The 69,507-nt window shown below is 49.0% G+C and overlaps 1 protein-coding gene and 2 non-coding genes across 5 annotated transcripts; 2 read left to right on the forward strand and 1 right to left on the reverse strand.

Annotated features, from left to right (window-relative positions):
- Positions 1–6,058: 6,058 nt before the first annotated feature.
- LOC141559129 (scavenger receptor cysteine-rich type 1 protein M130-like) lies at positions 6,059–37,482 on the forward strand. 3 transcript variants are annotated; one of them, XM_074297239.1, is made up of 18 exons: positions 6,059–6,210; positions 6,533–6,652; positions 7,506–7,595; positions 9,198–9,518; positions 12,533–12,853; positions 13,916–14,224; positions 21,126–21,440; positions 25,948–26,262; positions 26,484–26,792; positions 26,982–27,074; positions 27,145–27,459; positions 29,205–29,522; positions 31,419–31,727; positions 31,944–31,973; positions 33,052–33,162; positions 33,693–33,785; positions 34,590–34,723; positions 37,118–37,482. In XM_074297239.1, the coding sequence occupies exons 2-17, from the start codon at positions 6,628–6,630 to the stop codon at positions 34,697–34,699; spliced, it is 3,384 nt and encodes a 1,127-aa protein (XP_074153340.1). In that variant the 5' UTR covers positions 6,059–6,210; positions 6,533–6,627; the 3' UTR covers positions 34,700–34,723; positions 37,118–37,482. The 3 variants fall into 3 exon arrangements, with proteins under 3 accessions (XP_074153340.1, XP_074153338.1, XP_074153339.1); XM_074297237.1 differs by lacking the exon at positions 6,533–6,652 and having other exon boundaries at positions 6,059–6,216; XM_074297238.1 differs by lacking the exon at positions 6,533–6,652.
- A 1,306-nt stretch (positions 37,483–38,788) lies between these two features.
- TRNAW-CCA (transfer RNA tryptophan (anticodon CCA)) lies at positions 38,789–38,860 on the forward strand. Its single transcript has one exon. It is a non-coding gene; the product is annotated as a tRNA-Trp (tRNA).
- Positions 38,861–39,472: 612 nt separating this feature from the next.
- On the reverse strand, positions 39,473–39,555 carry TRNAL-UAA (transfer RNA leucine (anticodon UAA)). The gene has a single exon. It is a non-coding gene; the product is annotated as a tRNA-Leu (tRNA).
- Between the last annotated feature and the right edge of the window lie 29,952 nt (positions 39,556–69,507).

Raw genomic sequence — 69,507 nt, forward strand, 5'->3', positions numbered from 1 at the left:
AACCAGCTTATCCGTCATTTCTTATAGAACAATAATCTATAACCTTTGTGTATCACAACTTGTTCAGCCATTTCCCCCATCAGTGGGCATCCATTCATTTTCCAATTCTTTGCTACCACAAAGGAGCTGCTACAAACATTTTGTGCACGTGCCTTTATGATTTCCTTGGGGATACAGCCCCAGGAGCGGTAGCCCATTTTTTCAGGGCCTAGGAAATATTAGTCTCGATCTCCTCACCCTGCATCTAAGTATGAGTTTCTGCTGACTCTAGCACCAGTAAAGGGGTAGAATCAAGTCCTGTGGGTTATAGCTTCCTCCTTGGAGCAAATTTAGTATGAAATCTTGTAATTTGCAAGCTGGGAGAATGTCGACAACAGAGATGAGGAGGAAGGAAATGAGGTTAGCTGGGCTCTTGTTGATAGCAGCAAGAATGTGTACTTGGCAAGAGTGGAGAGAGAGAACTGAGTGAACCCCACGATTCCTCTGCATGTCCATCCCAGCATCTGAGTATGAAAGGCACAGAAATTAGGAAGCCGTCCTGCCTGGGGAGGATGCTCTGATGAGAGGGACAAGTTGGAGACAAAAGGGTCTGTTCTTGGGACAATCTTCCCATTGCCACAGGAGACATTCGGACACCCAGTCTCAGGACTGGAGCAGGATGTAGGAAGGCACCCCACAATTCAGGGAATTCAGGGAACTGACAGAATCTGTAATGTAAGGCTCAGGAGTGTGGCCAGGTGCGCCAACAAGCAGCTCACACCTCAAGAGGGGTCAATAGGAGCACGAGGGATTCACTAAAAATGGGTGAAGGTCCCAGTGTCTACCAGGGACAGTACCAGATGATGGGGATACAAAGATCAGCGAAATCTGCCTGCTCTCCAGGAGAGTTTTTGTTTGAGGCTTTATTTGGATTTGTTTTGGGGTCACAATCTTCCTCAGGGTTTCTCTCCTGGGCATCCCTTAATTCAAGATATACCCACCGTGGTATTTGGAGGTTTGGTTGCTTGCTTGTTTCATTCATATTACTCTCTAGGCTACTGCATGGGGTCAAGTTCCACTACTAAATGGAGGGGCTGGTCCTGTTTGAGTATGTAATCTCTCTCTTTCTCTCTCTCTCTCCCCTTCCTTCCTTCTTCCTTTTTCCTTCCTTCCTTTTTTATTTTTTCTTCCCTTTCCTTTCCTTTCCTTTCCTTTCCTTTCCTTTCCTTTCCTTTCCTTTCCTTTCCTTTCCTTTCCTTTCCTTTCCTTTCCTTTCCTTTCCTTTCCTTTCCTTTCCTTTCCTTTCCTTTCCTTTCCTTTCCTTTCCTTTCCTTTCCTTTCCTTTCCTTTCCTTTCCTTTCCTTTCCTTTCCTTTCCTTTCCTTTCCTTTCCTTTCCTTTCCTTTCCTTTCCTTTCCTTTCCTTTCCTTTCCTTTCCTTTCCTTCTTTTCCTTTCCTCTTCCTTTCTCCTTCCTTCCTTCCTTCCTTCCTTCCTTCCTTCCTTCCTTCCTTCCTTCCTTCCTTCCTTCCTTCCTTCCTTCCTTCCTTCCTTCCTTCCTTCCTTCCTTCCTTCCTTCCTTCCTTCCTTCCTTCCTTCCTTTCTTCCTTCTTTCTTTCTTTCTTTCTTTCTTTCTTTCTTTCTTTCTTTCTTTCTTTCTTTCTTTCTTTCTTTCTTTCTTTCTTTCTTTCTTTCTTTCTTTCTTTCTTTCTTTCTTTCTTTCTTTCTTTCTTTCTTTCTTTCTTTCTTTCTTTCTTTCTTTCTTTCTTTCTTTCTTTCTTTCTTTCTTTCTTTCTCTTCCCTTCACTGTTCACTGTGCACCAGTTCATGGAAGTCTTTCTAGGTTTTTCTGAAACCATCCTACTTGTCATTTCTTATAGCACCATAACATTTCATCACAATCCTATATCACAGTTTGTTTACCTATTCCCCAATAGATACGTATTACTTTGATGTCTAATTCTTAGCACCACAGAAAGAGCTGCTATAATTTTTTTTTTGGTGTGCAAATAAGTCCTTTCTTCCTTTTTTGGACATTTGTGGATATAGTCCTATCAGTGGTATTGATGAAAAGATATGCACAGTTTTGTAGCCCTTTGGACATAGTTCCAAATTAACTCTCTAGAATAATTGGATCCGTTCATCCAAGTCCACCAACAATGCATTCATTAGCTTCCCAGTTTTCCTACATCTCCTCTTTCCAATATCTTTTTTTTTTGTCCTATTAGCCATGTTGACAGATATGATTGTTTTAATTTGCATTTCTCTAATCAACAGTGACTTAGAACATTTTTATAAGACCATAAATAGCTTTGATTTCTTCATCTGAAAAATGCCTTTTCATATCTTTGGACTATTTATCAATTGAAGAATGACTTGTATTTTTATAAGTTTGCTTCTGTTCTCTATATATTTGAAAAATGAGGCTTTTATCAGAGATATTTGTTGCAAATCCCTCTTTTCTCCAGCTTTCTGCTTTCCTTATATGTTTGGTTGCATTGGTTTTGCTTGTGCAAAAACTTTTAAATTTTTTATGATCATATTTATCTATTTTGCATTTTGCAATGCTCTCTGTATTTTTATTGGTTCAGGCCTCTTTTTCAAAGGATCCTAGGCTGCTTTTGCACTGAGTTCTGCTCAGAAACACCTTTTTGCCACAGGCTTGCTACAGGGCCACAAGCCTAACACTGGCCTTTCTCCTGACATCGGGAGTAGGGCTGACTGCAGGTGCTGAGTAGCTTCTGCCCAGAGCCTTCAGGGACACATTGTACTCCCTTTCTGTCCCATCTTAGCTTCTATATCTCAGTGTCGACACAGGATTCTGGAGATCCTTCTCTGCATCCCTGGGCAGGGTGGAGGGATCTAGAATGGATTTTGATTTCTTTTTAGATCAGCCCACTGAGATGTTTGTGAGACTGCCATTCTCCCACAAACCTCACTTAGTATTCTTTTTCATATCCTCCATTTCTTTCCTCGCCCAGTTCAGGTGATCTCATATGAGCTTTTAATGTTTTTTGTATTTGCCAAGATATGCATGTCACCTTCCCATTACACCGAACAATAAACAAGGAGATGTTTTGTTTTTGCCTTCACATGCACCCTGCAATCTTGAACAGTGCCTGAAATATATATATATATATATATATATATATATATATATTAAGGACTTAATAAATGCTTATTGATTGTTGACTCTTCCCTGCTTTACCAAGTGTGGACCCAAAGTTCAGTCCAGAGTGCTTCTTTTCTGTGTCCACACTTGCTAGGCGATTTAATTAGTTTCCAGGGATTGAATGATCTATATTTCAATGAGATGACTTGATTTTCTAAGGGGTCAAAATAGAGGAAGAGGAGTTAGTGACTGGCACAGAACAGGTGGCTCTGGGGAAAAATGGAAGGGTCAGGGGATTGAAGGCTGGGATGGGAATGAGAACTAGGGCTCTGCAAGATTATGTTTGGATAGTGTATATTGGGTAAATTTTGCCTGGGGAGCCTCCTTGCCATCCAAGTCACACTCACCATCCCATCACAGAATCAGAGAATTAAAAATAGTTGACATCTAGGGAAGGGAGTAAAGGGAAGGGAGGGGAATCCGAACACAAGGTTTTTCAAGGGTTATCCTTGCACATTTTTTGAAAATAAAAAACTTCAATAAAAAAATAAACCTAAAACTAGTTGAGATGTTGAGATGTACCCTTACCATCACAGAGTCGGGTGGCAATCCAGTTCCTGCTTAAAGACTTCCAGTGAGGGAAGCAACTCACTCCAAGCTGAAGCTGCCTGGGAAGCGTGCAGAGATTTTTCCTGAGTTTGAGCCAAAATGCCCTGCCTGTCGATTCTGGTTTTGCTTTCTGGAACAAGTCTCGTCAGGCTTGCCCATGACAGTTCCTGTACCCCCCACTCGGACTCGATCGATAACCAATTCTCAGATAGAGTCCTTGAGATACTTTGCCCTCCTGGTGGTTTTCCTCTGGACACTAATTCATGAATGTGCTTGCCCGAGTCTCAAACAATCTTCTATTTAGAGTCTGCAGGACCAGCTTAGCGTCCTGGGGTGAGGGACTCCATGGCCTCCAGGGTGTGCTCCGGCTAGTTCCTGCATTTCAGTGTGAGCATTTACACAGAAGTTGGCAAATGCGTCAGGACTTGATTTATTGATTTATTGATTGTTTAGACTTAAGAAAGTGAAGGAGAAAAGCCAATAATGCTGTCTACTAAATTTTGGAGAGTTGATTGTGAAACATTTGCCTGCACTCTCCTGAATTTCCTTCTCAGTTCCTGGAAACTGGGTTCCTCTTAAGGCTGTCACTTTGCTAATTCTCTGTAGTGATTATGATTCTAGACTAATTTCTTGTAGTTTGCACCCCCACCCAGAGCCTGACCACCTTAACTACCCCTCCCTTAACTTAAAAAAATATATCGAACAAGTCATAAATGAACACCCTAGGGAAAAATATCCAGGGCAAGATGGATTCATAAATGAATTCTACTAAACATTTAAATTACAATTCATTCCAATACTATGTAAACTATTTGGAAAAAAACCAGGTAAAGAAGGAATCCTGCCAAATTCCTTTTATGACACAAATATGGCACTGATACCTAAACCAGGAGAAAGAACATTTCAGACCAATCTCCCTGATGAATGCTGATGCAAAAATTTTAAAATAAAATTAGCAGAGACATTGCAGCAACTTATCAGCAGAATAATACACTATGACCAAGTGGGATTCATACCAGGAATGCAGGGCTGTTTCAATATCAGGAAAACTATTGCGGTAATCGACCACATCAATAATAAAACCAACAGAAATCACATGATAACTTTAATAGATGCAGAAAGAGCTTTTGACAAAATGCAGCACCCATTCCTAATAAAAACATTAGAGAGCACGGGTATAAAGGGAGTTTTCCTTAAAATAATAAGTAGTATCTATCTAAACCCAATAATAAGCATTATTTGTAATGGAGAGAAACTGGACGTATTCCCTATAAGATCAAGGGTGAAATAAGGATGTCCATTATCACCACTATTATATTGTTCTAAAAATATTTACTTCAGCAATAAGAAAAGAAAAAGAAATTAAAGAAATTAGAATAGGTAGTGAGGAGATAAAATGATCATTCTGCAGATGATATAACAACATACTTAGAAAATCCTAGAAAATCATCCCAAAACCTACTTGAAACAATTAACAGCTTTAGCAAAGTTGTAGGATATAAACCAAACCTACACAAATCAGCATTTCTCTATATTACTGGAAAAAGCCCATTGACAAGAAATAGAGAAATTCTACATAAAATAACTGTAGACAAAATAAAATACCTGCTAAGACAAATGCAGGGATTAAAGGAACACAATTACAAAATACTTCTCACACAGATAAAGTCAGAGCTAAACAATTGGAAAATTCTCAATTGCTCATGGATAGACTGAGCTAATATGATGAAAATGACAATTCTGCCTAAATTGGTTGATCTATTCAGTGCCATACTAATCAAACTGCCAAAAAATTGCTTTAGAGAGCTAGAAAAGATGATAACAAAATTCATCTGGAAGAACAAAAGGTGAAGAATATCAAGGGCATAAATGGAAAAAAAATACAAAGGATGGTGGCTTAGCCTAAAAACTACATTATAAAACAGCAGTCATCAAATCATTTGGCACTGGCTAAGAAATAAGAGTGGTGGATCAGTGGAATAGGTTGGATACACAGGTCACAATAATCAGTGCCTGCAGGAATCTAGTATTTGATAAGCCCCCAAACTCCAGCTTCTGGGATGAGAGGAGAGGGATTGTTTATTTAGCCAAGTTTATTGAACCTGGTTTCCTTTGGATTTTCCCTTTCCCCCCTCTTTTTTGGAAAGAACTAGTATGAATCCCTCCTCTTAGGCATGGCAAGTGTAGACATAATAAAGTAAAATGAAGAAACACAAAGATGAAAATTCATCAGAATTCAGTATGTTAATTTACAATGTCCTAATTCTTAAAAAAATAAATCTGTGGGCCAAATTTCTCAATTTCCTTTTGTTGTTCCTTGTTCCACAATCAGAAGGCAAGGATAAAAAGGAGCGTCAGCTCTCTGAGTAACTTCTCCTTTTGAAGTGAGACTCTTGCTGCTTGGAGGGAACTGCCAGAGCTCAGCTGTGCCCCTTCTTTGCGAAGCTGTGGACATCACAAAAGAGAGATGGGCAGAGCCACCATGTGGCTCCCTGGATACTCCTGGCATGCAGGTAAAGGTATTCTGTTTTTTCTTCATCCATGTCTGTGGGGATAGCTGCAGAGACTTCTTGTGGACCAGGAACATGAACATGGGGGTAAAGAAAAGGATCTGAACCATGTAAAGCTTGTGGAAAGTTTGAGCCAACTCAAAATAGGGCTGAAGGCACAGTAAGGTTTCAGGTGACAAGAACAGGAGCAAAGCTGGCCTTGAGGGATAAAGCTTGGGGGGCAGGGGGGGGGAAGAGGTATCCATCAGTGTTTAATGACTGGCTTTGCAAAATCACAGGAAACATTTTAAAGTTAAATCTGAATTATTGTTTTCACTTTCCTAAGTCGAAACAACAAAACAAGAAATGGAGTCTTGAGGCATCAATGTTTCCAGTGAAATTTTCACAATCTGATGAACTTCTGGGCAAAATCCACAGGGGATGGCAAGACAAGAGGAAGCACAGGGTAGGAAAGAAGGGAAAGGATAGAGGAAGAGAAAAGGAAGAAAAGAGGAAGGAGCGTGCCTGGCTCTTACCAGCCCCAGATGGCAGCAGGGATGGAAGCCCTCCTTGTGGGATGGAAGCCCTCCTTGTGGGACGGAAGCCCTCCTTGTGGGACGGAAGCCCTCCTTGTGGGACGGAAGCCCTCCTTGTGGGACGGAAGCCCTCCTTGTGGGACATCCTCCGTAGTAGAGCAGATTCATCTGGTCCGAGGCTTAGAGCGAGGAAGGTAGAGGTGGTCGATGGCTGGAAGATCTGGCCATCACCTTGGTCTTAGAGCTTCTGGGTATAGGCATGGGGGGGTGCTAGAAACTCCCGGGAACCTTGGACAGGTGTGGAAAGGGAACAAATGGATCGGAGGAGGGAGGTGGACCCGGGAGTGAGGGAGCTCATGGTCCAGTGGTCAGTGGGGAGAAGACAGAGGGAAGGAAAGAGGAGAAGGAATGGAAATGTTGGCCCGGGGCTGTGTATATATAAGAGGAAGGGGGGAAAGTGGCGAATCGGATGGGGCAAGGCCATCTTCCCATCCAGTGTCGGCCAGCAGGGCAGCAATGACAGTCCTCCTGGGCCCAGTTGTGGGACACATAGATGTATTTGGGGGCAGATGCTTGTAACGGCCATCTGGAAGCCCGCACTTTCCGACTCGTTCCTAAAAGCCCTTCTTCCTCCAGAACTTGGCTGGGGGCTTGGGATCCCCTGGGCTGGCCCATCTGAGTCTGTGACTGTGTGACTCCTTTGTGGGGAAGGAGGCCCAGCCCAATGGGCCAAGCCAATGCCCTGGGGTCACTGACTCCACCTTGGTGCTTTCTCACCCCCAGAACTCGGAAGGCGCCGGGACGCACTGCCCCTCTGGACGGGCGGCTTTTCCCTCCTGCTGTTCAGTGCCTGCTTCCTCAGCAGCTGTGCTGGTAGGTCGGAGTCCCTCTGCTCCCCCCTTTTCCTAGCCTGGAGCCTGGAAGAAGCCAGCCCAGTGCGCCCAGGGGACTAGCCCTTCGGGGAGGTTTTGCAGCCCTGTCCTTTGAGATAGGCTGGGCTGGAGCCGTGGGCTCCCATCTACCAAGTTCCTTTCCCACTATCACGGGGTGTCTGGTTGGTGCAACTGGCACTTGGGCCGCTAGCGTCCGGAACCTTCTCTGTCCGGGAGCCCCTGAAGAAGTCATGCCTCCAGGAACTGAAAAGCCCAGTTCTCCTCCAGGCCTTGAAACAGGCGGCCGGATGGCGGACGGAGGAATCAAGAGAGCTTTCGAAATGCCAGCAAAGTTCCCTGGGAAGGAAGAGGAGGGAAGGGTGCAGAGAGATGGCACCAGATGCCTTAGGCCAGTCCTTGGAGACTGGCCAAGGGCTGTGAAGTCCGTCCTTGAGGGCAGGCGGGGACCCTGAGCCTCTGGGAGCAGAGGCTGCGGCCACGCCTGTGGGACAGCCCCTCTCCCAGGGAGCTCTGGGCAGCCCCGGCTGGCCTTGGGGATGGGAACGGCTTGGTGGCTTCCAGGCTGCACCACCAGGCATTACGCAGTGCCTCAGTTTCTTTATCTGTAAAACACTCTGGGGTTCTTCCCAGTTCTAAATGTTTGACCCTAGGACCCCTGGCTTAGAGAGTAAATGTGGTCAAGGGAGAAAGTGAGGGTGAGAGAAACAGATCTGAGCTGGGGCGGCACATTGGGGCTCCCCCCACCTCTGTCTTTGCACGGTTTCTGGATGAGCCAAGGGAGTGGGACATGCCGAAGGGACCCTGAACCCCTTTCAGGACTGGGTCAGCTTTATTTGACCCCCGCAGGGCTCTAGGATGTGCCCTGGAGAGCTGGGGAGTCATCTCTCCTCTCTGCTAAGCTCGGCCCGCATTTGGGGGGCCAGAGTGACCAGCCTTCCGACTCCTTGGAGCCGCTCAGCACCGTATTGTTCTCATGAGGGTCCTTGCTTCCCAGACATGACAAGGAGGGGCGTTCACTGAGTCACCCCACCCTTTCAGGGGGGAGATCTCCTCTAGGGCCTTTTCTAGGACGCTGCCTTTCCCCGGGCCACTTCATCTGGGGGCTCTAGCTCCAAGCCCTTGGGAGCCCTCAGAGTTGTCCGCAGGTGGCGTCATTGGTCTCGCTTCTCAGGCTGGAGCTGCCCCGTCCAGCCGGGGTCCCCGGCCTCCCGGATCCCTGTCTTACGTGCCCAGGCCACATCTGCACGGGAGCCAGCCCTGTTTCTCTGACGGGGCAGGAGAGGGGAAAGGTGGCTCTGAGGGTCTCCCCCGGACCACACGGAGCGATTGCAACAGTGCCATAACCTCTTCTGATGGGAAGGAAAAAGCCTTGGTGGGGCTCAGCCAGGCACTTTAGAGACCGGGTTTTCCCGGGGGGCGGCCCCCACTCACGTGGCAGGCCAAACCCGAACGGCCCGATGCCGTCCCCAGTACCTCCCGGAGCCGGCGCCTTCCTGGGTGGTCCGGCTGGCCCGCTCCCCGGGCAGAATTCTGGTCCTGCAGCCTCTGGGCTCCGGGGGGGACACGGTCTGGTCTCTTGCAGGGGCTCCGGACCCGGAGCTGAGGCTGGTCAACGGCAGTGGCCCCTGTGAGGGCCTGGTGCAGCTGAAGGTCCAGGGCCAGTGGGGGACGCTGTGCAGCGGCCACTGGAGCAGCGAGGAGGTTTCTGTGGTCTGCCAGCAGCTGGGCTGCCCCCTGGCAGCGGGCGGCTCAGCCCAGGCTAATATTAGCGACGGCTCCGGTCGCTCATGGTCGGGCAACGTTTCCTGCCACGGGAACGAGTCTGCCCTGCAGGACTGCAGGCTCAGCCAGTGGCGGCGGCAGCCCTGCGCGCCGGGCCAGGAGGTCCGAGTGAACTGCTCAGGTGAGCCGCAGCCGCCCCTCTCCCACCCCCAGCGCGGGCCCCGGGCCCGGGTCCCGGCCTCTGCCCTCCCCGGGCCTGCGCCAGCCTGGCCGGCTCCCCTCCCGGCTGAGCCCATCTCGGTCCTCCCCCTCTCAAAGGCCCTCAGCTTGGTCAGCGGGAACAAGAGGGAGCCCCCTCCTCCCCCGACCCAGCTTCGCCTCTTTTCATCACAGTCAAGTCAAAGTTGGGGGTTCTCGAGCTTAATTAGGGGACGGGAGGAAGAGGCATTGAGGCAGGCGGAAGCCACGCCAGTGAGACCTTGGCCTTCAACGGCTGGTCTCATTAATACCGTCCGCCTCGTCCCACCCCGGCCCGGCCCGGGCCGAGCGGCCCAGGAGAGACGGAGGCCAGGGCGGTCTGGAGTGGGGGTCCAGGGGGCTGGAGAGGAAGGTGGGAGATGGCTGGTTGTCCCAGGCTGGGGCAGATGGAGGAGAGGATGAGGGGGAATCAGAGCGGGGACGGGGCACAGCGAGAGGGGGAGGGGTGGTGAGCGAGCTTGAGGAAGGACATCCTGCGGCTTGGGGACCAGAAGCACCCCTGCTGAATGAAGTGAGGTACAAAGTGGAGCAGCTGCCTTGGCGAGGGACGGGGACAGACCAGGGACTGGCGTGAGAAGGGTCACCCTGTCCAGGGCAGCCTGCCTCCTGGGGCAGGGGGGCATTCTGCGCCTTGGGATCAAATGCAAAAGCATTATCCCAGGGCCTGGCGCCGCCACCACCAGCCCTTCCTCCTCTGTGGCCACGATGGCAGAGCCAGGCTGTGCCCGGGAGCGTGGCCCAGAGGCGCCGAGGTCTGGTCCCCTGCAGTCAGGGGTGGGGAGCCGCGGAGCGGAGGCTGGGAGGTGATGGATCTAGAGGGGGTCAGTGAGATCAGAAAATGGGGTCAGGGCTAGGTGTGGGATCCCAAGGGGGAGCAGGGCCGAAAGGGCCTCAGGAGGAAGAGGAAGTGGGTGACGGGGGAAGGAAACAGGAAAGGGAGATCTCTTCTGGGCCCCCCAGCCCCAGCTTCTCCACCAAGCTCCCCCTTTGGTTATTTACTGTGGAAAATGACCAGCCCGGGCTCCAGGGCCGTGTGTGAGTGTGAGAAAATGTGTGTGTGAGAAAATGTGTGTGTGAGTGTGTGTAAGTGTGAGTGTGTGTGTAAGTGTGAGTGTGTGAGAAAATGTGAGTGTGTGTGAGTGTGAGAAATGTGTGTGTGAGAAAATGTGTGTGTGAGTGTAAGTGTGAGTGTGTGTGTAAGTGTGTGTGAGAAAATGTGTGTGTGAGAAAATGTGTGTGTGAGTGTGTGTAAGTGTGTGTGTGAGTGTAAGTGTGAGTGTGTGAGAAAATGTGAGTGTGTGTAAGTGTGAGTGTGTGTGTAAGTGTGAGTGTGTGAGAAAATGTGAGTGTGTGTGAGTGTGTGTAAGTGTGAGTGTGTGTGAGTGTGAGAAAATGTGAGTGTGTGTGAGTGTGAGAAATGTGTGTGTGAGAAAATGTGTGTGTGAGTGTAAGTGTGAGTGTGTGTGAGTGTGTGTAAGTGTGAGTGTGTGTGAGTGTGAGAAATGTGTGTGTGAGAAAATGTGTGTGTGAGTGTAAGTGTGAGTGTGTGTGTAAGTGTGTGTGAGAAAATGTGAGTGTGTGTGAGTGTGTGTAAGTGTGAGTGTGTAAGTGTGAGTGTGTGAGAAAATGTGTGTGAGTGTAAGTGTGAGTGTGTGTGTAAGTGTGTGTGAGAAAATGTGAGTGTGTGTGAGTGTGTGTAAGTGTGAGTGTGTGTGTAAGTGTGTGTGAGAAAATGTGTGTGTGAGAAAATGTGTGTGTGAGTGTGTGTAAGTGTGTGTGTGAGTGTGTGTAAGTGTGAGTGTGTGAGAAAATGTGAGTGTGTGTGAGTGTGTGTAAGTGTGAGTGTGTGTGTAAGTGTGAGTGTGTGAGAAAATGTGAGTGTGTGTAAGTGTGAGTGTGTGTGTAAGTGTGAGTGTGTGAGAAAATGTGAGTGTGTGTGAGTGTGTGTAAGTGTGAGTGTGTGTGAGTGTGAGAAAATGTGAGTGTGTGTGAGTGTGAGAAATGTGTGTGTGTGAGAAAATGTGTGTGTGAGTGTAAGTGTGAGTGTGTGTGTAAGTGTGTGTGAGAAAATGTGAGTGTGTGAGTGTGTGTAAGTGTGAGTGTGTGTGTAAGTGTGAGTGTGTGAGAAAATGTGTGTGTGAGTGTAAGTGTGTGTGTAAGTGTGTGTGAGAAAATGTGAGTGTGTGTGAGTGTGTGTAAGTGTGAGTGTGTGTGTAAGTGTGAGTGTGTGAGAAAATGTGAGTGTGTGTGAGTGTGTGTAAGTGTGAGTGTGTGTGAGTGTGAGAAAATGTGAGTGTGTGTGAGTGTGAGAAATGTGTGTGTGAGAAAATGTGTGTGAGTGTAAGTGTGAGTGTGTGTGTAAGTGTGTGTGAGAAAATGTGAGTGTGTGAGTGTGTGTAAGTGTGAGTGTGTGTGTAAGTGTGAGTGTGTGAGAAAATGTGTGTGTGAGTGTAAGTGTGAGTGTGTGTGTAAGTGTGTGTGAGAAAATGTGAGTGTGTGTGAGTGTGTGTAAGTGTGAGTGTGTGTGTAAGTGTGAGTGTGTGAGAAAATGTGAGTGTGTGTAAGTGTGAGTGTGTGTGAGTGTGAGAAAATGTGTGAGTGTGTGAGAAAATGTGTGTGAGTGTGTGTAAGTGTGAATGTGTGTGAGTGTATGTGAGTGTGAGTGTGTGTGAGTGTGAGTGAAAGTGTGACTGTGAGTGTGTGTGTGTGAGTGTGAATGAGTGTGAGTATGTGACTGAGTGTGTGACTGTGAGTGTGTGTGAGTGTATGTGAGTGTGTGACTGTGAGTGTGTGTGACTGAGTGTGAGTGAGTGTGAGTGTGTGTAAGTGTGAGTGTGTGACGTGAGTGTTTGTGAGTGTATGTGAGTGTGTGACTGTGAGTGTGAGTGTGTGTGTCCGCACCTTCTCCCTGCTCACAGAAGTTTCTGCCCGGCACAGAGGGAGCGAACATGGCACTGAGGCTGGCCGATGGAGTGAACCGCTGTATGGGCCGTTTGGAAGTGAAGGCCGGGGGTCAGTGGGGGACGGTGTGCGACGACCTTTGGGGCAAGGAGGACGCGGAGGTCGTGTGCCGCCAGCTGGGCTGTGGGACGGCCTACAACGTGCGGAGGCCCCTGGGTATCAGCATAGGCACCGGCCCCATCTGGATGGACGACGTCAACTGCTACGGGAACGAGAGCACTCTCTGGGACTGCCGCCATCGGGGCTGGGGTCAGCACAACTGCAACCACCACGAGGACGTGGGGCTGGTGTGCTCAGGTGAGGCTCCGGCAGCGCTCGGCCGCCCTCCCCCTGCAGCGGGCACCCTGGCTGGGTCGCCCCGGGGAGGGCATGTCCAACCCCCCGGGGCCCCTCCTCCCCGGCTGGCCAAGCGGCCCCCTCCTTTGTATTCAGTTTGGGGGAGCTCTGGGGGGTGCAGGAGCTGGGCTAACTTTCGGAGCACTCAGGTATCCCCTCAGCTTGGCCGCCCCCACCCCCACTTTCAGGAGGAGTCCCCGGGCCTGCAGACTGCAGACCCCAAAGGTGGGCAGGATTGCCGAGGGCTCCCTGGGCTCCGTTCTTTGAGCGCCATGTTTTCTAGACTGGCCGGGCCCAGCATGTGCAGCAGGCCCTGGCGGCGTCAAGGGCCGACCTCATTTGTTCTTCCCATCTGGGAGGCTGCCCGGTGTCCCTGGTCAGTCTGCGGGGGCCGCTGGGACTCAGGACGGAAGCTGGCCGGCTGCCTTCATGGCCGGGCAGTGGGAAGAGAGGGGACCTCTCCTTGGGGGTCTCCCCTTTCCTGCACATTTCCCACCCACCTCCGGCCCCCTTGGCCCTGCCCTCGTAAAGTCGCCAACTTCGGGCAGGACTCGGGAAGTTATGGTTGCCCACTGCCGCCTTTCCTGAGGCCCCACCCCGCGGCCATCTCTGCTCCCTATTGGCCAGTCCTTGTAACCTCATGTTTTCTATTTAGTGACCCCCCCTTCCAGGTGTGGCCAGCAGGTGCTCAGAGAGCTTTGTTGGTTCTGGGGTCACCATGACGGTTTCGAGCCACAACCCAGGAAAGACCCCCAAAGTGCTGGGGGGATGAGGGTCCCGCAGTTCCATAATGCCCCCCCCAAACCGCTCCAAACGGTCCAGGGCCCCTCAGCCCGGACTCCGGCTGCTCTGGCCCTGAGATTGAGTCCGTGCCCTTAGAGAAGGCCTGGGCTCCTCAGAGGCTCGGTGCCAGACTCCCCCCTCCCGTGCCCCTTCCCCACCATCGCAGCTCTCACTAGGAAGCTCCCTCCCCCCACTCCTTCCTAGCCCTGATTTCTCTTGCTCTCGGGGTCTTCCTCGCAGAAGGAGCAAACATGGAGTTGAGACTGGTGGGCGGAACCACAAACTGCTCTGGGCTGGTGGAGATCCGAGTGCACGGGGAGTGGGGCCGGGTGTGCGACACCAACTGGAACATGGAGTCGGCCACCGTGGTGTGCCGCCAGCTGGGCTGCCCCACGCCCAAGAAGGCCGTGAGCTGGTTCGACGGCGGCGAGCAGGAGCACGTCTGGTTCGGGAATGTCCGCTGCCACGGCAATGAGTCCGCCCTCTGGGAGTGCGACTACGACAGCTGGGGCTGCAGGTCTGACAACCACGCCAAGGTCATCTGTTCCGGTAAGCCCGAGCCCCGGGCCCGCCAGGCCCTTCCTCCTTAGCCCCCGTCAGCCCTCTCTCCTCAGCCCCGTCCAGCCCTTTCTCCTTAGCCCTGTCCAGCCCTTTCTCCTCAGCCCCGTCCAGCCCTTTCTCCTCAGCCCCGTCCAGCCCTTTCTCCTCAGCCCCGTCCAGCTCTTTCTCCTCAGCCCCGTCCAGCCCTTTCTCCTCAGCCCCGTCCAGCCCTTTCTCCTCAGCCCCGTCCAGCCCTTTCTCCTCAGCCCCGTCCAGCCCTTTCTCCTCAGCCCCGTCCAGCCCTTTCTCCTCAGCCCCGTCCAGCCCTTTCTCCTCAGCCCCGTCCAGCCCTCTCTCCTCAGCCCCGTCCAGCCCTTTCTCCTCAGCCCCGTCCAGCCCTTCCTCCTCAGCCCCGTCCAGCCCTTTCTCCTCAGCCCCGTCCAGCCCTTTCTCCTCAGCCCCGTCCAGCCCTTTCTCCTCAGCCCTGTCCAGCCCTCTCTCCTTAATCTGTTCAGCCCTTCCTCCTTAGCCCTGTCCAGCCCTTTCTCCTCAGCCCCGTCCAGCCCTTTCTCCTCAGCCCCGTCCAGCCCTTTCTCCTCAGCCCCGTCCAGCTCTTTCTCCTCAGCCCCGTCCAGCCCTTTCTCCTCAGCCCCGTCCAGCTCTTTCTCCTCAGCCCCGTCCAGCCCTCTCTCCTTAATCTGTTCAGCCCTTCCTCCTTAGCCCTGTCCAGCCCTTTCTCCTCAGCCCCGTCCAGCCCTTTCTCCTCAGCCCCGTCCAGCCCTTTCTCCTCAGCACCGTCCAGCCCTTTCTCCTCAGCCCCGTCCAGCCCTTTCTCCTCAGCCCCGTCCAGCCCTTTCTCCTCAGCCCCGTCCAGCCCTTTCTCCTCAGCCCCGTCCAGCCCTTTCTCCTCAGCCCCGTCCAGCCCTTTCTCCTCAGCCCCGTCCAGCCCTCTCTCCTTAATCTGTTCAGCCCTTCCTCCTTAGCCCCCGTCAGCCCTCTCTCCTCAGCCCCGTCCAGCCCTTTCTCCTCAGCCCCGTCCAGCCCTTTCTCCTCAGCCCCGTCCAGCCCTTTCTCCTCAGCCCCGTCCAGCCCTCTCTCCTTAATCTGTTCAGCCCTTCCTCCTTAGCCCCGTCCAGCCCTTTCTCCTCAGCCCCGTCCAGCTCTTTCTCCTCAGCCCCGTCCAGCCCTTTCTCCTCAGCCCCGTCCAGCCCTTTCTCCTCAGCCCCGTCCAGCCCTTTCTCCTCAGCCCCGTCCAGCCCTTTCTCCTCAGCCCCGTCCAGCCCTTTCTCCTCAGCCCCGTCCAGCCCTTTCTCCTCAGCCCCGTCCAGCCCTTTCTCCTCAGCCCCGTCCAGCTCTTTCTCCTCAGCCCCGTCCAGCCCTTTCTCCTCAGCCCCGTCCAGCCCTTTCTCCTCAGCCCCGTCCAGCCCTTTCTCCTCAGCCCCGTCCAGCCCTTTCTCCTCAGCCCCGTCCAGCCCTTTCTCCTCAGCCCCGTCCAGCCCTTTCTCCTCAGCCCCGTCCAGCCCTTTCTCCTCAGCCCCGTCCAGCCCTCTCTCCTCAGCCCCGTCCAGCCCTTTCTCCTCAGCCCCGTCCAGCCCTTCCTCCTCAGCCCCGTCCAGCCCTTTCTCCTCAGCCCCGTCCAGCCCTTTCTCCTCAGCCCCGTCCAGCCCTTTCTCCTCAGCCCTGTCCAGCCCTCTCTCCTTAATCTGTTCAGCCCTTCCTCCTTAGCCCTGTCCAGCCCTTTCTCCTCAGCCCCGTCCAGCCCTTTCTCCTCAGCCCCGTCCAGCCCTTTCTCCTCAGCCCCGTCCAGCTCTTTCTCCTCAGCCCCGTCCAGCCCTCTCTCCTTAATCTGTTCAGCCCTTCCTCCTTAGCCCTGTCCAGCCCTTTCTCCTCAGCCCCGTCCAGCCCTTTCTCCTCAGCCCCGTCCAGCCCTTTCTCCTCAGCCCCGTCCAGCCCTTTCTCCTCAGCCCCGTCCAGCCCTTTCTCCTCAGCCCCGTCCAGCCCTCTCTCCTTAATCTGTTCAGCCCTTCCTCCTTAGCCCCCGTCAGCCCTCTCTCCTCAGCCCCGTCCAGCCCTTTCTCCTCAGCCCCGTCCAGCCCTTTCTCCTCAGCCCCGTCCAGCCCTTTCTCCTCAGCCCCGTCCAGCCCTCTCTCCTTAATCTGTTCAGCCCTTCCTCCTTAGCCCCGTCCAGCCCTTTCTCCTCAGCCCCGTCCAGCTCTTTCTCCTCAGCCCCGTCCAGCCCTTTCTCCTCAGCCCCGTCCAGCCCTTTCTCCTCAGCCCCGTCCAGCCCTTTCTCCTCAGCCCCGTCCAGCCCTTTCTCCTCAGCCCCGTCCAGCCCTTTCTCCTCAGCCCCGTCCAGCCCTTTCTCCTCAGCCCCGTCCAGCCCTTTCTCCTCAGCACCGTCCAGCCCTTTCTCCTCAGCCCCGTCCAGCCCTTTCTCCTCAGCCCCGTCCAGCCCTTTCTCCTCAGCCCCGTCCAGCCCTTTCTCCTCAGCCCCGTCCAGCCCTTTCTCCTCAGCCCCGTCCAGCCCTTTCTCCTCAGCCCCGTCCAGCCCTTTCTCCTCAGCCCCGTCCAGCCCTTTCTCCTCAGCCCCGTCCAGCCCTTTCTCCTCAGCACCGTCCAGCCCTTTCTCCTCAGCCCCGTCCAGCCCTTTCTCCTCAGCCCCGTCCAGCCCTTTCTCCTCAGCCCCGTCCAGCCCTTTCTCCTCAGCCCCGTCCAGCCCTTTCTCCTCAGCCCCGTCCAGCCCTTTCTCCTCAGCCCCGTCCAGCCCTTTCTCCTCAGCCCCGTCCAGCCCTTTCTCCTCAGCCCCGTCCAGCCCTTTCTCCTCAGCCCCGTCCAGCTCTTTCTCCTCAGCCCTGTCCGCCCTTTCTCCTCAGCCCTGTCCAGCTCTTTCTCCTCAGCCCTGTCCAGCCCTTTCTCCTTAGCCCTGTCCCTTCTTATCCCTGTGTGGCCTTTTTCCTTAGCCTGTCCAGCTCTTCCTCCTTAGCCTGTCCAGCTCTTTCTCCTCAGCCCCGTCCAGCCCTTTCTCCTCAGCCCCGTCCAGCTCTTCCTCCTTAGCCTGTCCAGCTCTTTCTCCTCAGCCCCGTCCAGCCCTTTCTCCTCAGCCCCGTCCAGCCCTTTCTCCTCAGCCCCGTCCAGCCCTTTCTCCTCAGCCCTGTCCAGCCCTCTCTCCTTAATCTGTTCAGCCCTTCCTCCTTAGCCCTGTCCCTTCTTATCCCTGTGTGGTCTTTTTCCTTAGCCTGTCCAGCTCTTCCTCCTTAGCCTGTCCAGCCCTTTCTCCTCAGCCCCATCCGGCCCTTTCTCTTTAGCCGCTTTCGGCTCTTTCTCCTAGCCCTGTCCGCCCTTTCTCCTTACCTCTGTCCAGTGGTGGCCAGCTAGAAAACCTGAGTTCAGATTCAGTCTCCACGACCCAAGCAAGTCACTGGGTCTGTATCCGCTTCTGCGCCCCCCAGACAAGTCCCTGGGTCCACGTCCTCCCATCTCTAGAATGGGAATCATGATCCTGCCTGCCTTGGGGGCCGTTCTGGGGCAAACATTAGCCAGACGCAGAACAAAGCAAGAAAGAGCCAGAGGGGGAAGGCACTGGGGTTATGGAGGTAACAAGTCAGACCTGATCTTTAGAAGGAGGGATTGGATGCCGGATAAAGGATAGACTAGAGTGGGGGGATGTTTGAGCAGGTATTGGAATAGTCCATGGGTGGCAGGATGAGGGTCTGCACCAGCATGGGGGAAAATAGGAGGGAAGGGGCTCACTGGAGTTGATTGGACATGGGAGTCACTGGGTGATGACCCCCCAGTGATCCTGGTGACCGGAAGGAGGGAAGGAGGAGCAGGGAGTTTGGGGTTTCAGAGATGTACTCAACGTCCAGTTGGACCTGAGAGACTGGAGGTCAGCAGAGAGGCTGGGAAATTTGAGAATGATAAGGGTTGAACATTATAAGGGGAAGGGAATGAGTTATTAAGGATGTGCTATTTATAGGTCAAGCCATGGCCTAGGTGACTACAAATTTCTCTCATTTGAACCTCACAACAGACCTGAGAGGAAGGTGATGTTATTATCCCCATTTTACAGATGAGGAGATTGAGGCAGGGGTCACACGCCACATTTGAACTCGGGTCTTCCCAGAGCTCTATCCCACTGTACCACACGGTTGCCTCAGGAATTGAGTCCATGAGACCCTCAGTCTCCCCTGAGGCCCAGGAGCGCCTCCTTCTAACGTAGGTGATTCTATGAGCCTAGGGCTGGCGAGGTTCAGTCATGCGTCCATGCCCCAGTCTGCCCCTGTCTCCCAGCTGCTTCCTCCGTCCTGGTTGAGGAGGTTCCTGGTCACCGCTGGGAGAATCCACACAGCTCCCTTTGTCTTGAATCTGTGTCTGGAATTTCAGCTTTCAAAGTTCCTGTCCCTCCTTGGATCCTCCGCATTCTTTCTTTGAACTCCTCTCCCGCCGCAGTCGCATAATCCCAGACGCTGCTGGTTTCCCCTCCCTCTCGGCCCTGGCCTCTGGGATGGCCAGTGGCTGCCCGCTCCTGCCCAAGAACTCAGAATCACAGAATTTGAGAGCTGGAAGGGACCTTAGTGGGCCTCCCCACAATAAAAGTCGCCTCGCCTCTGCTGGAAGGGGGGGAGAGCCTACCGCCTCCTGGAGGAACCCCCTGTGCCCAGAACAGCGCCCAGTGGGAATGGAACTTTCCCCGTGTCCAGTGTCCAGGAACATTGCCCAGTGCCCTGCCCACTGCCCTTTCCCCCAGGGTTTCGCCTCGGGCCCATCCTGCAGGCAAGGTCTAAGAAAGGGGGAAATGACGACCTCGTTTCTGGTCTCAAGGGAAGGCTGGCTTTCTCTTCCTTAAATGGCGGGGCAGGAGGTCCAAGGGCGTCTGTCCGAGGTGCGTGTGACCAGCCCGGGAGGAAGCAGAAGGCAGGGCCCTGCCGGCGCTCAGGGAAGCAGGCTTAGCACAGGCTCCTCTGCGCCTCCAGAGCTTGGTGAGGCGGCTCGGCCAGGCACTTGGTGAGCAGAGTGCCCCTCGGGTCCCACTACTTGCTCCCGGCGCCGGTCAGGAGCCCAGCTGAAAGCAGCATTGGAACGGGGCTCTCCAGTGTGTTGCTGCCTTGCGGCCTTTAGGGCACCTAAGGATTGAGGACAAGAGGTCCGCCGTCAGACCCCCGATCCCCTCACCGAGGACCAGGAGTAGAGGCCACTTGGAGCCCATTGGAGCGTTGGACCACCTACGCCCTCTGCATTTGTCCCCCCCCTTACTCTTAGAGGGAGCCAAGTCTGAGTTAGGAATCCCCCGGAAATGGGGTCATCAGCAGAAGGCTGAATTGGGGGGCTGAGGGTGCGGCCATCCAGCCGCAGATCACGGCACCCAGTGGCGTCTCCTGATGTCGCCAAGCGTTTCCCAGTCCCGCTTGAAGCACGGGAGCCCTCTTCCCCAGCCTGCCGGTGGCCAGGCAGCTGTGCCCAGCCAAGCCTGGCCCGCCCAGTCTGGCTGTGCCCGGCATCAAATGGGCTCCCGTGGGTTCTGCTTCTCCCTTGCGGCTTTGTGCCCCACGAGGGGGCCCTGTCGGGAGCAAGGCCTTTCGCTCCACTCGGCCTCGGCTCCGCTTGGGATTCCAGGACCTTCTTCGTGGGCACGGGCTTCTCCTAGTCTCCGGCTTACGGCATCAGGCTGGCGTAGGCCCGGAGGCGCGGGGCTCAGGGAAGACTGAGACGAGTCCCCGCTCCCTCGTTAGCTAGCTGTGGGACCAGCCCTCCCCTGCCACCTTGCTCTGGGCCTTGAGTCCTTCCAGACCCCCAGATCGTTTTATTTTTCCTTGCCGGCTGCTTTGTTGGGTCTAGCTCTGCTTTCTAATCTTGTCCCGGTGAGGTGGATTTGGGGGGAATTGCCCTCATTCGTTCATCTTAGAGTTCAGGCCGTGACCTCGGCTGCTGAGATCGCCTCTTACCTGGGACGTTAATGATCCAAATCTGGGACAGCCACGTTGAGCAGCCCAGCGCCAAGCGGGGTCTCCCACACACTTTGGCGGGGCTCCCCTGTCCGGTTCCCCTGTCACCCATACACGGTGCTCCTTTTCCTTCCCCTCCTCCTCTCTGAGACCCCCGGTTCCCTCTCCAGCTTCCCGAGCAGGATCAAGTTTTCCCTCCCCTGTCGCAGACACAAGGGGCCCTTCCTCTGGTAGCTCCCTTCCGGTCTGGCTCCCTTCAGGAACACCTCACTTTCCCTCCTAAGGAGTCCAGGTCCTTGGACTTCTGCTCCAGGAAGGGACGAGCGGGCAGTTGATGGGCATTTATTGAATGCCTACTGTATGCCAGGCACTGGGAACAAACTGGGGGCACAAAACAAGTCGGTGCCAATGGAGGAAGACTGCCCACAGGAGCAGCCCCTCCCACTGCAGGTTCTTGCAGCTCTCCTCCCCTTCTTCCCGCCCTCCCATTCAACTCTCCCCAAGCCTACAAGTATTCTCCCAGCACAGGCTCCTAGAAGAGTCTTGTCAGTCTCTGAGCACATGCACCGTCCGCTTGGAGGAAGTGCCGGACTCGGCCCCGGAGTCTGGCCAGCGAACTCCATGAGCTGATTCTCTGAGAAGGAGGGGGCAGCTGCGTGGTTCAGTGGATAGAGTACAGCCCTGGAGGCAGGAGGCTCTGATTCAAATCCAGCCTCTGAGACTCGCTAGCTATGTGACCCTGGATAAGGCACTGAATGCCCCCCAAAAAACCCCAAAATAATAATGAGGAGGAGGAGGAGGAAAGAGCGTCCATCCCACATGTGGCCTCCTGTCCACGGGTCAGGCTGGACACACTCAGGAAGCCCACCCAAGGGGGCTCCGCTTTGCACGTGGGGGGCAGGTAAGGGAGGGAGCAAGGTCTGGCTCTTGCAGATCTTCTATGGGCCCGGAATCTCTCTCGTTCACAGACAAGGACGATCTGGAGCTGCGGCTCGTCGGCGGGAGCAGCCACTGTGCCGGGGCCGTGGAAGTGGAGATGCAGAAGGTGATGGGCACCGCGTGCCAGGAAGCCATCGACATGGACAAAGCCGAGGTGATCTGTAAGCACCTGGGATGCGGCTCCGCCGTCAGCATCTCCCACCGGGACGGCTTCGAGGAGGTGACCATCCACAGGGGTCTCACCAAGGTCTCCTGCACTGGGGAGGAGGACTCCTTCTGGGAATGCAAGGACTGGAAGTGGAGAACACAGCCCTGCAGAACAGAGGCCAAGGTCATCTGTTCAGGTGAGACCCGCTCTTCCTCCCATTACCCCCCCATCTTTCTGGACCACGTTTAAGTCAGAGGCTCCCGAAGGCTCACCCCGTCCACTTCCAAAGGAGCCAGAAGCTCTTGAGGAGTCTCTCCCTGGTGGACGCGGGGCCTGCCCACCCACTGGGAGGTTGCTGCCTCCCTGCTGCAAACTGTGGCTCGGGCTCCAGGTCATTTAACGAACATTTCTTTCCTTTTCTACACTCATTCCCCTGTCAGAAAAACTTGCTACAGGAACAACAGTCCTGGAATAAGTACTCACGGCCAAACAAAACAAATCCCTATGCTGGCCTGAATCCAAGAGAATGGGAGCCGGTCCCCAGCCACGTGTGGCCATCTGTGTTGGGGAGCGGAGAGCCCGAGCTGTGAAGCGCAAAGTCTTTGTGTCGGCCCCATGGATGTACAGACCCTAGTTTGTATCCATTCACGTCTGTCTCTGCAGACTGCCCTTTCTTCATTTCTTAGAGCATCCGGGTATTCCATTTAATTCACGGCACTCGATTTGCTTAGCCATTTCCCAATGAATGGGCGGCCCCTTCGTCTCCAGTTCTTTGGAGCACAAAAAATGCTGCTATGATTGCTTTTGCATATAATTTTCCCTCCTTTGTTTCGATTTCTTTGGGATTCGATCTAGTAATGGTGTTGCTGCATCCAATGGCTGCACAGAGTCCCAGGTACAACAAGAGCCCCTTACAGTATCTCTCTTACCAAAAACCAAACTGATATTTGTTCTTTTCTTTCTTGCCAACTATGGGATGTGTTCCATGCCTCATGACTTCCAGAAGATTTTTCAAGTTTTCAAGTTTATTGCATTCTTGTCCAAGTCCTGAGGTTTGGGGATTTATCAAGCATCGATCTCTTTGCTTCTGTATATTTCATACTTGATCTGTTCCAATAATGAGCCTTTATATCTCTTATCCCATACCAAACTCCCAATGATGGTTAGCAATTTCTAGTATTGTTTGAGGTCTGGGGCTTCCTTGCTATTTCTTTTCCTGATTTCCCTTGAGATTCTTGACCTTTTGTTCCCCCATGTAAATTTTGTTATTTATACTCTTTTGGTACTTTGATGAATTTAGTACTGAAAACACAAGGTAATCTTAAAATTTTTATTTTATTTTAAAATATTTTATTATATTGACTAGCATGAACAGTTAATATTTTTCTGATAATGTAGTTCTATGCTATTTATCTTTTTTTCCTCTTCCTGCCAGGTTTTGTTTCCAATATACAGATATGTTGATGACTTATACAGATTTATTTTACATCCTAAACTGTTGGATTTGTTGTTTCAATCAGTTCCTAGTTGATCCTATAAGAGTCTCTAAACCATATCATCTTCAAAAGTGTTCATTTTATTTTGTCCATGTAAATTATTTTCTTAATTAATTAATTTTTATTTATTTATTTTTTTTACTAATAGCATTTATAGAATTACATCAGATAGCAGTGGTGATAACAGATACCTTTGCTTTATCTCTGATTTAATTGGAGAGACATTTAGTTTATTTCCATTACATATAATCCTGCCCCTTTTAATTTATCTAGATACTACATCTCATAGCAAGGAAAAGTCAATTACTTCTTTGTTTTATAGTATTTAAACATGAATGAGAGTGCAGTAGCATGTCAGAGGCTGTTTCTATATCTATTGATATAATCAGGTGACTTTCATTGTTACTGAAATCAATACTATTAAGTCGATCATTTCTATAGTTGAATTAGCCTTGCATCCTTGGTACAAATCAGACCTGTATTATTCTTGTGCTATGTTATTCTAGTCTCTTCCCCAGCATACCTGTGACTCCTTCCCAAATGAATCGAATATCAACACTTCATTCTTATTTGGTCCTTTTACCTTTTCGTGTTTCTCTTGACTCCTGTATTTGTATTTCAAAGTTATCAGTCAGCTCTGGCAATTGTTTAGAAACTCTATAATAGTTTATTAAAAGTTTTTTTTGTTGTTCTCCTGTAGGATTATCTTCAGTTTTTCTGGGTAAATCATTCTTAGTTGTAATGTTGTTTCAGATCCTCTACTCCTATGTTATGGTGGCTATTGTCTTATGTGATTCTGACTGTGGCTCTTTGGGACTTGAATTCTTTCTGGCTGCTTATATTTGACCTAGAACCTCTACATTTCAGCTGTAATGTTCCTGGTAGTTTTCATTTTGTTTCTTTTAGGAGACAACTAGCACCTTTTTTTCTTTTTTTCTATTTTCATTTTTTTTTGTTTTGCCCTCAGGTTCTAAGAGATCTGGGCAGTTTAAAATCTTGAAACAGGCTGTTTAGGCTCTTTTTAAAGTCATAACTTATAGGAAGTCCAATGATTCTTAAACTGTGTTCTCTTAGTTGGTTTTCTGAGTCAGGTTTGGCTTTGTTTTTAATTAAGTATCATATGTTTTTTTTTTTCTATTTTCTTCTAGTCTTTTGATTAAAAAAAATACATGGAGTTATTCACTTCTATTTGGTGCATTCTCCTTTTCTTTCTTTTTTCTTTCTTTCCTTCCTTCCTTTGTTCTTCCCTTTTTTTCTTCCTTGTAAGTCTTAAAATTAATTTTAAACTCAAGTACAAAATGGAAAAAAAAAGGCCATGTACACAGCAGAACATAGAGGTCAATATAAAATAAATTTCCATTTCAAGAAAACTTATATAAGAAATACTTGATTTCAAAAGCTGCCCAGCTTTTCTTTGCTTCCTTGTAGGTTGTTGTTGTTGTTGGGTTTTTTTGTTTGTTGGTTTTGTTTTTTTGTTCTCTGCTGTGCATTTTTTATGCTTTATTCCTCATTTCCACCAGATTACAATTAAGTGTATGTATATATATAGCCATACTCTGCTTATTTCCTCCTGTTACTTGTTTCTCTGAAGGTAGATAGCATCTTTGTTCATAAAGGCCAAATCTAAAATCAACCAGCTCAGCTCATCATGTCCTACACGACAGTAATATTCCAGTGCAATCACAGCCTGTCTGGAAGATTGTTTATGAAAGCTTCTCCCCAATTTTGTTCATTCTTTCTATCTTTTGCTACTTAGGTTTTAGTTATACAAGAAAAGATTTAATTTAAAATAATTGAAATTATCCGTTTTGCACTTCAGTAATGCTCTTACCTTATAGTATAGTTTAAAATCTGATACTGCTGAATGTATTTCTTTTACATCTTATTTTCCTTGTCTTTTTTTTTTTTTAAGTTATTGGCCTTTTATTCTTCCAAAAGAACTTTGTTGTTATTCTTTTTCTAACTCAGTAAGATAATTTGTTTAATAATTTGATTGGGATGGCATTACATAAATAGATTAAGTAAAATAGTAATCTTTACTTCCTCATGAACAAGAATACTATTTCAATTATTTGGATAAAGAGTACTTTATGCTTATGTTTATATTTTGGTTCCCCTCTCTGTTCTGGCAGGTGTACTCTCAGGTAATTTCTACTGTCTAGTTTTTTTTAAGTGGTCTTAACCAATATTGACTAAGATAGCTGACACATAGTTTAGTTTTCCTATTTTCTCTTAATTAAATGTATTTTAGCAATTTAATTTCCTTTTTTTCTTTTCTTTTTTTTATTTACAAAATATATGCATGGGTAATTTTTCAGCATTGACAATTGCAAATCCTTTTGTTCCAATTGTTCCCCTCCTTCCCCCCCCCCCCCCATGGCAGGTTGTCCAATACATGTTACATATGTTACAGTATAAGTTAAATACAATATACGTATACATGTCCAAACAGTTATTTTAGCAATTTGCTTTTCAAGGAACTTGTTGTTTGAGTAAGGTTTTATACTTAATAATTAATACTAATGTATTAATTATTTTTCCAAGTATTTCCTTCATCATTCTCATATCTTTCGAATTCTTTCCTCTATCACTCTTATTAATGTATGAAATAATTTAAAACTCTTTAACAATATTTTTTTCCTTCATTTCTTCAAGGAATTCTACTTGAATTTGTGCCTGTGCATTTTTTTTCCTTAGGTTTTACTAGTACATGTTTTGGAGTCTTCTCTTTTTCTGGCTTATCCCTGTCATGCTAACAATGCTTTGTGGTGGGATTTTTTTGAGTTTACTTTTTCTTCCAGACTTACTTCCTGGGTTGGGATTTTGTATTAGGGCCTGCTTTGGGAAATTTCTAAAGAGAATGTCTGAGTCTTGAATAGATCTTTTATACTCTTGGGTCCTATTGCTGCTTCTTCAAGGCATGGCGTGGGGGAGCCACAGGAGACTTAAGGATGACTCCTTTCTGGCACATTCTGGACCCGCTCCGGATTTGGTCAGGCACAGAGGGACAAACACGGGCATGCTGTCCAGGAGCGCCCCTAGAATCTCCCTAAATTGGGAGGGGCCAAGGGATGGAACTTGGAGCTCCAAACTTACAGCCAGTATCCATAGTTGTTCCCGTACTTGGAGCGGGGTGGTGGGACCTCGCCCTCGGCCTTGTGGCCCTCTGGGTGCCGGAGCGCCCACTCTGCTCTCTTTGTCCCCCAGCCCACATGCAGCCGTCGCTGGTGGACGGAGACTTCCCGTGCTCCGGCCGCGTTCAGGTCAGGCACAAAGACCAGTGGGCTTCGGTGTGCGCCCACGACTTCCCCCTGGCCACGGCCCAAGTGCTGTGCCGCGAGATGGAGTGCGGCTCCCTGACCTCGGTGGTGGAGGCGACTCGTTTTGGCAAAAGAAGTGGCGCGATCCTGGACGAAGAGCTCCGGTGTACGGGCAACGAGACCAACCTGTCGCTGTGTCCCAGGGTGCTCCTCCCCGAGGGCAGCTGCCCGGATAGCTGGGACGTCGGAGTCATCTGCTCACGTGAGGCTTAGAGAGCCCTCTCCGCCCCCTCCCCCGACTTGGTCCTGGGCAGCACATCTGGCCAGCTGCGCTACTCCCCGATCCGAGGCGGTTCCCTGGTCCGGTGGGTGGCTCTCCTCCAGCTCGGCCCGGGGCACCGGTTCCCAGATCCCGTCCAGGGGGGCCCCCGGGCCAGCCGCATTTGGCTCTGGGCGCCGCTGGACACGCCGTCTCCTCTCCAGGGTACATAGACTCCCAGCTGGTGGATGGAAGCTCTAAATGTGAAGGCCGAGTGGAAATTAAGATCCAAGGAAATTGGGGAGCCCTGTGTGACTCTTCCTGGGACCTGCCTAACGCCAACGTCCTTTGCAACCAGCTCGGCTGCGGGGTCGCGCTCTCGATTCCCAAGGGAGTCTTTCTGGGGAAGGAAAGCAGCCCGGTCTGGGGGCACAGGTTTCACTGCTCGGGGATGGAGCACCACCTGGGGGACTGCCCCGTGACTGCTCTGGGGGCTCCCGCGTGCTCCCTCACCGCCTCCGTGGTATGCTCAGGTGAGAGAGAGAATGGGCTGGGGGGCTACAGTTCAGGGCCAGAGGACTCTGGGGTGAAGGGGGCACCCCAGGGGAAGGGAGGGAACCATTCAGAGGGAGCAGAGGGGGCTGGGCCCCCCCACACCTCTCCCTCAGGAGCTCCCCCAGACTGGCCCACGGGTATGGGCCCAGAACATTCCCTGTTTGTAGGAAACCGGACTAAGCAGTGGGTGCCCTGCAGAGACTCCCAGCACAGCCCGGCCGGGGCCAGGACGCGCCTTCGGAACTCCACCACGTGCTCAGGTGAGAAGGGGCCCGCCCCGGGAGCTGGCGGGAGGAGCGGCCCGAGGTCTCACCCCACGTCTCCCCGCAGAAATCCGGGAGATCCGCCTGGTGGACGGAGGAGACCGCTGCTCCGGGCGGGTGGAGGTCTACCACCAGGGCACCTGGGGCACCGTCTGCGACGACTCCTGGGACCTGAACGACGCCCGCGTGGTGTGCAGGCAGCTGGGCTGCGGGGCGGCCTCCAACGCCACCGTGTTAGCCCACTTTGGGCCGGGCTCGGGGCCCATCTGGCTGGACGACCTGCGGTGCTCTGGGAACGAATCCCAGCTGTGGCAGTGTCCTTTTCGAGGCTGGGGTCGGCACAACTGTCGTCACAAGGAGGACGCGGGAGTCATCTGCTCAGGTCTGTCCAGAGAAAAGAAAGGACGGGGGAGGGAGGGAGGGAGGACCCCTTAAACGGGTGGGTTTGGGCTACGGGTCCCATCTGGCACTGGGAGGGGGGCGCATCTCCCAAAGGGGGGGACGTGGGGGTCCCAGTGTCAGTAACGGGATGGGGGGGGTGGGGGTGGGAGTGTACACTTGTACAAAGAATCCCCTGGAAGTAACACAAGTGCTACAAATTCTGGTTGCTTGTTGTTGGCAACAATATTTTACTTTCCCCTCGATTATATGTAAAACATTTGGGAACTTTTTTAAAAAACATTGAGTTCCAAATTCTGTCCTTCCCGCCTCCTTCCTCCCCTTCCCACCCTCGGTCAAATGGTGGACAATCTGATCCAAGTTATTAAAACCTGTGCAGAAGAATCAGCGTGAAGGGGGGGGGGGGGGTGTCGGCTGGTGTTTAGCAACCACTGGACCAGGGGAAATTGGGGAGTAAGTGGCATGAGTAGCCCTGATTCTCCAAGAGGCCAGAATTTTATTGTTATTATTTGTAATTTTAAGAATTTTTTCCTAGTAAATTTCTTTATTTTTTAATACATATTATGAATCATGTTGGGAGAAAAATCAGAGCAAAAGGGAAAAACCATAGGAGAGATTTTTTAAAAAATGAAAAAACATGAACATGGCTTGAGTTGATTTCCATTCAGTGTCCCTAGTTCACTCTCTGGATGCAGATGGCATCTTCTGTCCAGAGTCTGTTGGGATGACTTTGGATCTCTGAACCGCTGAGAAGAACCAAGCCTTTTGCGGCTGATCCTTGCATGTTCTTGCTGTTGTTGTGTACGAGGCTTTCCTGGTTCTGCTTGTTTCCCTCTGCATCAGTTCATGTAAATCTTTCCAGGAAAGGCCAGAATTTGAAAATGGATAGCATAGACACAACAGGGTGACAGAGGTAGAGGACAGGAGGGGTCCAGAGAGGCTAGAGAATGGGGTGAAGGATCTGAAGACACTGAAAACTGGAATGAGAAGAACTTGTGATCACAGAAAGGAATTCCAGAATTCATGGACTTGGATCCCCGAAGGGGCTGTCTGTGTGTAGGATCCCGGATGGGGCCGTGTCTGTGTGTAGGATCCCGGATCCCGGATGGGGCCGTGTCTGTGTGTAGGATCCTGGATCCCGGATGGGGCCGTGTCTGTGTGTAGGATCCCGGATCCCGGATGGGGCCGTGTCTGTGTGTAGGATCCCGGATCCCGGATGGGGCCGTGTCTGTGTGTAGGATCCCGGATCCCGGATGGGGCCGTGTCTGTGTGTAGGATCCCGGATCCCGGATGGGGCCGTGTCTGTGTGTAGGATCCCGGATCCCGGATGGGGCCGTGTCTGTGTGTAGGATCCCGGATGGGGCCGTGTCTGTGTGTAGGATCCCGGATGGGGCCGTGTCTGTGTGTAGGATCCCGGATGGGGCCGTGTCTGTGTGTAGGATCCCGGATGGGGCCGTGTCTGTGTGTAGGATCCCGGATCCCAGATGGGGCCGTGTCTGTGTGTAGGATCCCGGATGGGGCCGTGTCTGTGTGTAGGATCCCGGATCCCAGATGGGGCCGTGTCTGTGTGTAGGATCCCGGATGGGGCCGTGTCTATGTGTAGGATCCTGGATGGGGGGGCCCTGAGGAGAAGCCCTGAGGACTTTGTGTGTGGGAACGGCCTGGTGTGAAGGCCCACGCCAGGGTGAGCCCCCCCCGAAATCTCTCGCTGACGCCTCTCCTCTCTAGGGGTCCTGGACCTGAGGCTGAACAACGGGGCTGGCACTCAGGACTGCGCCGGACGCTTGGAGGTGTTTTACAACGGGAGCTGGGGAAGCGTGGGCAGGAGCAAGATGAGTTCGGTCACCGTGGGGCTGGTGTGCGGGCAGCTGGGCTGCGGAGACAGCGGGGAGCTGCGCGGGGCTCCCCGCCAGGTGAAGTACCAGCAAATGTGGGTGAAAGACGTGGAGTGCCCGCAGGGGCCGGCCACCCTCTGGCAGTGCCCTTCCTCGTCCTGGGAAAGGATGTACCAGAGGCCCTCGGAAGACGCCTGGCTCAGCTGCACAGGTCAGTGCCCTGGGCTCGCCTCCCTTTTTTCTCTGTCCCAGGCCAGGGAGACCAGGCCTGGGGGTGGCTCCATTCCGCCCCCCCCTTTCTCCCGCTTCTCTCGGCCTCAGACCCAGCATTTATGTACCAGCGTGGGAAAGTCTCTCGCTGAGTCTCGATTTCCCCTTTCTAATAGGAGAACCTCTGGTTTCATGATACTAATCCCGCAGATGGCACTTAGTGTCAATGCAAGCTACTGATTAAGTCAGTAACAGTGAGAAGGCGTTGCGGCCTGAGGGCCGGGCACTCGCTCCAAAGAGCCAACAGTTCCTGCTGTTAAGGAGCCCAGAGCGGGAAGCAAGAAGCAGACCAGAGCGAAGCAGAGACGGGGGCAGGAAAAGCTTCCCGGAGAAGTCGGGGTTTAGGGGGCTTGAAGGGAGACAGGGAGGTCTCCAGGGAGGGAGAGGGCATCCCAGGCACCGGGACAAGGAGAAAATGGTGGCTGGGGAGGGAGGTGGGGGGGACACTGGGGGCCGGGGCATGAAGGGCTTTGGAGGCCCGACAAAGCATTTTGCATTTGGTCTTGAAGGGGACAGGGAGCCACCGGCTCTGTGGAGTAGGGAGTGACACAATAAACCCTCGCTTTAGGAAAATCACTTTGGTGGCTGAGTAACTAGAGGGGGGCTGGGGGGGGTTTTCCCTGGCTTCCCTGGGCAGGAGTGAGAGCGGGTGCGTGGGGGAGGTTCAGCAGCCTCCTGGTTAAGGTCTCTCCCCCAGCACAGAGGGAAGCGGTGAGGGGGGGGGGGGGCGGAGAGCACTTGCTCCGTCCTTTCCAATCCCACTTGGAAGCGTCTGGCTCCCAGACTCCTCTGCTCCGGGATGGATCTGTCCCATCTAGCCAGCATGGCGACCCTTCCCCAGGGGCTGGGGCTGCTGGCACCTTGGATGGTTGACCACCACCACGTGACCAGTTCTCCATTTTCATTTATTTTCTGATTTTTTTTGGGGGGGGGTGATTTCTTATTGGGGAAGAAACATGGCCGCCTCAAACCCACCAAATCCCATCCTATCCTCCCGCCAGTGAGGTCCAATGCCTAAGAGCTCTCAGGGACACTGAGAGGACGCTGGTGGTGCAGCTGCTTGGGGGCACGAAGGGGCCCCCAAACATTTGAAGCCCCCCTCGCCTTTTCTATTCTGACCCCCACCCAGTCCGTGGCTCTGTCCAGGGCGCGGTCGTGCTGATGAGAGCCCTACGGGCCGTGATCCCAAGGGGTCCTCGGCTCGATCACCACTGGGACGGGAAGAGGGAGCAGGAAGGGGGCCTTTGTTAAGTCTCGGGGTGCACTAGCACCCCCAAATGACTGGTCCACTAAGACCCGCATGATGAGAAAGACAGCCCTTGGTGTGAGCCCCTCCTGCTTTCCAAGAGAAGAGGTAGGACTTCCATGACAACTTCGAACCTTGTTGGCATCTGGGTCAGCACTCAGGGGACCTAGCCCCTCAGGAGACCAGGACGACCCCTTCTTCTGCTCCCCTCCTTTCAGGGGCCACCAAAGAGGGCCTGAAAGGTTCCTCATCTGGGGTTGAGGGCGGGAGGCTTTGCCGAGAGCTCGCTCCTTTCTCGCATCCCCTGAGACTTTCTCCCACTCTGAGCAGCCTCCACTGCTGACCCTTCCGTCCCCAGTGCTGCCCCCCGGCACAGACCTCTCCTCTCTCTCCCCCAGCTCTCCAGGGCATCCCTCTTCCCCTTCCTGCGCAGCCACCCAGGAAGCATCTTAGGAAAGCTCGTCCCCCCATGTCCCCCGTGGGCTCCCCTGACTCTCGGCCCCACAGAATGCCCGGCGCCCGGCCCGGCGGGCCAATGGGGCCTTCCCCCTGCCCTCCCACCACTCAGAGGAGATGCTTCTGTCTTTCCAGGGAAGATTCGCATCCAAGGGGGAAACTCCTCGTGCTCGGGGCGTGTGGAGGTCTGGCACGAAGGCTCCTGGGGCACCGTGTGTGGGGACTCCTGGGACCTGGCTGACGCCGAGGTGGTGTGCCGCCAGCTGGGCTGCGGTGCCCCCCTGGATGCCCCCTTGGAGGCCGCCTTTGGCCAAGGCATCGGGCCCGTCTGGCTGAGCAATGTCCGTTGCCAAGGAAACGAGTCATCTCTGTGGGACTGCCCTGCGGGCTCTTGGGGGCAGGCGGCCTGTGGGCACAAGGAAGATGCCAGTGTGCACTGCTCCGGTAAGGACCTGCCAGCATCGTGGCCCTGAGGGGAGCTGGGGGCTGCGCTGGCAAGGGGAGGGGGAAGGACCCTTCATCCAGGCATCCCTGGAGGCTGCCTTTGCCCAGAAGCTCCATGGGACTCTCAGTCCTGGGGGGTGGCCCTAAGGGACTCGGAATCAGCCACCCCTGACCCCCAAGGCCCAACTGCAGCTTTCCTTCTCCTCCTTCCTGCAGGTACTTCCAACACCTCTGGACATTCTAAAGGTACGACATCCCTGCCCATGCAGTGATGGGATGCTGAAGAGGCCGTTAGACAAGCGGGGGGGGGGGGTCAGCAGCACTGCCCACCCTCCTTGCCCGGGTCTCAGGCTGGCTAGCTCCTGGCTTCTTCCCTCCGACCCTCCCCCCAACCTGGTTCTCATTTTTTCTGCCCTCGTGCTGACTTCCAGGAATATGGCCAGGATCCCACAATTCCCAGCAGGGGGCTATGAGAACGATCTTTGGGGTGGCCCCCCCCAAACCCTAAGGATGCCTTGGCAACCTCTGCAGCCTGGGGCTTGGGAGAGGGTTAGGGTAGGGAGCACTGATGTGCTCCGGCCTTCCCCCGGGTCTCGGAGTCCCTGGATTCTTGTTTCCCTGAAGCTTGAGGCCTGGCCCCTCACCTTTCTTATCTTCCTCTTTCCTCTCTCCCTCCTTCCTTTCTTCCCCACCTCCTTCCTCCTTCCTTTCTTTCTTTCTCTCCTTCCTCCCTCCCTTTCTCCTTCCTTCCCTCCTTTCTTTCTCTCCTTCCTCCCTCCCTGCCTCCTTCCCTCCTTTCTTTCTCTCCTTCCTCCTTCCCTCCTTCCTTTCTCCTCCCTTCACTGCCTCCTTCCCTCCTTTCTTTCTCTCCTTCCTCCCTCCCTTTCTCCTTCCCTCCCTCCTTCCCTTCTTTCTTTCTCTCCTTCCTCCCTCCCTTTCTCCTTCCTTCCCTCCTTTCTCTCCTTCCTCCCTTCCTGCCTCCTTCCCTCCTTTCTTTCTCTCCTTCCTCCTTCCCTCTTCCTTTCTCCTCCCTTCCCTCCTTCCTTACTTCCCTGCCTCCTTCCCTTTCTCTCCTTCCTCCCTCCCTGCTTCCTTCCCTCCTTCCTTTCTCCTCCCTTCACTGCCTCCTTCCCTCCTTTCTTTCTCTCCTTCCTCCCTCCCTGCCTCCTTCCCTCCTTTTTTTCTCTCCTTCCTCCCTCCCTGCCTCTTTCCTTCTTCTTTTCTCCTCCCTTCCCTCCTTCCTCCCTCCCTGCCTCCTTCCCTCCCTCTCTCCTCTTCCCTCCCTCTCTGGTCCCTCCCCCTCCTCTTTCTCTTCCTTTCACAGGACGCAGAAGCTCTGAGGTGTCCTGGATCTTCGCGGGGCTCGTTGTGGTCCTCCTCCTTTTTGTTCTCTTCTTTTGGGTTTGGACTAAAAGACGGAGGCAGCAAGTCAGAGGTGTGGACCCCCCCCAGACTCCTCGGGCTCCCAGACCCCCCCCCCCAGGCCATGAGGAGGGTGGTCAGGCTCTCAGAAGGGGGCGGGCTGAAGAGTGGGAGAGTAGATCAGCCTTCCTGGGGATCATGGGGGCTGGCGCGGAGGAAGGGGCTCCTGGGTGCCAGCTCTGCAATGGGCCAGGAAGAGTTGGGAGCCGAAACTTCGGAGAAGCTTTGCCGTGCTCCCAAACACCTTCAAAGCGCCCCAGGAATCTTGATTAACTCCCCCGGAATTACTGGGGGGAGGGGAGGAGCATGTTGGGGGGCTCCCCTTGCCCCGGAAGGTGGGATTGGGCTCGGGCCAGCCTGTGGGCAGGACAGCAGCTTTGGGGAGGCCGCCTTTGGCCAGGGACTTTCTGGGCCCAGCTGCAGGAAGTCAGGTGGGGAGGAGACTGAGCCTGGTGGGAGCCCCCCTGCGGCAGAAGGAAGGCGGGGCCGGGGGTGGGGGAGCGGTCTCTGAAGCCCCCGATCAGGAGGATGCTCTGTCCGCAGCCCTTTCCAACGGAGGGGACGTGAACCGCATGGACCTGTACCAGAAGGCGGATTTCAAATGGAAGGACGAGCAAAACTTGCTAAGCAGTGAAGGTCTGTGGGCTCAGGGGTCGCTGTCTCGGGGGGAGGGGAGGCCCCCCTCCCAAGCTGCCCCTTCCCACAGCAGCAGAGGGCTAACTCTCTTCGATGCTTCCGGAAACGCCGTCCTCCCAGGCTCCCGAAACGGGCCCCAGGCTGAGGAAGGAAGAGGCCGACCCTCCACGGCCCCTTTCAATCCAGGGAGCCGGCACATCCGGCAGTGTCCACCTGCTGGAAGAGAGGAAAGCTTCTGCTCCCTCCTGGGGGGCTCTGGCTCCTACCTCCTGGGCTCGGCCAGGCTCAGGTGACCCCTCTGCCTGCCTCAGTCTCCCCTTCTAAAATGGGGATAACGATACTAGCCTCTCCCAAGTAATTATTATCACGTGACAATTCTGTTATGGGCAAGTCACTTAAGGCAGGAGAGGACTCTGGGGCTCCCCCTCCTCCCCCAAGTCTCGCCCTCGGGTCCCTTTGGGAGACCGCGAAGGCCCTGCTTGTGATCTGAGGTGCCTTGGGGGGAGCACAGCCTAAAAGTGAGTGGAGGGAAGGGGCAGTTCTCAGGGGACACTCGGGCGGCCCAGCTCTCACAGGACGCTTCCTCCTCCCTTTCCGTTGGCTTGTTCTCCTTCCTGCCGTCCCCCGGAGGGCCAGCCAACATTGGGGCACATAGGCCGTAAGTCCCGGCCCTCTCTAGGGGCACCCCGACAAACCCCCCGCTTGTCCAGGGCCCAGTTCACATGGCCCGTTGGGCCTAGTTGCATTTTGCAGTTACTGGGGCTCTGGGGGAGGCTACACATGTGACCCTTTGACTCTCCCCAGAGATTCTGGAGGGACATGCTGACCCCTCAGACAGCGGTCCCAGTCTGGTGTCCAGGTCAGAAACGCTTCCGGATCCTTGGAGAAACAAGGACGTGCAGCTCAGAAGGTAGCCGCGGGGAGACAGGTCCTTTCAGGTGAGAAGCCCGGCGGCGATCCCAGTCCCTAGGGGTGCTCCCCCGGGAGCAGAGACCCCCCAACCCCAAGCAGGGGCCAGAGAGGATTCTGTCCGTTCTCAGCCGCTCCTACAAGCGGCCCTCCCCCTCTGAGCCGCTCCTGGTTGGGATGTCGCCCCCAGCCTTGCCCTTACACTGGCCTCCCAGAGCCTGAACCCATTGCCCTGGCTCTGGAGTCCAGCAGGAAAACCTCTGCTCTTCCGTTGTCTGCTCGGAGGCCTGGCGGGCAGCCGCCACCGCTTTGCCCTCTCCTCTCTCCCATGGGGGATGCTACACAGATCCCGAAAGCTGAGAGCCATCCCCATGGCCCAGCCTGGGAGCCCTGCCAGCCTGTCCCTACCATGTGCCCCGGCTAAAGTCCCAGAGGCTCTGCCACGCCCCAAGCCTCCCCGAAAAGCTGCCCCTGCCCCTCGCTGGGGCCCCTCTCAGATCCCCAGGGCCCCCTGCCTGCCACAGGGGTGTCTGATCCCCCCGCCCCCCAAATCCACACTTCTGATTTTGTTCTCTCCGCTCTGGTTCTTGGGCCCTCGGGCTGACGTCCCTGGGGTGCCATCCCCGTGCCAGATGCTTTGCCGCTTCTGCCTTTGCACAGCTGTGCCCCACGCCCCTCCCCCACAGCCTCCTCTCAGAATCCCTGCCCCCACCGAAGCTGGTTCCCCGCAGTGCCGGCTCCATCTCAGTGACGGCTGGCGCTGTCTGGGTTGCTTGGTGATTTAAATGTTTGTCGGGCTGAAGGAGGGGGAGCCTGTGGTTCAGCCAGCGGGAGGACAGCGGGGGCGGCTTTTCGGGGGTCCGGGGGGGGGTGGATGCTCCTGACCCCAGCCCAGGCCCTCCGGAGCTCCAGGGTGCTTAAAGTAAAAAAAGAGACTCGTTGGCAAAGTGTTTGGGAGGCAAATGAAGGGAGAAAAGGATCCGGGCTCTGGGGAGTCAGGCTTCCAGGGGAAGGGGAAGGTTCCAGGGGGGGCTTGGTCCGGACCCCCTGAGCCAGCTTGTCCCTGAGCACTGCACCCCAAGAATGGAATTAATCTCCCAGCATGCTCCAGCAGCCAACTTTCAAGCTCCCGGTCAGTGGGAAGCTGAAATGGCAGCTGGAAAAGCAAGGTGGGAAGCAGGACCAGCCAGGGACCCGCGCAAGGGCTTCGGGAGGGAGACCATACAGTAGAGAGCCCCTGGCAGAAAGGTGTTACAGGGGTTTCACTGGGCGTAAAAGGCCAAATGATTTCTAGAAACGATGATTACACAAAAAAGGTTTCCGAGAGCCCAAATGGCCACGACCTCCGTGCTCCTCTCCGGGAGCGTCTGTATTTCTGCTAATGATCGCATCAGGGCCTCTCCCCAGAGTCATGCCCATCCCACTAGGAAGAAAGGGCTGAGGTGCGCTGGTCTGGGGTGCACCCCCCATTCTTCATTTGGATCCTTAGATGCCAATCTCTTCCTTCTTGTTACCATGTGGTTAATGTTAGGTTTTGCATTATCATGAGAAAACTCCCCCCCCCAAGCCCCTGGGCCCCAGTGGTTAAGGCCTCCCCTTGGTGGGGAAGGAGACGACACCATACCCTGTCTGTGCTCTGCCCGCCCTCAGCCCTGCTCCCACTGGCGCACTAGTAAAATCAGCCCGGCCAAAAGGCTTCCAGGGCTCCTTCTGCGGCCTCCACCCCATGAGCAAGAGCAGGACCAAGAGAAGCTTCCTTCAGGAAGGGGAGAGAGCTGGGCCGGTGGTCTTCAGTGGCTCAAGGGGGGCAGAGACTGCGGGGGAGGGGGGCAGAGACTGCAGGGGGGGGGAGGCTGGAGGGGGGGCAGAGGCTACGGGGGGGGGGGGGGGGGGGGAGGCTGGAGGGGAGGGCCAGAGGCTGGAGGGGGGGGCAGAGACTGCAGGGGGAGGGGCAAAGGCCGCAGGGGGAGGGGCAGAGGCCGCAGGGCGTCAGGCCACAGAGAGACTCACACTTGGGCCCTTGTTTCAGGGGAGGCCAGATGGGCCTGGGGACATGGCAGAGAGGCTTCATGCTTTGGGGGGCCTTCCTCCAGTCAGCTCGACTTCTCTCTCCCGGAGTGTCCCACTGGTTGTCCTCTTCCCCCATCCCGTGGGGCCGCCCGTGGGCCCGGTTTCGGTCTCTGCTCCCACGCGGTGGTTCTGATGGGCCCGCTCTTGCTCTGCCTCTTGTCTGAGTGTTGGCCGCTCACCAGGCTCACGGGAAGAAAGGCAGGAGCCACAGCCCCCCCCCCATATTTTGAGATGCTTTTCTCAAACCTTTCCAGGGCGAGTCCACCGGGAGCAGGGCCCAGAACCGGCTCCCGCGGGCTCCCTCTCCTGGGCTCCGAGCCCACCTTCACCTGTTCCTCCGAACCCTTTCACAGATGTTGGTGCATGAGCCGCTGCCCTTCACTTGGGTCTTTGCCATTTCCTTCGTCACGCTGAGCCCCGGAGGGGAGGAGGGAGCGGCCGGGCCGGAGCCCCCCTCCCCGGAGCCCCCGCTTCCTTGTCCGGCCGGGCCGGCGCCTGAGGCCCGTCGGCTCCCTCTCTTCGGACCGCAGAGCTCACGTCGGGCGCAGCGACAGTGGCGGTTTATGGACTAAAGACCCCGGGCCTCGTAGCCGGGACCCTCAGGGTGGCGGCCGTTTGGGGGCAAAGCCGCGGAATTGTTTTCGACATCAGGGAGCAGAGTCCCAGTCACATCAAAGTCCTTGTAACTATTTGCGTGTAAATAAATGGGTCCCACGGAGGTCCTTCCTCTTTCCTTGGGGACAACGGGAGGCACAGTGGTCAGGCCTGGCCAGAAGGCCGCAGTTCAAACCCAGCCTCCCCCGCTTGTTTGCCTCGTCTGTGAAATGGGGAGGAAAGGCCCCTTGGGGAGCTGGGCCCGCGCGCCCGCCCGTCATCATTGTTAGCCGTGCTTCGGCCGGGGTTCCCGGGGGACTCATTCCGGAGCGGCCACCGGCACTCCACCTGTGAGCCGCGGGGACAGGGGGCCTGCCCGGGAAAGGGGCGGGGGCGCTCCCGAAGAGCGGGCTTGTCGGAGCCCAGATGGCCGGAGCCCCGCCACGGTCTCCAGCGGTGCTCTCCGGGAGGGCGTCCTGGAGGAAGCGAGGGGCCCGGGGAGGGGCCCGGCCCGCAGGCCGCCGGTCTAGCTGAGACCTGGGCGAGTTCCAGCCCTGCCCGGGCGCAGCCCTCGGGGCGGCGGGGAGGGGACCGTTCTGTCCCCAGCTTCCTGTTTTCTACCTGTGGGGCCTTCGTTCCCCGCGCAGTGGTGCCCCCCCCACTCCCTGTGTCTGAGGGAGCGCCAGGATCCAGCCCCCGGGGCGCGGGGACAGAAGGGGCTGGAGCTCTCTCGCACCCCCGAACCCCCCGGGGGAGGAGGCCCCGAAAGCTAGCAGCGGGGGTCGGAGAAGCGGGGAAGGCCGGGCCTCCGGCTCCGAGATCCGGGGGCCGAGGACTCCTCAGAGGCCTGGGGAAGGGTGGGCCCCTCCCGCAGCCCCTGCCCCGTCCGGCCCGCAGGGCCACCCTCGCCGGCTCGAGGCTCTCCGGTTCGAAGGGAGCCGCTGCAGGGGCTCCTGAGCCTCCGCCTCCGCACGGGCTCACTCGGGCCCTCGGGATCCCGGGCGCGGGCGTTCCTGGGGCGGGGAGGAGCCCTTCCCTGCCCCCTCGGGCCCAGCTCCATTCCGCCGGGGTCTACGAGCGCCGCTCACGAGGGGCTGGGCCTGGGGGGGCACAGAGGCCCCCCTCCCCCGCTTCCCGGCCCTGCGGTTCCCGCCCAGCGAGGCCGGAGGGACCCCGGGCAGGGGCCGCTCCCGCCTCGCGAGAGGGAACAGCCCGGACTTTCCGCATTCCCCAGGGGGAAGGGGGTGGGGGGGTTGCCGGGGTCCCTCCCCCCCTTTCCTTACTCCCTGGAGAGCGGGGAGAGCTGGGGAATGGCGTGCGGGGATGCTGGAGAGCCGGGACGGCGCCCGGGGGAGTCGCGCGCGGATGTCTGCCCGGGGGCAAAGAGCGACCCCACGTCCTAAGGGCCGGCGCCAAGCGTGAGCCGTGCGGACCTCGTGGCGCAACGGTAGCGCGTCTGACTCCAGATCAGAAGGTTGCGTGTTCGAGTCACGTCGAGGTCAGCGGAGCCTCTTTTTAGGGATAAATTTTGGAGCCCGCGGCGAGACCAGCAGCCCCAACGCCCCTCCCCCGTCAGCGGTGACCCCCCAGCACCCCTGAGCCCCGGACTGTGGTCGGAGGGGGCCGCCTCGCGCTTCGGCCGCCCGTCTGGCGCTGGGATCCCTCCGCTCCCCCCTTTGCCATCTCTGAGAAAATTCAGCATAATCTTCCAAGGGCCGTGGGCAGTTCCCCCACCCCCATTCCCTCTCCCGGCTCCAAGGGCGGGCCTTCCTTCCTCCCCGGCGACATCATCCCCCTGCCCCGGGGCACACAGTGCCCGGCGCTCCCCGCGGCGTGCCCGGCTCCGCGGCCCTCCTCCCCCCATCCCGGGAAAGGCCCCGCCGAGCTTTCTTCGGGATTTGACCCCTTCCCAGCCCTAAGGAACGTCTGCTGTCGGGGGCCGGTCAGGGAGGGAGGGAGCCCTAAGCTGTGGGGGAAGGGCAGGGGTGGGCCCCGGCCCCCGGAGCGGGTCCTAGAGGGAGGCGGGTAGAGCGTGCGGGTGGAGACGAAGTGCGAGTGATTTTTACCCTGCAGAAAATCTGCCCGGCAGCAGGGGCCAAAACAGAGCAAAGGACTACCAGGGGTGGGGTTCGAACCCACGAAAGCAGATGCTTATTGGATCTTAAGTCCAACGCCTTAACCACTCGGCCACCCTGGTGCACGGCGTGTGGCTCCCATAAAGTCCTTCTTGTCATTCAATCTAGCAGATCGCCGGCTTCCAGGGCGTCCGAAAAGTCCCTGGGAAGAGGGGCGGGGAGGGGGAGGGGAGGCGAGAAGGAAGTAATGGAGAAGCGATGGAGAGATGCTTATAGAAAAAAAGAAGGAAGAAAGGAAGGCAAGAGAGGAGGGTGGGAAAGATGGAATAAAAATAGGGATACAAGGCAGCACAGAAGGAAGGAATGCAGGAGGCCTTTGGGGAAGCAGTTGGATAAAGAAAGGAAGCATGGAAGGAAAGAAGGGCTGAAAGAAGGAAAGAACATTGGTGCAAGGAATGCGGGAAGAATGGAAGGAAGTAGAAAGGAGTGAAAAATGGACAGAGGGAAGAATCTAGTACTTAATGAAAGTAGGAAGAAAGAATGCAGAAGAATTTGTGGAAGGATGAAGCAAGTAAGGACAGAAAAGAAAGGAGGAAGGAGAGAAGTCTGTGGACGAACTTAAGAGAGGAAGGAAGGAAATGGGATGAAGTCATCGGAGGCATTTGCGGAAGGAATCCATTTAAAGCCCACTGTTACTAGGTGGGTAGCACTTTGTAGTCCCACAGATTTCCTTACTAGCGATCTCCATCACCCGTTACTTGGAGCAGACACTAGCCAATGGCCGCCCAGAGAGTCCGGCGCTTTCCTTTCTCAGATTTTCGAGCGACTTCAGCTGTTGGGCGAACAAGATCTCGTGACTTCTGATGTAAAAAGTCTAAGGAACTTCCCCACTGTAAGTTGTCATTATTAGTTATTTCAGAAGATAAATAGCTCATTCAACGATTAAGGTGTTAGGTTAATGATAACTCGTTAACCAGTCAGGACCCTCCGGCCCAATGCAGAAGAGGAAGGGCAGTCGTCTCTCTCTACAATCTCTCATATTATAAAACGAGAACCGAGGCTTCGGACAATCCGGAGCCCGTTAATTCGATTGAACAAGTTTCCACATTAGTTTTCATGAAGCTCCTTCATTCAAGAGTCACAACAGTTGGCGCTTACGACATGACAAGCACTGCAGTCTCCACTCTACAGTTAGGGGAACGGAGTTCTGCCTGGATCCTTCCTTTAGGATTCCACATTCTACTTTTGTTTATGAATGAGACAGATACCACCAAGTCCGAGAGAACCCTTTCCACAAAGTCTAATTGGGAAGATTGCAGTTCCTGCGGCCAATAGCCAAGTAAAAGTGGGTGTCTGCTCATCCTTTGGGGGATTTCTGGACTAAATTCTTCCCAAAGTTGCGGATTCCTCCCTGCTTCCCAATCTAGTGTCAGGATGTGCAGTAAAAGCAGGATAGCCCTGGAAAGAGGTAGTTCCTAAAGCCATCCTTCCCTCTACTAGAGAGACATTCGCAAAAGGAGTTCACAAAGGAGACCAGAATGTCACCAAAATTGCCACCTTCCAGGTTCTCTGCTGCTCCTCCCAGAGCAGGAAATTGTATTGCTGTCAACTATCTCAGACATCCAACAGATTTCTTTACGTTTTTACTATTTTCTTTTCTCAATGTCTAGTCTATTGTATAAAAGCAACTTCCATGTTGACTGCTGGTACTTAAATGTGTCAAGAAACTAGGAAGCACTTTTTCTTTAACTGCTACAGATCTTTGTTCCTAATTACCTCCCCTTTTGTGTTATTTCCCAGTACTGTAGGTTATTAAATAATTGTATCTAATTAAGCAGTTGGGAGTTTTATATTTGTCTCTCTTCAAAAGAAGCACTAATCTGTGATGATTTTAAATGAATAGGAATCCTTATTGATGGGGTACAACTCCCAGGGAAAATAGAACAGTAATCCCTAAAGTCCTCTGACCTTAGAGTTCTATCAATCCGTTCATGATTCTAAAGTCTCTTAGACTTAAGAAGATAATAATCTAGTTACCATGTTGGTCAGTGATCGCGGAGTTCCTGAGACAATAGTGAACAGACCACCGCTGAAACCTACCAGGGAGCCGGAAAATTAGCAAATAAGTAGCATGAAGCTCTGGTCTCTCTACCTTGTCTTGTAAATTTGTCTTCTTGGCCCTGGTTCTTTGCTAAATTACTTAGCCTGCTTCAACTGGAGTTACAATTGTAGTGTCTTTCCTTTCTCCCTTCCCCCACGCCAAAGGGTATCTCCCCTAACTCTACCAGGCTTCCCAACCCCGATTCTCTTCCTTACAGCTAACTAATAACTCTTCTGGGGTACTGAGTCTCTTTTGGGATTGAGTGTGACAGCCAAGGGCATTCCCCAACCTCATGGGGGGGCCCCCTTTCTATTGGATAATTGTGTCCACAAAGGAACCCTTCTTTCATATGCTCTCCCACTCTATTTCATATCTACCATTCCAGTTGTTTATTGTCTCCCTTCATTTTGTCTGTAACCTCTCCCCTGAATAAACCTGCCTTTTGCCAAAGAGAATGGCTATGGTGGATTCTTCACAAGATGAACCCCAAATTTCAATTAGCTTTGATGTAATATGATTTTGTGGTCCCTTGACCTTGGGGGGCTTCTGCCTGGGATTCACTGTAATTTTCTGAAGAGCTCAACAGCTCTCTATTTTCTTTGAAACCTCAAAGGCTAATCCATTTCTTCAGTGTTCTTTCTTGGTAACTCTGAGCCTAACTTAAAACCTTCACAGGAAAACATCATACTTTGCTTACTTTTTAATGGGACCCTTGGTCCTTGGCAGCTAGTGGGGCATTGAAAAGATCAAGCCTGAATTACTGTCCAAACTACTCCCAGAAGGTAAGCAGGAAGGAACACGGAGACAATTACCTCTAAGTGGACCTTTCGGTTCTTGTCCAGTTCCTCAGATTGACAAAATTATCATGATCTCACAGTTACTGTATCCAATAAGAAGGCCAAGTTGTGATGTCAATGCCCCAAATTATTCTTTTCCTATAAAAGAACCTACTTGTACCCCAGTCCCTGGCTAGCTCCCTAAATGGCTTTGACTTTGACAAATCAAGAGGTTTTATTATCATAAACAGCAGTTTATTTTCCAGATTGATTTTAGTTGATTAACAGGGAAAATACTCCCTGTCAGAACTTGCCATTAAAAAGGGGGGAAGACTTCATAACAAGAGGGAGGAAAGCAATGCTCCCGAAGAACTTGCTACCATAAGGTGAGCAGTTCCTAATGAACTGGCAACACCATCAGCCAGACTAAATTCTTGTAAAGGAGTTTAATGGGGTACAAGTGAACATAAGTGAACATAAGACAGATGTTTAAACCCATATTCTCAGGCTGTAAATTTTTCTTTGATTCTTCCGGTATCTCATTTTTATTCTTCTTCTGGAAATCCCTCTTTTTTCTTTCTGCAATCTCTAGTAAAAATGCTTCCTTTTATGGCAATAAAAACGTACCATTCCCTTGTGGCAAGGCTCAAAAAGGAGCCTGAGACATTTGGGCAGTGGCCAAGATTGAATCCGGTTTCTATAAATTTTCTTTATCTCTTCCTTCATATTGGATAATTTGTGGGGTAACAAAAGAGTTTTAAGTGTATCATTTTTCCCGCCTGGGTAGCATCAGTTATAAATGTCTTTGGGAAAAGAAAACAACAGCACCTGGTCCCTTTTGTCTGAAAGAAGTTAGGTTTCTTACCATAGTGGAAGGAATAGAGAGGAGTAGTAAATAATGGGCAGAAGAGCAGACCTTTTCAAGAGCAATGGATGTGGCCCATCAGACAGGGCTGCCCCACATCATTCAATGGCCATTCTTAGTTTCTTTAATGTGCAATAAGCAAAAGTATCAACTTTTTAGGAATAGGAAGGAATCCCATAGGAATAAGAAAGCTAAACTCTGAGAAAATTCCCTACTCAGATCTGTACATCAAGTCCATGTATGATCTCTAAACAGAGTCTCAACAGGGGCTCTAAGATCATATGACAGACCAGCTTTCTCAGGACATTCATTCTTTGTGTTGTGACCTGGCAGATTCCAAGTCATCAACCCAGTAATCTCCCACACAAAGGAAAAAGTGGGTTTGACAAATAGGGCTACCCAGCAAAAGTAGCTTTCCAAGGTGCTGGTAATTAAACGGGAAAGCATTTATTTAACACCTGTTGTGTTCTACTGGGGCTAAGTCCAGTTCTGAAGGTCTACGATTATTTAACATCCTAGGAGTTCGAGTCTTTCTTTCTTGACTTGGCAGGTTCCCTATAATTACTGGAACAGAAACCCCACTCTGGCTCACAGCATTGCCATAACCAATTCCTCTAAAATGTTGTCCAGGGATTTTGATCTGTGGCTAACGTAAAAGAAAAAGATTAAGGCTTTATCTATTGTAACAGAAAGTGTTTTTACACTTTTCCCTTTATGCTATTAAAGAATACGAGGCTTTTAAAAAACAAACTTATTTCATGGAGAGAATTGAGTAGGAATTGAAAAAACAGAAATTACTGGGTACGGCCATGTAGATTTCATTGGCCAGTTTTACTGAATTCTCACCATTCTCACTGTTCACCCTCATGTGGCCAAAATCAACTTGACTGAAGGAAATCATTTGCAGACACTTATTCTAATAAGAAAATCACAAGGAACCCCCCATTTCCATTCCATGGAGTTGACTCATTCTGATTTTCTTGGACTCTAAAAACTGAACTAAGGGAACTTGGGTGGAAATTCATGTTACCTGAAAAGTGTTCCCTTCTCCCTTCCTGGGATTTTAAAAATGAGGCATCAAGACCTAGGCCAAATAATTTCTAGGTCTCTGGAGCTGAACCAAAGCTTTTGACTTCTTAAAACAGATTAATCAAGCTTTGGAATACTTGGACATCTTGCCTCTAGGAAATTCTTTTGTTAAACTAGATTGCTGTAAAGTTTCATCCAGTCCAAAATCTCTTATACTCAGGTATCTCTAATTGAAGTCCAATGTTACTAACTAAAGAGTAAAAATAAAAAATACAAAGGACTCCATTGTGTTTTTCCTCTAAGACCATCTTTGTCACGAAAGAAGTAGATGAGATGCGGGTTGTCATTGATGAAATTGCTCCCTGGGGCAGGGCTTTGATAGGGATCAGATTGGTCCCACCCTCTGGGGAAGGTTCCCCTTCCTCGGTAGGGAGCCCCACCCTGCAGTGTCCAGCCAAGAAATTGCACAGCATCAGTTTGTTTTTTTGTTTTTAAAATTTTGTTTCTACTGTTTTATTTTACAAGGTTCTATAATAAAGTAAATTCACAAATTCATAATCTTTGTTTCAAATCAGAAGTGTACATTATGCATAGCATTCTATACTGAAACCAATTTAAAGGAAAAGGAAAATTGGAGGCAAGAAGCCTTTCTAAGTTAGATATCACATTCTGCCAATTTTCTTCTTTTTTCCTCCCCTTCTTTCTTTCTTTTTGTTTTCAAAACATATGCATGGATAATTTTTCAGCATTGACCCTTGCATAGCCTTGTGCTCTAAAATTTCCCCTCCTTCCCCCACTCTTTCCCTTAGATGGTTAGCAATCCAATATATGTTATACATGTTAAAAATATATGTTAAATCCAATTTATGTAAACACATTTATACAATTATCTTCCGGCACCTGTTTTTGAAGATCTGTGAGATAAACAGCTGACTTAACAAAGCCAAAGCAGTCATGGACTGCTGGATTATTGTATCAGTTTCCAAACTCATAAGAATGATAACCCTTTAGTTATCAAACTGTGCATCCCCTTTGATCCAGCAGTGCTACTACTGGTCTTACATCCCAAAGAAATACTGAGGAGGGGAAAGGGACCTGTATGTGCCAAAATGTTTGTGGCAGCTCTTTTTGTAGTGGCTAGAAATTGGAAGATGAATGGATGTCCATCAATTGGAGAATGGTTGGGTAAATTGTGGTATATGAAGGTTATGGAATATTATTGCTCGGTAAGAAATGACCAGCAGGAGGAATATAGAGAGGCCTGGAGAGACTTAAATCAACTGATGCTGAGTGAAATGAATAGAACCAAAAGATCGCTGTACACTTCAACAACAATACTGTATGAGGATGTATGCTGATGGAAGTGGATATCTTCAACATAAAGAAGATCCAACTCACTTCCAGTTGATCAATGATGGACAGAAACGACTACACCTAGGGAAGGAACACTGGGAAGTGAATGTAAATTGTTAGCACTACTGTCTATCTACCCAGGTTACTTATACCTTCGGAAGCTAATACTTAATGTGCAACAAGAAAATGGGATTTACACACATATATTATGTCTAGGTTATACTGTAACTCATGTAAAATATATGGGATTGCCTGTCATCTAGGGGAGGGAGTAGAGGAAGGGAGGGGGTAATTTGGAAAAATGAATACAAGGGATAATGTTATTTAAAAAAATTACTCATGCATATGTACTGTCAAAAAATTTATAAATAAAATTAAAAAAAAAAAAAAAGAATGATAACCCTTTGTTGATCTGGCCATTTCTAGATAATTACTGGATAAAAAGCCTCTTGGGCTTAGCCAGGTGAGCCAGGGCTAATTATTCTCTCATGTAAGTATGAATCATTACAATCAAGAGTTATTTATCAGCACAAATACTGCTTTTGTTAAATGGTAATTGAGTAAATGCTAATTTTCATGAATGGTTTTCTCCTTTATACCATTAAAGATTAACAAGATGATGTGTGTGTGGGGGGCTATTTAATATAAAAGAGAAAGTGTAAAATAAAGGACAGTAATGGGAGTTTTTCTCAAAATTTTATCTTTCTTACCCACAGCACTGGTACTCTTAACTTAATCCTTCCCTGAAATTGATTCTGCCTTGCTAATAATGAAGAATCCCCAAAGAGCCTGATTTGTTCAAGCTAAATGTCAGCATTTTAACGTTGTGAAATTGAATATGATACCACATTCAGATTGAGAAATGTCTAATCAACCCACCCTGGCTACCTAAAATTGGAACATGTCTCAACAGGAGAATGGAGCCCATGTGACTGACATTTTGTTAATTGGGCTATTCAGGAAAGGGATCTATCTACAAATTGTCAAATTCCTGATTCGGAAAGGAAAAGGGGGTCCCTCTTCCTTTTACTGTAATTACAAAGCAAGCCTGGGTTGCTTCCCTCTATATAAATTGTTAAATTCTCCAAACAACTAAGGGAGTGAAAGAGTGCTCCCATTACTCACTTCTACTCTTTCGAAAAGTTGATTCATTATTTGGAAATAAAATTGGGATTTTGGGGATGTTCCCTTTATCTCCTTTTCTGAGATGGAGATATCTGGTCTTCTCATAATTTGAGATGTTATATCCTCTTAAAGTACTTCTCCTTTGCTTTTATATCCTCAGTTTTATTAGCATGAAAGTGTCCATATAATGTTCTGATAATTATTTTTATTTACCCTGATTTTGCTGTGAATTCACTCTGCTCATTTGCTACTTTATTGATTTGATTTTCTACTCTCTTCATTTTAATTAGATTAGCTAAAGTCTTATCAATATTTTCAAAGCACCATCTTTTGATCAGATTATTTCTATGTATTTTTTATTTTCAATATATCCTCTCTAATATTTAACATTCCTCTTTTTAAAAAGTTTATTTGTTGGCTTTCTGACTTTTTAAAGTTTATTTATTTAAAACAAACATAAAGAAAGAAAACACAAAATAGAAAAAGGAAAAAAATTACATGCCCACAGAACATCAGGGAGGATTCAATATATGTAGTAATAAATTTCCATTTCAAGCAAGTTTACATAATATTAAAAGACATCATATTCATGACTATCCACTTTTCTTTGCTTCCTTGTAGATTCTCTTGTTCTCTTGTGTACTTTTTATTTTATACTTTTCCCCCCTTTCTTTCCTCCTATCTCCCCTCTGCAGTCTACAGTTAAACATAGATATATCAGGGTAGCTAGATGGTACAACAGATAGTGTGCTGGTCCTGAAGTCTGGAGAACCTGAGTTCAAGTCTGGTCTCAATCACTATACTTAAGCTGTGTGATCCTGGGCAAGTCACTTTATCCCAATTGCCTCAGCAAAACAAACAAACAAAAGCCATGCATAGGTGTGCATACACACACAACCTTTTCCTTGACAGTTTTGTTTTTTTAGACTCACATCATATTAAGCTCTGCCCCAATCTTTCTTTCAAACTATCTGATTACTAATGTCAACCTTGGACATAGGGTTTATTTACATTTCCACATGTCTTTTTTTTTTTTTTCATTTAATATTATACTTAAGTTTTCTGCATTATAATATTTTCAGCCACAGCCCTACTTCTTTTCATTGTCAACATATAGTATTTGAGGTCCTGTGAACTTTAATAGTAGTTGCATATAAATCCGGTACAATTTTAATTCTAGCTCCAGCATATTTGAATTGTTTCTTTTTTGATTCTTGTAAAATTTTCTATTTTATCTGGAGGTTTTGAAATTCAGCAGTGATGTTCCTACATCTTTTCCTTGTAGGATTTCTTTGAAGTGGTGATTGGTGGGTTTTTTCTATCCTTACTTTCCTCTTTGTTCGATCCCTCCAGGAAAATGTTCTTCATTTATTATTATTATTATTTTCATTTTGCATTATTGTGTCAAGGTTATTTTTCTGGTCAAAGTTTTCATGTAGTCTAATTATTATTATTATTTTTTTTCTTTCTCTTCTTGGTCTGTTTTCCAGATCTGTTGTTTTTCTTATAAGATGTTTCACATTCTGTTCTATTTTTTCATTCTTTATGTTTTGTTTTGTTATTTCTTGGTCTCTTATAGCTTCACCGACTTCTCCTTGTCCATTTTCTGCTTTTAAGACCCCCAATCTCCTTTTCTAGTTGGTTGACTTTCCTTTCATAATCTTGTTTTTCTTAGATTGCATTTTTTCCACCCTCGATCTTTCTCATTTGGTTTTTAAAATCTTTTTTGAGTTCTTTCAGGGCAGGTAACCATTTAATGTTACTCTTTAAAATAGGAGAAGCTTTTTCTTTTTTACATCAATGTCCTTCTCTAAAGATGAACCCAGCCTTCCCTATTCTCATAGTACCCCCTATGGCTGGGGTCTTTCTTTGCCTGCTCATTATTACTTTTTTATGGGCATTTATTAGTGTAACTGCTTCCAGTTCTGGGGTGGTGGTGGGGATGGCATTTCTGGTTTCACTTCAGTTCTCCTTCTGATCTGGAATGCAAACTAAGAACCATGTCCTCCTGCAGGTGCTGGCAGCCAGCAGCTGGTGCCCCACTCACCTACCAGCTATGCTGGTTCCTTCTATCCCAGAGACCTGTCTGTGCAGCATAGCTGGGCCTGGTGTTCCTTACCAGACAAGGCCCCCTCAGACTTTTTGCACTCAGACTGCTGACTCCCCCATGCTGTCCAAGGTGGTGAAAGTTCCTGTGGCCCCAGCTAGGGCTGAGCCCAACTCCAGATTTAGCTTGTGGTTTCAGTGGAGCTCCTTTGGAGTTGTTTACACATTTCACACTAGTCAAACCTTGGTTTGACTGAGTCTTTCTTTGGGTCTTCTCTGGTGGTCCCAGGAGGACCCCTATTCTGCCCCAATTCTTGTGGTGATCGCACTAGCACCCTGGATATCTTAGAATCAGCTGGAGTCAAGATAAGCAAAAGTCTTTATTCTAGGTCTTTATTGGTAGAAGTGAAGAGAGTGAATGTGTAGGATCTCTTTGAGCTCACTGCCTCATTTCTTATTCTCTCACGGAGAAGACCCTGGCTAGTCTCCTGTATGTCCTAGTCCCTCCCACAATTCTCTGTATACACCAAATGATTGGGCCAGCACAGGATTAGGGAAGGGCCATTTTCCAAGCATATTGTCCAATCAGTAAGTAGCCTCAAGTGCTCCATTGTCCAACCTCAGTGCATTGACTCAAGACTTTCAGCCCTTTACATCTCCCCGCTTTCTTTTGTTTTAGAACACAAGTGGTCACACCTCCCCCCCCCCACACACACACACTTCTCAGGAAGGGAGGTGAAAAGCACCAAAGGAAAGTGGGGATTGCTGGCGGGTTTCTGGGCTGAAGAGTCTTACTAGAAACAGGTATGCACAAACTAATCAGCATAGGAAGTATTACACAAGCACATAGCAATAATGCACAGGCTATTAGTGATGACTCTCCCCACAGTCAGTGCAGACTCAATGTGGTGTAACAAATGTGAATTGTACATGCAAGTAGTGAGATAACAAACAATATCAATGAACGTGGTCTTGTAAAAAATTTCCAGAAGTCCTAGGAGGAGGGTATGTAAACATCAGTCACACATATGCCTTCTTCAGCAACCAAGAGATAGTCCAAAACCAATCTATTGTCTATTGCTTCACGTGTCAGGGAATCCAATGATCCTTACAGGTTTTGAAGTCCTGCAACAGTGTTTTATGTGTTAGGGAATCTAATGATTCCTGCAGATTTTGAAGTCCTGCAACAGTTTTATCATTTCTCAGAAAATCCAATGATTCTTGAGCGTTTTCTGTAATGTCCTGTTGTCTCCAGGAACTGCCAATCGCTCTCTGGGAGGAGATCTGCTATCTCAACTCAATCTCCTGGCCAGACTCTTCTTCCTGCAGAGAGCCATCCCAACTTTGGCCTAGAGTAGACTCTCACTCTGTCCAAGACTTGACTAACCCCTTGGCCTCTTACCCTCTTCTTTTATCCTAGCAGAGATTGTAGTGAGAACTTAACGGGGCTTGTGAGAAAATACTTCAACCAATGAACTTGCTCCTTTTAAAGGTTGTGTAAACTCCTTTTCAGAACTTCTTCTCAGAAGTTCAAAGGTGCAAACTCTCCCTAAGGACCAGAACTAAAAATGTGAATTCAGAGCCAGAGAACTGTCTAGACAACCTGAGTTCTCACCCTGCAATCCCAACATCAGAGAACTGTCCAGACAACCTGAGTTCTCACCTTGTAATCTTAACAGTTTTCAAGTCCAACAACAATCTTTTCATGTCTCAGAGAATCCAGTGATTCCTGAGGATTTTGAAGTACAACAATTTTTGATGTCCACGAGTCAAACACCATAACTGCCATGCTCTTTCAGTGATGGGCACAGTCAGCAACGGAACCACCCGATAGTTCTTGGGTCTTCTTCTTCATTTCAAGGGCCTGCTCCGTCTCTCTGATGGACAAGGCGAATACGATTTGTTGTCACCCATTTGATTCCTTTTCCATCTGTGGAGATACAAGCGAACCCTCTCCCCCAAGCAGTTAACCTATCTGGTCCCTTCCATTTACCATTTTCTGGGTCTATCCATATGACCTGGCGATTATCTAAAGACAGTGGAGCTGCTTGCACTGGACACTACCCTTCCAGTGGGTTATAAAACCTGTCTGCCAGAGCCAGTGCATCTTTGTCAAAAATCAAGAAGTTAATAATATACAGAGCTAGATTTTGAAGTTCTCTAGAGTTACCTGTGATTGCCCCTTTCTTTTGTTTTTGGAGGAGCGTCTTAATGTCTCTGTTTCTCCTCTCTACTATTGCCTGTCCTTGAGGATTAAAGGGCATGCTAGTAGTGCATAAAATCTTATACTGTGCACAAAAGTGTGCAAAATGTTTAGAAGTATATGCAGCTCCATTGTCTGTTTTTATTGCTTGTGGCACACCCATAATTGCAAATGCTTGTATAAGGAATTCAGTGACCACTTGGACTGTCTCTTTTGCTGTTGGTATTGCAAAAATGAATCCTGAAAAAGTGTCTACCACAACATGGATAAAACTGACGACCAAAAGATTTATAATGGGTCACATCCATTTGCCAAATTTCATCAGGTCTCAAACCACGAGGGTTCTTCCCTGGAGGGAGTATAGGAGTGTGGAAAGGAAGGCAAGCTGGACAGGCTTTTACTATGCTCCTAGCCTCCTCTCTTGTTATTCCAAATTGTAAACGTAAAGCTCGAGCAGCCTGATGATATTTAAAATGAGATTCTTGGGCTTCTTGAAATAAAGGAGTATTGGCCAACATGGTTAGAAGACTATCTGCCTTTGAATTATCATCAAAAATAGGACTTGGAAGTCCACTATGAGAATGGACATGCAAGATATAAATCTTACCTGGATGCTTTCTCACTTGCTCTTGAAGTTCCTTAAAGAGCTGATATATATTGGAGACTACAAATTTTATTTGGGCTGTGGCAATTCTTTGTACCACACCTACTGAATAGGCCAAATCAGATATTATATTTATATCTCCTGGATAATAAGTAAGAGCTAGAATGATTGCATACAATTTATTCTGCTGAGTGGACTGAAAAGGAGTTCTGACTACTCTACAGTTAAATCAGGAGAGTATACAGTACAAATATTATGTTTGGATGCATCTGTAAAGATAGTTGGTCCTTTAAGAGGAACTTTAGAAACCTTTTCTTCAAGAATCCATCGCCAATTATGTAACAGTCTGGTTAACTTTAATGGAGACCCATGTGTAAAATTTGGAGCCATGGGTAATAAAATTTGCCACTCTGGAATGGTTTCACAGAACACATTAACTTGTGCATTAGTATAAAAGGTGTATATCTTGTCAGGTCTTATCCCAGATAATTATATTGCCCACTTAATGGCCTTTAATAAAATTCTAGCCACAAGAACTGGGTAAGGAGTAAGGGTTTATTCTGGCTGTGCTGGGAGGTTCACCCATTCTATCACACTGTCTCTTTGATGAAGGACTGCTGTGGGTGCCTCTTGTGTAGCAAAAACTGATATTTCCAAGGGTTTTTGAGTGACTCTTTCAACCATATTGGATAAAGCCTGTTCAAATTCTCTCAAAGCCTCTTGAGCTTCTTTTGTAAGCTGGCGTAGTGAATTTAAAGCACTGTGTCCCCTTAAAATGTCATATAATGGTTGCAGTTGTAGTCAAGCCTAACACTGGACACATCCATTGGATATCTCCTATCAATTTCTGAAAGTCATTTAAGGTGTTTAGCTTCTCTATTCTTTTTTATTATTATTATTAATTTTATAATTATAACATTTTTTTACAACATTATCCCTTGTACTCCCTTCTGTTCTGAATTTTCCCCTACTTCCCTCCACCCCCCCACCTAGATAGCAGGTATTCCCATACATATTAAATATGTTATAATATACAATATATATGTGCAGAACCAAATTTTGTTGTTGTTGTTGTTGCAAAGGAAGAATTGGATTTGGAAGGTAAAAAAATAACCTGAGGAGAAAAACAAAAACAACGCTCACAGTTTACACTCATTTCCCAGTGTTCCTTTTCTGGGTATAGCTGATTATGTCCATCATTGATCAATTAGAATTGCATTAGCTCTTCTCTATGTTGAAGATATCCACTTCCATCAGAATACATCCTCATACAGTATTATTGTTGAAGTGTATAATTCAATAGTTTTTTACTTTCAATCGCCTAGTTCTGCTGGTTTCACTCAGCATCAGTTGATATAAGTCTCTCCAAGCCTCTCTGTATTCATCCTGTTGGTCATTTCTTACAGAACAATAATATTCCATAACATTCATATACCATAATTTATCCAACCATTCTCCAATTGATGGACATCCGTTCATTTTCCAGTTCCTTGCCACTACAAAAAGAGCTGCCACAAACATTTTGGCACATATAGGTCCCTTTCCCTTCTTTAGTATTTCCTTGGGATGTAAGCCCGATAGCAGCACTGCTGGATCAAAGGGTATGCACAGTTTGATAACTTTTTGGGCATAATTCCAGATTGCTCTCCAGAATGGTTGGATTCTTTCACAATTCCACCAACAATGCATCAGTGTCCCAGTTTTCCCACAGCCCCTCCAACATTCATCATTATTTGTTCCTGTCATCTTAGCCAATCTGACAGGTGTGTAGTGGTATCTCAGAGTTGTCTTAATTTGCATTTCTCTGATCAGTAGTGATTTGGAGCACTCTTTCATATGAGTAGAAATAGTTTCAATTTCATCATCTGAAAATAGTCTGTTCATATCCTTTGACCATTTGTCAATTGGAGAATGGCTTGATTTCTTATAAATTAAAGTCAATTCTCTGTATATTTTGGAGATGAGGCCTTTATCAGAGCCTTTAACTGTAAAAATGTTTTCTCAGTTTGTTGCTTCCCTTCTAATCTTGTTTGCATTAGTTTTGTTTGTGGAAAAGCTTTTTAATTTTATGTAATCAAAATGTTCTATTTTGTGATCAATAATCTCTAGTTCTCCTTTGGGCACAAATTCCTTCCTTCTCCACAAGTCTGAGAGGTAAACTATCCTATGTTCCTCTAATTATGATCTCGTTCTTTATGTCTAAATCTTGGACCCATTTAGTATGTGGTGTTAAGTGTGGGTCCATGCCTAGTTTCTGCCATACTAATTTCCAATTTTCCCATCAGTTTTTTGTCAAATAATGAATTCTTATCCCAAAAGTTGGGATCTTTGGGTTTGTCAAACACTAGATTGCTATTTTCATTCACTATCTTGCCCTGTGAACCTAACCTATGCCACTGATCAACTAGTCTATTTCTTAGCCAATACCAGATGGTTTTGGTGACTGCTGCTTTATAATATAGTTCTAGATCAGGTACAGCTAGACCACCTTCATTTGATTTTTTTTTTTCATTACTTTCCTTGAAATTCTCGACCTTTTGTTCTTCCATATGAATTTTGTTGTTATTTTTTCTAGGTCATTAAAATAGTTTCTTGGGAGTCTGATTGGTATAACACTAAAAAATAGATTAGTTTAGGGAGTATTGTCGTCTTAATTATATTTTCTCAGCCTATCCAAGAGCACTCAATGTCTTTCCAATTATTCAAATCTGACTTTATTTTTGTGGCAAGTGTTTCGTAATTTTGCTCATATAATTCCTGACTTTCCTTTGGTAGATATATTCCCAAATATTTTATACTATCGTCTGTTATTTTGAATGGAATTTCTCTTTGTATTTCTTGCTGTTGGATTTTGTTGGTAATGTATAAAAATGCTGAGGATTTATGTGGATTTGTTTTGTATCCTGCAACTTTGCTAAAGTTCTGAATTATTTCTAATAGCTTTTTAGCAGAGTCTTTGGGATTCTCTAAGTATACCATCATGTCATCTGCAAAGAGTGATAGTTTGATTTCCTCATTACCTACTCTAATTCCTTGAATCTCTTTCTCAGTTCTTATTGCCGAGGCTAGCGTTTCTAGTACAATGGTGAATAGTAATGGTGATAGTGGGCAACCTTGTTTCACTCCTGATCTTACTAGGAAAGGTTCCAGTTTATCGCCATTACATATGATGTTTACTGACGGTTTTAAATATATGCTCCTTATTATTTTAAGGAATAGTCCATTTTTTCCTATACTCTCAAGAGTTTTTAGTAGGAATGGATATTGGATTTTATCAAATGCTTTTTCTGCATCTATTGAGATGATCATATGGTTTTTGTTAATTTGGTTATTGATATAGTTGATTATGCTAATAGTTTTCCTAATATTGAACCAGCCTTTCATTCCTGGTATAAATCCCACTTGGTCATAGTGTATTATCCTGGGGATGATTTTCTGTAATCTTTTTGCTAATGTTTTGTTTAATATTTTAGCATCAATATTCATTAGGGAGATTGGTCTATAATTTTCTTTCTCAGTTTTCAGCCTACCTGGTTTAGGTATCAGTACCATTTCTGTGTCATAAAAGGAATTTGGTAGGATTCTTTCAATCCCTATTTTTTCAAATAGTTTATATAGCATTGGAGTTAGTTGTTCTTTAAATGTTTGGTAGAATTCACATGTAAATCCATCTGGTCCTGGGGATTTTTTTTTAGGTAGTTGGTTAATAGCTTGTTCTATTTCTTTTTCTGAAATGGGACTATTTAGACTATTTACTTCTTCCTCTGTTAATCTGGGAAAGCTATATTTTTGAAGGTATTCTTCCATTTCATTTAAGTTATCGAATTTATTGGCATAAAGTTGAGCAAAGTAGCTCCTAACTATTGTTCTAACTTCCTCTTCATTAGTGGCGAGTTTTCCCTTTTCACTTTTAAGACTAATGATTTGCTTTTCCTCTTTCCTTTTTTAAATCAGATTTACTAAGGGTTTTTCTATTTTGTTGGTTTTTTCATAGAACCAACTCTTAGTTTTACTAATTAATTCAATAGTTTAGAAATAATTCTGAATTTTAGCAAAGTTGCAGGATACAAAATAAATCCACATAAATCCTCAGCATTTTTATACATTAACAACACAATCCAACAGCAAGAGATACAAAGAGAAATTCCATTCAAAATAACGGTCAATAGTATAAAATATTTGGGAATCCATCTACCAAAGGAGAGTCAGGAATTATATGAGCAAAATTACAAAACATTTGCCACAAAAATAAAGTCAGATTTAAATAATTGGAAAGACATTCAGTGCTCTTGGATAGGCCGAGCAAATATAATTAAGATGACAATACTCCCTAAACTAATCTATTTATTTAGTGCTATACCAATCAGACTTCCAAGAAACTATTTAAATAACCTAGAAAAAATAACAACAGAAATCATATGGTACAACAAAAGGTCGAGAATTTCAAGGGAAGTAATGAAAAAAAAAATTAAGTGAAGGTGGTCTAGCTGTACCTGATCTAGAACTATATTATAAAGCAACAGTCACCCAAACCATTTGGTATTGGCTAAGAAATAGACTAGTTGATCAGTGGCATAGGTTAGGTTCACAGGGCAAGATAGTGAATAAAAATAGCAATCTGGTGTTTGACAAACCCAAAGATCCCAACTTTTGGGATAAGAATTCATTATTTGACAAAAACTGCTGGGAAAACTGGAAATTAGTATGGCAGAAACTAGGGTCCAAGATTTAGGCATAAAGAATGAAATAATAAATAAATTGGAGGAACATGGGATGGTTTACTTCTCAGACTTGTGGAGGAGGAAGGAGTTTGTGTCCAAGGGAGAACTAGAGAGCATTATTGATCACAAAATAGAACATTTTGATTACACCAAATTAAAAAGTTTCTGCACAAACAAAACTAATGCAAACAAGATTTGAAGGGAAGTAACCAATTGGGAAAACATTTTTAGAGTTAAAGGTTCTGATAAAGGCCTCATCTCCAAAATATACAGAGAATTGACTTTAATTTATAAGAAATCAAGCCATTCTCCAATTGATAAATGGTCAAAGGATATGAACAGACAATTTTCAGATGATGAAATTAAAACTATTTCCACTCATATGAAAGAGTGTTCCAAATCACTATTGATCAGAGAAATGCAAATTAAGACAACTCTGAGGTATCACTACACACCTGTCAGATTGGCTAAGATGACAGGAACAAATAACGATGAATGTTGGAGGGGCTGTGGGAAAACTGGGACACTGATACATTGTTGGTGGAATTGTGAAAGAATCCAACCATTCTGGAGAGCAATCTGGAATTATGCCCAAAAAGTTATCAAACTGTGCATACCCTTTGATCCAGCAGTGCTACTACTGGGCTTACATCCCAAGGAAATACTAAAGAAGGGAAAGGGACCTGTATGTGCCAAAATGTTTGTGGCAGCCCTTTTCATAGTGGCTAGAAGCTGGAAAATGAATGGATGTCCATCAATTGGAGAATGGTTGGGTAAATTATGGTATATGAATGTTATGGAATATTATTGTTCTGTAAGAAATGACCAACAGGATGAATACAGAGAGGCTTGGAGAGACTTACATCAACTGATGCTAAGTGAAACGAGCAGAACCAGAAGATCATTATACACTTCAACAATGATACTGTACGAGGATGTATGCTGATGGAAGTGGATATCTTCAACATAGAGAAGAGCTAATCCAATTCCAATTGATCAATGATGGACAGAATCAGCTACATCCAGAAAAGGAACAATGGGAAATGAGTGTAAACTGTTATTTTTACCTTCTGAATTCAATTCTTCCTGTGCAACGAGAAATTCGTAGAATATACTGTAATATATTTAACATGTATAAGACTGCCTGCCATCTGGGGGAGGGGGTTGGGGAAGGAAGGGAAAAAATCTGAATAGAAGTAAGTGCAAGGGATAATGTTGTAAAAAAAATTACCCATGCATATGTACTGTCAAAAAAAAAAGTTATAATTATAAAATAAAATAAAAATTAAATTAAAAAAAAGAAAAAAAAATTCAATAGTTTGTTACTTTCAATTTTATTAATCTCATCTTTTATTTTTAGAATTTCAAGTTTCGTGTTTGTCTGGGGGTTTTTAATTTGTTCCTTTTCTAGCAATTTTAGTTGTAAGCCTAATTCATTGACCCTCTTTTTCTCTATTTTATGCAAGTAGGCTTCTAGAGATATAAAACTTCCTTATTACTGCTTTGGCTGTATCCCACACATTTTAGTATGATGTCTCATTATTGTCATTTTCTTGGGTGAAGTTATTAATTATGTCTATGATATGTTGTTTTACCCAATCATTCTTTAGTATAAGATTATTTAGTTTCCAATTATTTTTTGGTTTATTTTCCCCTGGCTTTTTATTAAATGTAATTTTCATTGCATTGTGGTCTGAAAAGGATGCATTTACTATTTCTGCCTTACTGCATTTGATTTTGAGGTTTTTATGTCCTAGTATATGGTCAATTTTTGTACAGGTTCCATGAACTGCTGAGAAGAAAGTGTATTCCTTTCTGTCTCCATTTAGCTTTCACCAAAGATGTATCATATCAAACTTTTCTAGTATTCTATTTACCTCTTTGACTTCTTTCTTATTTATTTTGTGGTTTGATTTATCTAATTCTGAGAGTGCAAGGTTGAGATCTCCCACTATTATAGTTTTGCTGTCTATTTCTTTTTGCAGCTCTCTTAATTTCTCTTTTAAGAATTTAGATGCTGCACCACTTGATGCACATATGTTTAATATTGATACTGCTTCATTATCTATGCTACTCGTTAGCAGGATATAATGCCCTTCCTTATCTCTTTTAATTAGATCAATTTTTGTTTTTGCTTGATCTGAGATGAGGATGGCTACCCCTGCTTTTTTGGCTTCACCTGAAGCATAGTAGATTCTGCTCCACCCTTTTACTTTTATTTTGAATGTATCACCCCGTTTCAGCTGTGTTTCCTGTAAACAACATATAGTAGAATTCTGGCTTTTCATCCAGTCTGCTAACTGCTTCCTCTTTATGAGGCAGTTTACCCCATGACTAATTCTATATTGTTTGCCATCCTGTTAACCCTTGCTTATGCTTTTCTCCTTTCCTTCCCTCTTACAGTCCTACCTAGTATTAAACTTGTGAACACCACTTGCTTTTCACAGCCCTCCCTTTTTAGTATCCCTCCCCCACCTTAAAGTTCCTCTTCTTATCTTACCTCTTTTTCTCACAATTTCTGTATTCCCTTCCCCTTTAGCTTCTCTATTCTTAAGGAAAATTTTTGTACTGTAAGCACCTTAGGGTATACTTCATATCCTAAATATTGAAAAGGTGCATGTCTGTGAATTTTTTCTGGAGCTATGTGCAATTTGTAGTTCCTTAAGTGTTTCCATGGTCTTTTGTAGATATGCTTCTAATATTTGTTCCTCAGGTTCACATCCCAATATATCATCCATGTAATGTAATAACATTACTTTTGGAAATGCTTTTCTTACTGGAGTAAAAGCAGCAGCAACATACATTTGGCACATAGTAGGGCTGTTTTTCATTCCTGTTCCTGTTGCAAAACTGTCCATTCATATCTTTTATAAGGCTCAGCTAAGTTAACGCTGGGCACTGAAAAGGCAAATCTTTTCATATCTTCCTTATCTAGAGGGATAGAATAGAAACAATCCTTAATGTCTATAACCCACAGAGGCCATTCTCTAGGCAATTGAGTAGGAGATGGAAAATCAGGTTGAAGAGTTCCCATAGTTTCCATCTATTCATTTACTTTTCTTAAATCAGTCAACATCCTCCATTTTCCAGATTTCTTTCTTACAATAAATACTGGAGAATTCCAAGGACTTAGAGAAGGTTGTAAGTGTCCTTGGTCAAGTTGCTCCTGTACTATATCTAATAAGGCCTGACTTTTATCTTAGGCTAAGGGCCACTGTTCTATCCACACTGGTGTATCAGTTTTCCATTGGATAGGAACAGGTGAGAGTGTTGGCAGGCCTTCAATAGCAGCCCTACCTAAAAAACTGAAGTACTCATTTTTAATCCTAATTGTTGTAAAATGTCTCTTCCTCACAGATTGATGGGGATTTTTTCAACTATAAAAGGAGTAAAAACTCCTGTTTCACCTTCAAATACCCATCTCAAAGGAGCAGCACTAACTTTAGCTGCTATTGATCCTCCTACACCAGACATGTAGGTGTCTACCTTAATCTTTGGCCAGTGACTGGGCCAGTTGGCACCTCTAATGACTGTGCAATCTGCACCGGTGTCTACCAATCCTTATAATGGTATGCCATTTATATAGATAATGAGCATAGGTCAGTCAGCTGTCACAGCTGCTGTCTAGTATATTCCTGGATTTTGCTGCTTGGAGTCAGAATCTGAGCAACTATCACCGATTGCTTATTAGAAGTCTGTATCAGTAAACCTGATGCTACTAATTCTCCTGGTTGATAAGTCACACATTATCTCCCTGTGTTAGTGACTGGGATATTATCTGCACATTCCCCAGTTTCCCACATCAGAGTATGGATGGACACTGTTTTGTAAGCACTCAGGAGGTGAAATGGTCAAGCCTACTGTGCCTGGAGGCAAGGGATCCATAGGCTGGAGAAGAACAGATTTCACCTCTCCATGGGGTATCTCAGTTATCCCAGCTACATACAACTGTATTCTCCCCAATTGTAATCCCTTTCTTCCATCAGATGGCTTCCTGGCTGATTGGTCATGTCTGGGTACTGAATTTCTAGGCACTCTCTGGGTGTAGCATCAGCTGCCATCATGCCTTTGGCTCTGGGGCTGGGTCCCTCATCCCATTTCCTTGAATCAGTCTACATTCTGATGCCCAGTGGAAGCCTCTGTTGCATTTTGGACATGGGGTTTTGCGTCTTGTTCTGCCACCCTGTTTTCTCATTCTGTCTCTATGCCAACATTGAGCTTTCAGATGCCCTACTTTACCACATTGAAAGCATTGATGAGTCTCTCTGGAAGTCCCTTTCCACAAGGGACTTTATCTTCCCATGTTTGGATCTTGGGAATTCTGCATCATAGACTGGCTATAAAAGGCATTTGTTCCCACTGTGGCACAGCATCTTATGATGTGTAGTCCTAGTATAATCCTTCTACAAACCTCATTAGCATTTTCTTTAGCAAATTGCTTTATCATAATGTCTGTTACTGCATTTTCACCATTAGTTTGTATGACAGTTGTCTGCAAATGTCCCACAAAATCAGCAAAGGGTTTATTTGGCCCTTGTGCAATTTTTGTGAAGGCCTCACCCTTGTCATTTTTCTGGGGAGAAAAGCCCATGCTTTGATAGCAGCAGCAGCAATTTGTTCATATGCTGCCATGGGGTAATTAATCTGTACTGAAATGTCTGCATAAGAACCTACATCTGTTAATTGGTCACAGGTGATTGAAGTATTAACTCCACTATGACTATTTTGTTGGGCTTTTATCCTATCCTACAGAGCTCACTATATTCAGAAAGCCACAAAAGTTTTGTCCAGGTTCTAAGCATGTCCTTGCTATAGATTAAGACTTCCTAAGCCAAATTTTGTAATAACATCTTAACATAAGCTGATGTAGCCCCATAAAGAGAGCAAGCCTTTTTCACATCTTTGAGGCTTTCTTTATCAAAAGGAGTGTGTCTTCTACTTTCTTGACCTGAAGAGTTAAACTATTGAATCACAGGATACATACTGATTTTCAAATTAGCTCAATCCTAGCCTTCTTCTTTGGCTTTAAGTAGTGCCTTTTGCAATCTAGTCATAGGAGGGTGATTGCTTCGGGGCAAGTGCTTGTGATATCACTATCCCTCCCACTACTCCTTGTCCCTCCATCCCAGAAGGTGAAGTTGATGGGGACGTGACAAAACCAGAGCCAGTTTAATTGGGGGTTGAAGCTGCCTGGTCAGAGCAAGAATCACCATGCCCTTCACCATGCTCTTCATCACCCCTTCATCCTCACTTAAGTCCATATGCCCTCTAGTGATATTGCTATTAATCCATTCATTGTCTTCCTCTTTTTCCTCATATTCCTCATCTGGCTGTTCTGAAACTTTTTCTTTTTTCTACAACTTGTAGGATTCTTTAAGGCCAATTGTATTATGTTGTATATATAGAATGTTTCCTTGGAAATTGAATGAGGACCTTTATCATTGTAGTATTCACATAGTTGATGTCCTACCAATTTCCATTTATCTAGCCCTATTTATTCTTCCTTTAAGAACAAAAGGGATGAGTGTTCTAATGTACCCAAGAGTCTAGTGATCTGCAACCAAGTTATAATTAAACCTTGTTCTTTGATCATCTTATACATGCTTTCTATAGCACCCCCTTGGGCTGGGGGTGGGGCTGGGGCTAAGGGAGAATCTTTTCCTAATATCTGCCCCATTTCAGCTAGAAAAGGTTACTAGTTTAGCCCTTAACAAAGTAAACTTTCCTGTTTGTCTATTAAAACACTCACCCTATTTCCTGGTCCCCGAGGGCTTCTTCAGTGAAATTAGGGTCCTTGGACCTGCATTGGGCGCTAAATGTGACGACTGCATGAGTACCCTGGATGCCTTGGAATCAGCCGGAGTCAGGATAAGCAAAAGTCTTTATTATTGGTCTTAAGCGGTAGAAGTGAAGAGAATGGATCTCTACAACCTCATCTCCTCATCTCTCTCAAAGAAGTGATCCTGGCTAGTCTCCCTGCACCTCCTAGTCCCTCCCACAATTCTCTGTACATACCAAATGATTGGGCCAGCACAGGATAGTGAGAAGGGCCATTTTCCAAGCATATTCTTATAGAGTATTGTCCAATCAGTAATTAACCACAAGGGCTTGATTGTCCGACCCCAGGGCATTGACTCAAGAGTTTCAGTCCTTTACAAACTCATTTCTTTTCCTCCACCAGTCTGTTAGCCCTAAGGTACAATTTTGTTTTGTTTGTGGGGGAAAATTTGGAAAGATTACTTTTTTTTTACCCACTCCACCATCTTCCTAGAATCCTCCATCTCTGATTTTTAAAAATGCAGTTTTAGTTCATTAATTCTTTTTTCTATTTTGTTAATGTATGATTGTAAGGCTATAATTTCCTCCCTGAGGACTGCTTTAGCTTCATCCCAGAAATTTTGGTATGTAGTTTCTCATTATCATTTTATTTTACATAGTTATTGTTTTTTTTTTTTTATCTGTTCCTTGACCCATATGTTATTTAAGATTTCATTGTTAAGTTTCCATTTGAGTCTGTATCTTTTATTTGTGGTCTCTGAACCAATTCCTATTCTTATACATTATGTTTTGTAAAGGATCTACTGATGGTTTTGCCAGTGCAAGCAACAACTCAGAGTTTTGTTTTCTTATTCAATCTTGTTTAATCTATTGATATTTAAGTTATGATTTAGGTTTATATTTTCCTTCATCTCTAAAATTGTTTTTATTAAGTTATGATCTTCCCCCCACCTTCTGCTATACAGTGTATTATGTTTCTTCAATCACTTTATTTATTTAAAAAAAAAATGACTCTGGTCCAATGGGCTCTTTTCCCTCATGCCTGATCTTCTCCTCTCATTTGTCACCCCTTTTCCTTTAGGTTTTTGTTTCTTAGCTTTCCTCTCCTGATTTTATCTGGTTCCTCTCAGTCAGTAAAGTAAATTCCCTCTTCCTTCCCTCCTCCTCAGCTAGTCTTATTCATTAGTCTTTACATTTTTTTTTTTGCTTTATTATTTGCTCTTTTAAAATTTTAAAAATAATTGTTTTCAAAATATATGCAAGATAATTTTCAACATTCACCCTTGCAAAGCTTTGTGTTCCAAATTTTTTCCCTCCCTTCCCTTCACCCTCTGCCCAAAACAGCAAGCAATCCAATATAGGTTAAACATATGCAATTCTTCTCAATGTATTTCTGCCTTTATCATGCTTGCACCCCTCTTAAAGAAAGATTTTTTCTCATTATCTATCTTTTTTCGGTTTATTCTAGACCCTTATTCTCTGATGCATGAATTCATACTTATCTGGTCTCTCTTCTTTCTTTTCTTCATGCAGTCAAAGCTTCCAAGATCTCAGTTCTGAACTCTTCCTTAAAGGCACTCTCCAGCATTGCCTTTTAGGATTTAGCTCATCATTCCTCAGGAGCAGGACAATGCCAGTCATTGCAGTGTCAGAGAGGAATCCACCTCAGATCTAGATGCTCTCTTGTTGACTTTTGTTTTTCTTCTACATTTCCCTGGGAATCTCTTCTCTGTGCCCATAATCTCCCACTTCTCCAGGTGCCAGTTGCCCCCAGACGTCCTGACTCTCTCTTCCTGATGAGCAGACTTTCTAAGCCCCAAGTGCTCAAGGCCTCATCTTACATGAAATCCTTATCTCCTTTCACCTAGAGGAGTATTTGTCAGTGGAACCTTTTCCCACCTCCAGAGTAAAGCCTTTCCCTCTTTCCCTCAGTGGAACATTTTCTCACCTCCAAAACAAGGCCTTCTTCCTCCCTTTCCCTCTTCCTCCTCACCCACTCCCCTCTCTTTTTTTCTGAGGCTATGTTGCTCATCCTTGATTTCACCTGACTGCTCTCTTATTTCCCTCTTTCATTTGTAGGTCTGTTCCATCCATCATGGTCCCTGGCCCCCTCATCACTGCTGCCTCTCCTAGATTTTTCACCTGCCTCCTGGTCTTCTTGCATACATTAAAAGTCTCCTTCTTACTGTCTCTCTGTTGTCATTGTTGCTATTATCTGCATTGAGTCACTATTGGAGAAGCAAAGAACCTTTTCGATTCTGGCTTGCTTGTGAAAAATGCTTCAATTTTTTCTTTATGTTTAAGCTCAGATCTGCAGTAGAGCTCACTGTGGGCTGCATCCTGAGCTCCATTGTCCTTCAAAACATATGATTCTATATCTCTGCTCTATTTGTAACTGAAGGTCTTTCTCTTGATGACTTTCAGAACCAAACTCTTGGACTTTTCAGTCTAGAGGTTGTTTTTTTTTTTCCTCCTAGAAATGACCTGAAACCTTTTTTCAATTACAATTCCATTTTCCATATTCAGAAATGCTGGACAATCCTTTCTATTATTTCTTTCACTATCATGTTAAGGATTTTTTGGAGGGAGAGTGCATGGGGTGAGCAGAGAGAACTAGCACTCTGGGATAAAGGCTTTCTGAGGCTTTGGCAGGGCTGCTCATGCACCTGTCACTCAGCTCTCCCCTCTGGCTCCATGAAGCTGTAACATGCACAGAAGCCATACCCCAATAAAACCTCTCAGCAGACAGACTAAACCAACTGAAGAGTAACTCGAGGAGCCTCAAACGTGACTGTGTTCTCTAAGCAGGCGAATAATTCCCTGGTGGAATGGGAGAATGAGAACAATTTGTTTCCATGGTCAGGAAGGTGGTTGCTGCAGGTGCTGTGGAGTGCTTGGAGCCAGAAGACGCCAGGAGCATCTGAGCGTCCTGGGCTGTGACCTGTCATCTGGACTTTTGTTCTGTCACTGAGCTTTGAAGATAGGAGTGGGGGGAGAGACACATACACAGAGAGGAGAGAGAGAGAGAGAGAGAGAGAGAGAGAGAGAGAGAGAGAGAGAGGTGAATGACTTCATGCACTTTTGCTTTCCTCTTCAAAAACGAAAGATGAACAACAAGGTCTTTTGCCCTGTTCTGTTTTTCTCTATGCACCCTGACTTCAGGAAAAGCAGATTTTCTTTGGAGGTTCTTTTTTCTTCTTGTCTTCTGGATCACCATCTTCTGGGCTTCCCACTAGAACTGCTATGCAGGCCATGAATCCTGCTCATTCTCATAATTTTCATTTTTCTTTGAAGCCCCATGGGGACACATTCCCCATTCCCCAGAATTCTGTCTCATCACATAATTTTTCTTTGCTTGCAGCATCGATTCTTTGATGACTGAGCTTGTTTGCTCAATCTAGAGGCCGTATTTCCTTCTGTTACTACTTTCACTGTTGATTTATCTGTTTTTGTTCAAGGTCTCTGCGATTACTTCTTCCTGCAGTCTTTGGTCCTTTTAGTTGTTGTTGTTGTTTTTTTTTTTTCCTCCTTTTTTTCTTGATGGCTTACTTTCTGATTCCCCCCTCTCTTTATGATTGTATCCTGGGGGCCTGGATCTCAGAACATTTCAGCTTCTCCCATACAAGACAATTCATGGTTCATCTTTCCAAGTGACTTTTAGGTGGTCAGCAGGATGCTTAGGCTTGGCAGAGTGCTCACATAACCCCACACATAGTCTTGGGTCCTGGTGTCCTGTCCAGTTCAGACCCCGCTGAAAAGGCAGAGCTTTGGATCACTGGCATTTCTAGGTTGTAGCCCCTGGCAGATTTTGCTCCAAAGGACTGTGGTCATACTGTAGAAACCTGAACAAAATCTCCCTGGCCCTGGAAAGAGGAAGGAGAGGACTGTGGTTCAGAGATAACCTTTAATATAAGCCTGTGTTGTTTCCCTGAGTCTGTTAGTGTAGCCCTGGTGCTGGTAACATGGAGATGGGGGAGGGGCACCGAGTGAGCTCAGGGAGCTTGTCAGTTCCTGGATTTTTAAAACATCCTTTTGGATTTGGGGTGTTCCAACCCAAAGAAACAGCTGACGTTGCTTTCTTTTGCTGCATAATTTCTGTTTTGAGGAGGTTTGAGGGGTTGTGGGAGTAGGGAAAATGGTTAGTCTGCCATTTTGTTACTCATGTGTCTCTAATCATAGAATCTTAGATTTAGCTGGAAAGAGCCTCAGACCATCCTGGGGATTTGTTTTAGCCCATTCTATTGGATGCTCACTGACCTTTTGTGAAGTGGACACTGATTACAATCCATTCTTTGCCAAATCTTGAAAAGAGCATCTGAACCTTTGAGCCCATCGTCATTTCTAAGCCTAAATGCCCAGTGTCTTATTTCTCCGACCAAATGCCCTCAACCTGCCTTTTAAACATTTTTTTATACAGAAAACGAGGTCAATATAATCATTAAAAATTGTTTTCTTGTCAGCCCCCCAGCAAACAAAAGAATGTGAGTGTGTGTGTGAGCGTGTGTGTCAGTGTGTGTGTCAGTGTGTGTGTCAGTATGTGTGTGTCTGTATGTGTGAGTGTGTGAGTGTGTGTGTCAGTGTGTGTGTGTCTGTATGTGTGAGTGTGTGAGTGTGTGTGTGTGTGTGTGAGTGTGTGTGTGTGAGTGTGTGAGTGTGTGTGTGTGAGTGTGAGTGTGTGTGTGAGTGTGTGTGTGTGAGTGTGTGTGTGAGTGTGTGAGTGTGTGTGTGTGAGTGTGTGTGTGTGTTTGTGTGTGTGTATGAGCGTTTGTGTGTGTGAGTGTGTGTGTGGGGGGGTTAAAGAAGTGTAATTTGTCTCTTTGCATTCATTTCATTAATTATCTTAATGTGGCTTTATTCTGGCCATAATTAGGAAGCACAGTGGCTGAAGCATTGGTCCCCGAGTCAGGGAGACCTGAATTCCAATCAGCTTCGGACACTTTCCAGCCTTCATTTATTCAATTGTCAAGTGGCGATGGCATAACCGTTAGCATGGAGATGACAGTAAGGGTCTGCCAGCCGTTTGAGGGTGCCCTTTCTAAAGGCCCAGTGCAGTGGGCACTCTGCAAGTGCTCCCTCCCTTGGGGCCGGGAGACGCGCGCTCTCAGTAACTAGCTTCACCACGAGTGCTCCCGATTTTCCACATTGGCCAGGCGCCCCCCGCCCATCGGTCCCAGGGCCTGCTCTCTCTTCGGGAACATTTTCCCGAGCTCAATCTTGGATTTCTCCCCAAATGGCCCTTGGGAAGCTCCCTTTCCTAGTCAGGACTGAGGACAGCTCCGCGATCCCCACTCTCCCGGGGCAAGTAATCCTTGGGTCAGCCCCCAAAGGGCCGGGGAGGCTCCAGCTGGAGGAAGGAGGGAAATGGCCTCTCTCGGGGCCTGGGGGCCTCCTCCAGGATGTGGGGGCGGAGAGAAGGTCGGTCCTCCGCGCCCCCGCCGGGGGTGTGCGCCCCGACCTCAGCGATCTCGGGCGGCTCCCGACTCCCTGGCCAGGGGCGTCGTTCCGCGGAGGAGTCTCCCCGCGGGGCGCGGCCGAGGCGGGGTTTGAACTCGGCTCTCTGCCCCAGGCCCGGCTCTTTCTCCGGCGTCGCCTGGAGGCTGCCGAGGGCCGGAGGGCCCGTGTGCTGCGGGGCCCGGGCTGTGGGGGAGGGTCGAGCTCGGCCCTCGGTTTCCTCACCCGCCAGGTGAGGGGGCTCCGAGCCGCGGAGCTGTGCCCGCCCCGAGTCTCCGGGCGGCCGGACGGGAGATCCGCGGGGGCCCCTGTGGGGGCTGTCCCCCGGCTTCAAGGGGCTGTGGGGGCAGGGCCGGGCTCACTTCCCCAGAAGCGGCTCTATTCAGGCTGTTCCCAGGAAAATGGGACAAGTGGTTGCCAAGGAGACCGTACAATGCCAATTATTAATGCGCAGCTCTGAATGTTGGAGAAGAGGCTGCGGCGCATTATGGGCGATTGTGGAGCGGGGCTTTATGTGCAAGCCTTTTGTGTGTGGCAGACGGCGGGCTGCGGAGGCCCGCGGCTGCCCAGGCTGCACCCGCTGCCCAGGCTGCCCCCGCTGCCCAGGCTGCACCCGCTGCCCCGGCTGCACCCGCTGCCCAGGCTGCACCCGCTGCCCAGGCTGCCCCGACTGCCCAGGCTGCCCAGGCTGCCCCCGCTGCCCAGGCTGCCCCCGCTGCCCAGGCTGCCCCCGCTGCCCAGGCTGCACCCGCTGCCCAGGCTGCCCCCGCTGCCCAGGCTGCACCCGCTGCCCAGGCTGCCCCGACTGCCCAGGCTGCCCCGACTGCCCAGGCTGCCCCGGCTGCACCCGCTGCCCAGGCTGCCCCCGCTGCCCAGGCTGCACCCGCTGCCCAGGCTGCACCCGCTGCCCAGGCTGCCCCGACTGCCCAGGCTGCCCCGGCTGCACCCGCTGCCCAGGCTGCCCCCGCTGCCCAGGCTGCACCCGCTGCCCAGGCTGCACCCGCTGCCCAGGCTGCCCCGACTGCCCAGGCTGCCCCGGCTGCACCCGCTGCCCAGGCTGCCCCCGCTGCCCAGGCTGCCCCGACTGCCCAGGCTGCCCAGGCTGCACCCGCTGCCCAGGCTGCACCGGCTGCCCAGGCTCCGGCTCGCGCGCTCTGCAGCCCCGGAGCTCGGTGTGGCAGCAGCCAGGGCATGGCCTCGGGAGCAGCCGGCTGCCCCCGCACACGTCCCTCAGCCTTGCCCCCTGCAGCTGGAGCTCCTGGCAGCTCTTCCCTCCCGCAGCCCGAGAGGGGAAGTGTAAAGCATTAAGCCAGCGCCCGGCGCACGCTCGCCACGCGTTAGCCGCTGTTTGCCGCAGTGCGGGAGGAGGCCGGGCTCGCCTCTGGAGGCCCGCGCCCGGAACGGGCTCTCAGCTCGTGCCCGGGGCTTGTCAGGCGTTAGTGACCCGCACCGCCACGGGTTGCGGGGAACCCCGGCGTCTGGCAGTCTCGTCTCCGGGGGAGACCACAGGCAGGGCCGGAGGGGGGAATCCTGGCACCGATGTGGCCGGGGAGATGGGGGAGAGCACTCGGTGCTCTGCCGCCTCAGCCTGGGCACTCTCGCTTCATTCGTCCCCAGCTTTCCCCTGACAGACATCCCGAGCTTCTCCAGATCCAAAGACTGGCCAGAAAGGGGACGCGGGACGGCGCCGATTCGGGCCTCGTGCCGCTTTTTTTAATGGAAGGGAATAAAAGAGGCAGAGGGAGCTGAGGAAGGCCGCCCCGATCTGCGCCGTCCCACGCAACATGTGACTGGCCGTACAAATATTCACCTGGCTGTGCAGATCCGCAGATGTGCGTGTGTATCCGCGTGTGTGAGTGAGTGTGTGAGAGTGTGTGTGAGTGAGTGTGTGAGAGTGTGTGTGAGTGTGAATGTGTGTTTGTGCGTGCTGGTGGGCACAGAGCGCGGGCTTTCCCTGCCTGTAGGACTGACCTGGGGGATGGCTGTGGCTTCTCCTTCCCCAGTAATTCTCTGCCACTTGTA

This window comes from Sminthopsis crassicaudata, chromosome 2, assembly GCF_048593235.1.
Source record: "Sminthopsis crassicaudata isolate SCR6 chromosome 2, ASM4859323v1, whole genome shotgun sequence".
NCBI lineage: Eukaryota > Metazoa > Chordata > Mammalia > Dasyuromorphia > Dasyuridae > Sminthopsis > Sminthopsis crassicaudata.

Bases quoted from the DNA above. Each gene is read 5' to 3' on its own strand.
- LOC141559129 (XM_074297237.1), top strand. From the start codon at position 6,165: ATGGGCAGAGCCACCATGTGGCTCCCTGGATACTCCTGGCATGCAGGT. The intron at 7,596-9,197 runs GTAGGTCGGAGT...GGTCTCTTGCAG, and splicing joins CTTCCTCAGCAGCTGTGCTG to GGGCTCCGGACCCGGAGCTG. The intron at 33,786-34,589 runs GTCTGTGGGCTC...GACTCTCCCCAG, and splicing joins AAACTTGCTAAGCAGTGAAG to AGATTCTGGAGGGACATGCT.